Source organism: Pristiophorus japonicus, chromosome 22, assembly GCF_044704955.1.
Source record: "Pristiophorus japonicus isolate sPriJap1 chromosome 22, sPriJap1.hap1, whole genome shotgun sequence".
NCBI lineage: Eukaryota > Metazoa > Chordata > Chondrichthyes > Pristiophoridae > Pristiophorus > Pristiophorus japonicus.
The window spans coordinates 14,438,961-14,511,049 of record NC_091998.1 but is presented as its reverse complement, the minus strand read 5'-3'; the positions used below and the strand labels follow the sequence as shown (position 1 = coordinate 14,511,049).

Sequence of the window (72,089 nt, the reverse complement as noted above, 5' to 3'; positions counted from 1 at the left end):
GCTACTGTCATTTTGTTCTGGATACAATCACCTTTCGTGAGGAGTTACGAACATACACACACGGACAATGACGGGCAGGTAACGACCCTCTGGTCCATCCAGCATGACCCACAAGAATTTCTAAATGTTTGTGTCTGAAGAGAAAGAACACGGGGACATTTTATACAAATACATCACCTAAAATTGTAAAGCAACAGGAAACATAACGTTAATTTCCACCAGATCAATTATATAATCCACAGTTTATTCCATAAAACAATGTTGATTGTCAAGCACCGTTTTGTGTGAATTCAGAAGCCGGTGAATAAGGCGTTGCAATACCCCTTTCATCCTCAAAGCGACGCGGATAAGCCTTTATTGGAAGGGTCCAGTGACTCAGGTGAGAATTTGTTGGGAGTTTTCACCTCGCTGTGCCTCACTAAAATCAGCTCACTGATTTATTAAAATGTGTTCCACCCGTTTTAAACAGGAGGTTGTTGAGGTTCAGAGTCACTTTTATCTTTCGCCGCGGTCTGAAATCCCTCATAAACAGTCATCATATTGTCCACCTCCTGACAATTCTCCCGTTTATTTTCGTTTCCCGAGTTTGAAGAAATTTGCTGCAAGTTGCAATCGTAATGACATAAAACTCCCTGGAAAAGGCAGACTTGCATTTATATAGCGCCTTTCACGACCACCGCACCTCTTGAAGCGCTTTACAGCCAATGAAGTACTTTTTGGAGTGCAGTCACTGTTGTAATAACCAGATAATCGTTTTTTGTTGTGTTGATTGAGGGATAAATATTGGCCAGGAGCACCGGGGATAATTCTCCTGCTGTTCTTCGAAATAGTGCCGTGGGATCTTTTACGTCCACTCGATAAAGGGCAGACGGGGCCTCGGTTTAACATCTCACCCAAAAGCCGGCACCTCCGGCAGTGCAGCACTCCCTCAGTATGGCACTGGAGTGACAGCTTAGATTTATGTGCTCAACACCCTGGAGTGAGACTTGAACCCACAACCCTCTGACGCAGAGGCGAGGGTGCCACCCACTGAGCTACGGCTGACACTAAAAGAATGCCAATAAGGAGTGCAAGTCTTTAAAAGTAATAACCTGCAACTCTTCAAATGAAGACATGTGTGCGAGAAAGAGAGGCAAATATGTGAGGCTTTAAAGTTGAATTAAAAAGGTATATGCTTGCTATATTTATTTTAGTGTCAAAGTTTTCTGTTGTATTGAATTTCGTTTATAAATTGCATCTCTTGTTACTAATACCGAGATTCCCTAATCAATTTTAATATATACTAATATATTTCATTAAAATATACACTGCGTTGGATCGAATTGGGGGTTGGGTGCCTTGAGCTGTTTTCTTTGTAGAATGAGAGTTGGACCTGACGGGCTCACCTTGCTGACGGCCAAATCCGACGCTGGCAGAGAATTCCACAGGTTAACCACTCTCTGAGTGAAGAAGTTTCTCCTCATCTCAGTCCTAAATGGCCTACCCCTTATTCTAAGACTGTGTCCCCTGGCTCTGAACTTTCCCAACATCGGGAACAATCTACCCGCATTTAACCTGTCCTGTCCCGTCAGAATCTTGTATGTTTCTATGAGATCCCCTCTCATCCTTCTATACTCCAGTGAATAAAGGCCCAGTTGATCCAGTCTCTCCTCATAGGTCAGTCCAGCCATCCCTGGAATCAGTCTGGTGAACCTTCGCTGTGCTCCCTCAATAGCAAAAATGTCCTTCCTCAGATTAGGAGACCAAAACTGAACACAATATTCCAGGTGTGGCCTCACCAAGGCCCTGTACAACTGCAGTAAGACCTCCCTGCTCCTATACTCAAATCCCCAGCTATGAAGGCCAATATACCATTTGCTGTCTTCACCGCCTGCTGTACCTGTATGCCAACTTTCAATGACCGATGAACCATGACACCCAGGTCTTGTTGCACCTCCCTTTTTCCTAATCTGCCGCCATTCAGATAATATTCTGTCTTCATGGTTTTGCCCTCAAAGTGGATAACCTCACATTTATCCACATTATACTGCATCTGCCATTTATTTGCCCACTCACCTAACCTGTCCAAGTCACCCTGCAGCCTCTTAGTGTCCCCCTCACAGCTCATACCGCCACCCAGTTTAGCGTCATCTGCAAACTTGGAGATATTATACTCAATTCCTTCATCCAAATCATTGATGTATATTGTAAAGAGCTGGGGTCCCAGCACTGAGCCCTGCGGCACTCCACTAGTCACTGCCTGCCATTCTGAAAAGGACCCGTTTATCCCGACTCTCTGCTTCCTGTCTGCCAACCAGTTCTCTATCCACGTCAGTACATTACCCCCAATACCATGTGCTTTAATTATGCACACCAATCTCTTGTGCGGGACCTTGTCAAAAGCCTTTTGAAAGTCAAAATACACCACAACCACTGGTTCTCCCTTGTCCACTCTACTAGTTACATCCTCAAAAAATTCCATAAGATTTGTCAAGCATGATTTCCCCTTCATAAATCCATATTGACTTGGACCGATCCTGTCACTGCTTTCCAAATGCGCTGCTATTTCATCCTTAATAATTGATTCCAACATTTTCCCCACCACTGATGTCAGGCTAATCGGTCTACAATTACCCGCTTTCTGTCTCCCTCCCTTTTTAAAAAGTGGTGTTACATTAGTTACCCTCCAGTCCATAGGAACTGATCCAGAGTCGATAGACTGTTGGAAAATGATCACCAATGCATCCACTATTTCTAGGGCCACTTCCTTAAGTACTCTGGAATGCAGGCTATCAGGCCCCGGGGTTGATGCAGATTGATGTAGATTGATGCAGCCTAGATTGATGCAGTTTTTCTTGTCAAGTTTCCTATAAGAATCCTGAGTAAAATTAGTTTGGGCCGTCAAATCCAGACTTTGGGGACATAAATCCAGAACTCAAAGGTTTAATTTAGCACTAAAGTGCCAATTTCACTCAGAGAAGGGCGGGGGCTGATGTCAGAAACAGAAATCTCAAACTGGAGCACTTCTGTATTAGGACAGAGGATGGGACCATTACACTGCATCTGACCCATTCCCTATATGACCTTGAAGTATTTGACTGAGTATGACAATCAGAAAATTGTAACGAATTTTTTTTTTCAAAAGTACCTGGTGGTCCCGGAGGAACATAGACTTGCAGTCTGGGGCCTAGATGCGCAGCCCAGCGTATGTGCCCACTCATCCCATGAACGTAAGCCCAACCTGGGATCACGTGGGCCCAGGCCACAAATCACAATGTAATATTGATAATAATGGGAGCTCTTTTTGTACAAACTGCCATTACTATCAATGAGAATATCCCCAAAAACACAACACAATAAATTAAAAAAAACACCTCACATACTTAATATTAATTGAAATTGAATGTTTTAGAAAAACATTTTTTGGGGGAAATTTAAAAAAATGTTTTAATAGGGTTAAAAATACACTTACTTTAATAGACAGGGTTTTTAATATAAACATTAGTGATAACATTTAATTTTTCTATGTTTTAAAACACTTATGCTGGTAAAAGTAGGCTATACACCTGCTTTTACTAGGCGTAAGAGTTTGAAGGACACTCGCTGGGCAAGAGTTGGGCAAATAGCCCAAATCTCCGTCCCGCGAATGTCCTTCTCCCGGAAATGCTTGCGACAGATCGCAAAAGCCAGTGATTGGTACAAGTGCATCACGCACCGAGAACCGGCATTTGCGAGGCCTCTTCAGGTGAGTGCGCACATCGTACGCACCCAGAGAGGGCGCAATTTTCAGACCATTATGTCGCCCTTTGATGAGAACTAAAGTCACAGGCCAATATGAAATTTGAAACTTTAATATAAAGAAAGATTTGCACTTATATGGCATCTTATCACATCTCTTAAAAATGTCTCAAAGCACTTCACGCACATTGAATTATTTTGAAATGCAGTGACATGTATGCAAGCACAGCAGCTGTGTTGTGCACAAGATCCCATTAACAACATTGAGATAAATTGACATATATAAATAGTATTTACGGCACAGAAACAGGCCACTCGGCCTAACAGGTTTATACCAGTGTTTATGCTCCACACGAGCCTCCTCCACCCACCCTTCCTCATCTAAATCTATCAACATTCCTTTCTTCCTCAAGTGCTCATCTAGCTTCCCTTTAAATGCATCTTTGCTATTCGCATCAAGTTAATTGGTTTTGGGTGTTGTTGAATCACAAGGATGAAGGTTCATCCTTTCATAGAAACCTACAATCCCCTCATTAAAGAATTTGATTATCTACTATATCATTCAAGATAGTGATCACGCTTTGTGTAAAGAAGTGCTTCCTGACATTGGCCCTGAATGTGGCTTTTACCCAGTTTGGATCTATGTTTGTTTGTCCTACATTCTTGATTTAACTTGCAATAATGCTCAGAATTAACTAACTATTCCACTCCATACCATTTATAAATGTCTATTAAGTCTCCTCTCAGTTACTTCCTTTCAAGGCTAAAGAAATCAGATGCTATAAGCTCTCCCTCTTTCTCAGTCCTATGATACTCGGGACCGGCTGCATTGTCCCTCTCTGCACCATTTGGCTTTGATGGTTCCCTCGTTCGATCCATGAGTAGTACAGGTTAACCTCCCTTATCCGGAACCCTTGCAACCTGGCCTGTTCTGCATAAGGGGTTTTTCCGGTCGAGGGATGGTCATGTTAAATTGGATGGTACAGGTACTGAGCAAGGGGATATCGGGGCTGGCTGGCTTGGGGCTGGGAGATTATGAGGGGGGGGGGGGTGGCAGTGGATCATTGGGTCAGGTCAGTGATTGTGGGAGTCCGCAGTGAGGAAGATCTTCAGTTTGTTCATGTTGAAGTTCTGCGCATGCGCCACCCAGTGGCCAGGAATGGTTCTGGATGAGGGGCGATTCTGGATAAAGGAGTTCTGGATAAGGGAGGTTCAGCCTGTATTCAGTGTGTGACATTTAAAAAGCACTAAAATGTTTCAGCGTGATGACCTAAACTCTTCTGATTTGGCAATGAAAGTCAGCCCCAGAAAACCCTTGGAAAAGTTCAACATGAAAGACTGCCACACAAGCTCAAGGCAGTAGGTAACTTGGATAAAATGTGTAGGTGGATAAGAAATTGGCTTAAAAAGAGGAAGCAGTGAGTACTCATTCGGGGATTGATATTGGACTGAGCAGAATGAAGCCATGATTTCCCAACATGTGCAGTTGACATTCCTAAAATTAGTCCCTTGCTTTCAGAGTTCTAGATCTAACAGTGCTGCCCAGCTGTTTACACTGTACATTAATGATTTAGATGAGGGGATTAAATGTAGTATCTCCAAATTTGCGGATGACACTAAGTTGGGTGGCAGTGTGAGCTGCGAGGAGGATGCTGTGAGGCTGCAGAGCGACTTGGATAGGTTAGGTGAGTGGGCAAATGCATGGCAGATGAAGTATAATGTGGATAAATGTGAGGTTATCCACTTTGGTGGTACAAACAGAGAGACAGACTATTATCTGAATGGTGACAGATTAGGAAAAGGGGAGGTGCAAAGAGACCTGGGTGTCATGGTACATCAGTCATTGAAGGTTGGCATGCAGGTGCAGCAGGCGGTTAAGAAAGCAAATGGCATGTTGGCCTTCATAGCAAGGGGATTTGAGTACAGGGGCAGGGAGGTGTTGCTACAGTTGTACAGGGCATTGGTGAGGCCACACCTGGAGTATTGTGTACAGTTTTGGTCTCCTAACCTGATGAAGGACATTCTTGCTATTGAGGGAGTGCAGCGAAGGTTCACCAGACTGATTCCCGGGATGGCGGGACTGACCTATCAAGAAAGACTGGATCAACTGGGCTTGTATTCACTGGAGTTCAGAAGAATGAGAGGGGACCTCATAGAAACATTTAAAATTCTGACGGGGTTAGACAGGTTAGATGCAAGAAGAATGTTCCCAATGTTGGGGAAGTCCAGAACCAGAGGTCACAGTCTAAGGATAAGGGGTAAGCCATTTAGGACCGAGATGCGGAGGAACTTCTTCACCCAGAGAGTGGTGAACCTGTGGAATTCTCTACCACAGAAAGTTGTTGAGGCCAATTCACTAAATATATTCAAAAAGGAGTTAGATGAGGTCCTTACTACTCGGGGGATCAAGGGGTATGGCGAGAAAGCAGGAATGGGGTACTGAAGTTGCATGTTCAGCCATGAACTCATGGAATGGCGGTGCAGGCTAGAAGGGCCGAATGGCCTACTCCTGCACCTATTTTCTATGTTTCTATGTTTCTATGTTTCTATGAATGTTTCGGAATACAAAAATGAATCTATAATTATTCATAAAAGTTATTTCATAAATAAAATAAAATATTGCTGTGCATCCGACTTCCTTGAAAATAATCTCCCCAGCTTGTGTGAATTTGAGAATGTAACTCATTTTTGGATACTAATGGAATCAAGGGATGTGGGGATAGTGTGGGAAGGTTGAAAATTAGGCAGAAGATCAGCCATGATCTTATTGAATGGCAGAGTAGGCTCGAACGGCCGAATGGCCTACTCCTAATTCTTATGTTCTTATGTTCTAACCATTTATTGAGAAGATTTTAGAGAAAGAACAGAGGAGCCAATTTGAATCCTGAGTATCTTGTCCTCCACACATACACATGAAATAAAAGCTCGGAAAGTTTATAGATAGCTGGCAGGAGTTGATATAAATAGTTTACAAGCATTACTCACAGTGCGACTTCTGTAGATAAGAATCCACCTCTTTCTTCAGTTGGGAAGGACTGCAGCGTTAGTCCAGGTTTCTCTGTGAGAAGCATCAACTCTGCTTCATGCTCAGCAGAAAGAGACATGGGTCCAGTGCGATGTGTCAGTCAATCTTAGTGAAATGGAAAGTAGCACTATCGCCCAGCACTCCATATAGTGCGCTGGTTAGGATCTGATGAAAGTCACTCCCTATCCCTCCCTCCAAGTTTCTGAAAATGTCTAATTACTTGCGGTGTTCTTCCATTCTTTTAGTCATGAAGAAGGTTTGACTTGTCCCAGTTTCATGACGCCTCAACATACATCAATATACACCCATTTTATACATTGAAAAAGCACTTCAATTGTACTGACTTTATTATGCTGGCAAAGTTTAAGGTCCTGTTTGAGTGTGATTTCAGGATAGAGAACTCCCTGTACCATGCAATACATAGTTTAAGTTAGTTGGATCTGCAGCTGATCAATGAATACTTTTGTCAAACTGGCATTAGTTCTGCCAAAGTTGTCTTAAGATCTCGATTGCCATTATTTACATGGTAATAAATTAGCATAAAATTTCAGTCAGGACGAATACTGCCTGCAGGTACTGTTGGGATTCTAACATTTATTGTACAGAAAGGTACAGTAGCATAATTGTTATGTTACTCAACTAGTAATCCAGAAGCCTGGCTAATGATCTGGGGACATGGGTTCAAATCCCACCACTGGAATTTAAAATTCAACTAAAATCTGTTTTTTAAAAAAAAAGCTACTGTTAGTAATGTTGACCATGAAACTACCAGATTGTTGTAAAAACTAAAAATCACTAATGTCCTTTAGGGAAGGAAACCTACTGTCCTTACCTGGTCTGGCCTATATATGACTCCAGACCCACAGCAATATGGTTGATTCTTAATGGCCCAGTGAGCCGCTCAGTTATTCAAGGGCAATTAGTGATGGTCAATAAATGCAGGCCTTGTCAGTGAACACATTTTTTTTTAAATGCATGAGTTGTCTGAGTGCCAAGTGTCCAAAGTCCTGAGCCACCTATAAAATAATTCCTTTCATCGAGACAACACTAAACTTTATGTAACAGCATAAAAGAAAAACAATAAGAGCTGGTAGAAATACATCTACATACCTATTCTCAGAGATTCACGATGTAAGTAAAATACACAACGGTCATCCCGCAGAAGTACAAATGTAACATAAAAACCATGGTGACCATTTTGTCACCCTTCTGAAGCAAGACACGAGGGAGGGATGCAGAAATAACCTCATCGTCTGGGGCAAAACAGGATAAAGAAAGGACTGGTATATACTTTATGAAAGATGTGTTGCAAGGAACTTGCTTCCCACTGTGCACAGAAAGACATCCAGATGCACCAAGCAATTAATCAAAAATAGATGTTACAATATAGACTGCTGAGGGGAAGCAGCAGATTAGAGACTTGACCTCTGGGTTCAAATTCCAACCGAGACTGATGGGTTGATAGCACCCTATGACCGTAAGGGACCTAATGAGTTCAAGCCGTTTCAATCCAGCCTACAGCACAAATCTGTCCCTAATTTGCAGCTAATTGGAAATGTTACTCAGGCGGGTCCAAGGGCAATGGAAAATAAAGTCAGATGGTCAGGAGGCATTGCTGTCTGAGCTTGGGGTTGAAGCACAGTGTTGCAGCAGATTGGAAGGAGCTTTGCTCTGCATCTGGCTGTGCTGTATCTGACTGGGAACGCTTGATGTTGACACTAGATGCCTGAAATGGAAACCCTTCCATTTCTCAGAGAAGGCATCCTCCACCTTGTTGATCATACAAAATAATCAAGCATTCAGGCTGTGATGCAATATGAGATTTATAGTTGTACATTCCCACAACCAATGGTGAAAGAGATCATAATACTAATTGGTGCACCATTTCTAAAACTTCTTAAAAAATAAATCGCTTTCAAGAAGAGTCCAAGGAATATGTTCACTGTTATCTAAAATGGTCTCCAAATAAACTGGTTTTATTGAGGTGCTGGAGTATTATGGTCTGATTAGCCTGGTCTAAATGTTAGTTTTGCAGGAGAAATGGTGGGGAGCGTGTTTTATTAAAATATATTTCGAGGTTCGATTGATCCAAGTGGATGTGAGTCAGTCAACAGAAATGTTCATTGTGGTGTGCTTCAATATTTGTTGCTTCTTCAGAATCTAAACTGGACCTCGGTGACAGAAGTCTATTGGACTCGTCTTTACTGTGGCGGGTCAGGTACTCTCCTTCGCTGCCATTGGGTTTGGCGTCTGTCGTCAGGCTTTCAAATGTGACATAGGAGTCATTTTCCTCTTCGGGGGGCTTGATCAGAAACTTCCTGCAGCGCCTCCTCAGGGCCCCGCCGCAGACAATGAGGGTGAGAGGGACCACAATCACACAGGCCACTGTGATCACCACTGCGTTAATCAGCTTCTGTGTCCCACTTGCAATCGCCACCTCATCGGTGGAGAAAATCACGCACTGCTCTTTCCTGGGGACCAGCTCTTTGACGCAGATGCAAACGACGTACTTGGTCTGTGGCATTAAACCATCAATGGTGATTTTGGTCTTTCCAGGGCCCACATTTATTCTACGCATCTCCCTTTCGCCAAAAGTAGTGTACAGGATGCTAAAGATGGTGATGTTTGTAGCCTTTGGGGATCTCCAAGCCAGGGAAACACTATGATAGGTACCCCCTATAACTCGAACAGATCTGACCAGGCAGTCTGGTTCCGGTTGCATTGTAGATGGACTAGATGTTATATTACTGGGATCGTTGGCACTTCTTCGCTTTTCCAATAAGCCACTAACTTTGGGAGGATTCGTATTCTGCGAAACAATCTCTGCTGCATCTTCATTTGGATTAATCTGGTGCTTGCTCATGACAATGTAATCAGCCCAACCTATGGAATAGGAACTGTTTGGTAACTGCCTTGGTGATCCTGTGGTAGTCAGGGTGCTCACAAACCGGGCCGTCAGCTTCCTATTGTGTACTGCAGCCTTTCGATGTCTCATGTTTCTGACGCACGTTCTCTTGGATGCGCTTTTGATTGGCACCAATGGGATGACAGAGTTCACCACGACAAGTGAAATCGAAGCCCCTGATGACCCCACCAAATTATTGGCCCTGCACAAATATACACCAGAATCCTGATAGGATACAGCTGATAGACTGAGTGTAGACCTCATTAATCTCTTGTCAGAATTGTCCAGTATCACTGTAAAACACAAAGGATTGTAACACGCCACATTACACTTGTTCCCAGCACATCGTTTTATAATTAAAAATGAAAGCTATTTAAATGTGCCAACTATTCTTCCTCATCTATCAATATTGTACGTAACAATTGTCCAACAAACCTTGTAACCCTTTCTTACAGACAGGGCCGGATTAAAGGCCTGATGGGCCTGGGGCAAACTGATCCCAAAGGGCCGATAGTTCTGTTTGTTCATGTTCATTACATTACGTATATGATTCTCATTCTAAGTATGGAAACATTGGCCAGTATATTCAACAATGAAAGCATATATTCTGTATCAAGTAGGTATATATTCTGGTTCTGGTAACATTGCAATACCAGATTCATATACATAGTTCCTCTCTTATTGTCTATTCTATTCAGCCTATTTGGGAAGGCCTTATATTTTTTTCCTACATTTAGTTGGTGGGCTTATGTTCTTTGGTGGGCCTGGTGCTGCAGGCCCGTCCGCCCCATGGTTAATCCGCCCCTGCTTACAGATGCAAAACAATCTTAAAAAGGAGAGAACAAGATATTCATTTCATGATGGGTTCTTCTAACTTGAAACCTGAAATTTACAACACGTTACAATTGCTCTTGGATTGACCTCGTGAATTTACAAGAAGTTACAATGACCTTGATTTGCCTCTTTAGACCGCCTTCCCACAAGGAGTTCTTGAACAGTGGTCTTAAAGATACAGGTCAAGCAGGCAGCTAAAAATTACAGACAGTTGTATTTCATTTGTCAGTGTCAGCTGTGGCTTAGTGGGTAGCACCCTTGCCTCTGGGTCAGAAGGTTGTGGGTTCAAGTCCCACTCCAGCGACTTGAGCATATAAATATAGCCTGACACTCTGAGGGAGTGCATTACTGTCAGAGGTGCCGTCTTTCAGATCAGACATTAAACCAAGGCCCCACCTGCTCGCTCAGTTGGATATAAAACATCCCATCACACTATTTTAAAGACGAGCAGGGAAGTTATCAGAAACAGATTATCTGGTCATTAGCACATTGCTGTTTGTGGGAGCTTGCTGTGCGCAAATCGGCTGCCGTGTTTCGTACATTACAACAGTGACTGTACTCCAAAATTACTTCATTGGCTGTAAAGCGCTTTGAGACGTCCAGTGGTCATGAAAGGCGCTATATAAATGCAAGTCTTTCTATCTTTTTTCATATGAAAAAATGTTGTTATTGCGCAACAGAATTTCAAGGCCTTGATTATTTACCACTGCTGCCATGTTTCACAGGATATTACTGGTAAATTGTACTGGGCAATTTATTCGATAGGTTTTTGTTAGGCAAGGCCATGATGGGTTACAAAACCAAGGCTGATAGATGGAGTTAAGATACAGATCAGCCATGATCTAATTGAATGGCAGAACAAGCTTTAGTGGGCTGCCTGGCCTCCTCCTGTTCCTATGTTCCCACTCTAAATTACAATCCATAATCCTATTTAATTGGGTTAATCCAGGAACATATTGAAATGTCAAAATTTTAAGTAAAAGATAAACCTATTAGGAGCAGTAGAAGCAATCATTTGCCTCTCAGCAATAGTTTGGTGTAAACTTTTAAAGTGAAGCAATTTTTATGGCATGTAACATGTGGATTATGCAACGTATGATGGATAACTTGGTGTGGTTATAAGACAGTAATTTAATTGAGGGGTTCAAAAGTTGTTAAACTGGAAGAACAAACTTGAATGTTTTAAAATCACCTTTCTAAAATTAGATTATTCTCTTGTAATCACAGTCGCATCCCCATATAGTTGATAAGATCCTGTTTGTGATTCCTATTTTTTCAGCAGCAGTGCTGGCTATAATCAATGAGGGCAAAATGGCCCCTTTTTGAGAGGCCCGTTGGCAGAACATCCGCGGAGTGCTGCACAACTCGCCCCGTTAACGCTGCTCTCCACTTCAGGGTCTGGGGCGGGACTTACTGTGCTGGGCGCAGTAAGTCCCGCCCTGAATGGGTTACCGCCCCCAGTCGGGGCGTGGGGCAATTTCGCCCCCAATGTGTCGACATCCTCAGAGACAGTTCAATGAAAGGTGCAATCACTAAGTTTATTGAGAACGAATGCAAGTAAATAAAATATTGGAGCTCAATGGCTCTTTAGTATACTTTAACCAGTTGAAAAAGGACCTTATTTGTCTTCTCTGAGTCAGAGGTTGTGGGTTCGAGTCCCACTCCAATGACTTGAGCACAACAAAATCTAGGCTGACACTCCAGTGCAGTACTGAGGGAGTCTTTCGGATGAGACGGTAAACCGAGGCCCCGTCTGCCCTCTCAGGTGGACGTAAATGAACCCATGACACTATTTCGAAGAAGAACAGGGGGGTTATTCCCGGTGTCCTGGCCAATATTTATCCCTCAATCAGCACAACAAAAAAAATAGATTATCTGGTCATTATCACATTGCTGTTTGTGGGAGCTTGCTTGTGTGCAAATTGGCTGCCACATTTCCCACATTACAACAGTGACTACACTCCAAAAGTACTTCATTGGCTGTAAAGTGCTTTGAGACGTCCGGTGGTCGTGAAAGGCACTATATAAATGCAAGTCTTTCTTTCTTTCAATGACGAGGCACCTACCTGTTCCATTTAGCAGGGTATATTCGCGTCTATTCCAGCTGACTTTGGGGATGGGAACCCCTGTAGCCACACAATGAAGCGTGACAGTGCTCCCCACGACTGTGGTCACTTCAGCTTCTGCGGCGTGAATAGTCGGACTCTGGCAGCTTTGTAGCTCTATGTTGCTGAAGAGAGTTCCCGAGAGGTTTCCCGGCTCAGAGCACTTTAATCGAGGATCCATCAATGCTGGCATTGGATTGTGCATCTTCACAAAATGAACTAGTTCTGACAATCGGCAGTCACATTCCCAAGGGTTCTCATGTAGTCCTGTTGAAGGGAACATATTTGTATATTTTGTCAAGGTGAAAAGATGACAAAATTCCATCGATCTGAATTGTTGCAAAATAATCCTTCCATTTTAATATATATTTATTTTAAAAATACTATGTACACACTCTCGGGAATGGTAGCATAGTGGTTATATTACTGGACTAATAACTCAGAGGCCTGGACTAATGGTCCAGAGACGTGGCCACGATTTCTCCACACACGGCGGGGTAGATGGCGTGTTGAAAACCCGCTCCCAACTCGAACCCGCGCTCTCTCTGAAATCTTCCCATGCTGGGGCTTGTTAAGCCCGCCCCGCAGGCTTCCCGGCCAATTAAGAGGAAGCCGGTTTGATGACGCGTCATCAGCCGGTTTCCTTAAAGGGACCGTGCCCACAACAGTTTTGACAGTTCTTCTATCAGTGTCTTGTAGCATTAAGGTGCTGCAAACACTGAGAAACACTGCACGGAGGCGCACGGCTGCACCCAGGCTCTCCCATGACTCCCTCCAGATGATTTGGAGGGAGTCACAGCCCGCAGGGAGGTCCTCTTCCCTTCCCATGGGTGGAAGAGACCTCCCTAGGAGACCAACGCAGCCTGGTTGCACATTGCACAGGAGGACACAAGCAGGGATGTCGTCAGGAGGACCAGGCTGCAGTGGCGCAAACCTTTCAATGATCTCAGTCGGTTACTGTAGGCCACACTCAACCTCATCCTGCTGTGCCACTCATCATATCCCCATCACTCTGTCTTCCCTACTCTCCTCCTGCACATCCTTACTCACACCAACTTACCTTGCATCTCCACCCATCCCTCTCTATCTCTCTCTATCTACATTATTAGTTCCCCATTTCACTAGCCACCTCTCACACTCACCCTCATCCTGGTCCAATCATATCAAATAGCAACACACAAGAGTAGGCACTTGGGTCCTTTAGCCAATGTTCAAGTATAGTTAATGTTGATGTATTGTCAAACGTTGAAATCTTTATTTCCAGGACTTTGGACAGATTTGTGAGCACCTTTGGAAGTGGCTTAGTGAGTTATAGTGAATGGTGAGACATAAGGGTACCCTGCACAATGGTGATGAGTGTGAAAGGAATGGGATGCGTTATGGAGCTGGTGTGGGGTGGTGCCAACCTGGTGCATCATGTGGTAGTCAGGGTGTACAGCATCAAGTGAAGTAAATGAGGCCATGATGAGGCCATCCCTGGCCTCCCGGCAGCATTGTGGTCAGTCCTGTGTACTGTGCAACATCAGGTGATTGCGGAGAAGGTGGGTATTGTTGGTAGTGATGTTGGTGTGTTTAGTGATGTTGGTGTTGGGGCTGATCGTGGTGGGATTCTGAGGACTGAGGTGAGATTTCAAGAGTGCCATGCTGCTGGAGTAGATGGCAGGTGAGGTTGAGATGACAGAAGCGATCTGTCAATGGTGAGAGAGGTTGCTCCAAGGAGGTGACAGTGAATGGAGAGTTCACTTCCAAAGTGCATATAGCTCACAAATCCTTTCCAAATCCTGACGGCTTCAGCTTCTGACATTGGAAAGTGAACAACTATGAAATGGTAGCTTTTATACCATTTCTGCAGCTTGTCAACTAGCCAAAGCAAAAGAAAGTCATTGAGAACCCGACACACTTACCTGACATGAAACCCCACAGACATCAAAGTGGTCAAAAGGTTGGTAACATTGTAAGTTCCTGCATTTAAGCACTTAATGATCTTCATTACCTGTCCTGCCGCTTGCTGTCGGGTCTGCTATCCGAACGCAGGCCTGACAGTTGAGAAACTCACACGGAGGCAGGTTCAGAGCAGGATCCCGACCTGCTGTCAATCAAAGCCATTTTGACAGTGGGCCCACCTCCAAACCCGCACTCGCAGGGCTGGGAAGATTCCGACCATGAGTTTACCATGGCAGCTGTGGAATTTAAAATCAGTTTACGAATAAATCTGGAATAAAACGCTGGTATCAGTAATGGTGACCCAACTGGCTCACTAACATCCTTTAGGGAAGAAAATCTGCCGTCCTTACCCGGTCTGGCCTACATGTGACTCCAGACCCACAACAATGTGGTCCACTCTTAACTGTCCTCTGAAATGGCCACTAGCAAGCCACTCCGAAAAACTGCAGCAGTTCAAGAAGGCATCTCACCACCATCTTCTCGAGGGCAATTAGGGATCGGCAATAAATGCCAGCCTTGCCAGCAATGCACACATCCCATCTCTGGGAATGCCAAGCCCAGTTGTAGTGTTCCTATGCTTGCAAACATCACACAACCAAATCTACACCACAAATATGCAGTCTTCACCCACTACACCAGCCAAGACACGCCGATCCAGGCCGACTTGAACAACCTACCACCAAGCTGTCTCAAATCTAGAAGGCCATTTCGCCATCTCCCCTCAGCCTTGATGACTGATGCTGAAATGCTTGGAAGAACTGTGACATATGGAATGGATTCCTTATAGAGGACCCCATAGTACAACCTGAAGGATCAAACCTTCCTCACAAACAGTGGACAACCATCAACCGTCTCAGAACCGGTCATGGTCGATGCTGCCAACTTCTCCATAGGTGGAAGATTAAAGCCTCCCCATCATGAGACTGTGGAGCTCCTAATCAGACCCTGGAGCACATCATCGAGCACTGCCCTCGGAGGGAATTCACAGGCAGCCCACAAGATATCCACACTGTTACACCGGAAGCTTTGGCCTGGATATCCGACTTAGATATTGATATTTGATTTGCTTTGCTACTACCTTAAAAAAGAAGAAATCCACATATATTACTTTTGGGGAGTATTACGCCAATAATTCAGCTAAAAATCTACCGAGTTATTGATGGGATTGTTTACAAACAAACCTATCAAACAACACCGATGAGGCAGAACCGAGGTTCTTTATGCCTACCTAGGACAAGTTTTGAACTGTCAGTCGATGAAGTTGCGTTGTCCACCTGTGGAGCAATCAGCCACGTTGAGATCACTCTGAATGACAGTATGGTCAGCCTATTACTCGATAAATCCAGGTAGGTGATGTTCCTGAAGAAAATGGCTGCACGGGTGGGGAACGAGCGCAGGACATTGCCGTGTAAATCAAGAAGCCAGAGGTGTGGCAAGTAGGAGAGGGCCTCCCATGGAAAGCTGGCCAGGGTGTTGCCATCCAGACGGAGCTCCCTCAGTGTGATCAGGCCCTGCAGACTTTCGCCGTTGAAGCTGCTGATGGAGTTACGGGACAGCCGAAGGCTCTCCAGACTGGAAGCAGAAGCAAAGACCCGAGTCGAAACGTGTCTGATTAATGTTTTCTCAATCACCAGCTTTAAAGTTTCAGCCGGAACGTTGCTGGGAATCAGCGTCATTTCTGGGTTGTTGCACAGCACAGTCCTGGAAGCAAAGAAAATCTCCTGTTTGTTTCATTATTATCTACAAGCTACAAAATAATTTAACAAGCTTTTAAGATAAGAGAAGGCAGCAGGGCGACTTGTCTACTTCTTTGTTGTTCCGGTTTTCTCCCCTCTTCTCTTGAAAACTGCCTCATGCTACAACTGTACAGGATATTGGTGAGACCACACCTAGAGTACTGCATACAGTTTTGGTCTCCTTATTTAAGGAGGGATATACTTGCATTGGAGGCAGTTCAGAGAAGGTTCACTAGGTTGATTCCTGAGATGAAGGGGTTGTCTTATGAAGAAAGGTTGAGCAGGTTGGGTCTATACTCATTGGAGTTTAGAAGAGTGAGAGGTGATCTTATTGAAACGTATAGGTTTCTGAGGAGGGGGCTTGACAGGGTAGATGCAGAGAGGATGTTTCCCCTCTTGGGGGAAGCTAGAACTAGGGAGCATAGTTTCAGAATAAGGGGTCGACCATTTAAAATGGAGATGAGGAGGAATTTCTTCTCTCAGAGGGTTGTGAATCTGTGGAATTCTCTACCCCAGAGAGCTGTGGAGGCTGGGTCATTGCATATATTTAAAGTGAAAATAGACAGATTTTTGAACGATAAGGGAGTCAAGGGTTATGGGGAGCGGGCAGGGAAGTGGAGTTGAGGCCAAGATCAGATCTGCAATGATCTTATTGAATGGCGGAGCAGGCTCAAGGGGCAAATGGCCCACTCCTGCTCCTATTTCTTATGTTCTTATGTTAAGAGCATCTATAAGTGTTACCTGTACTTCTGTATCATGTCCAGATACCTGTAGTCATATTCAAATTTGGACCTAGACAGGTACTCTACTATGAAGAGCAGGGTCCATGAGATCAAAGACAGATCCTATCTACATCTGATTGCCATTGGATTTTTCCGTCACCAAACTGAACCCTGGCTGATTTAACCCTCCCTGACCAAGGAAGATGATGCCAATTGTAATGCCCTCAATCCAGCTTTAGCTCAAATCAGCTAACTCAGCATTGAGCAGGGACCAAACCTGGGACTGTCCTAGACTGTATGGTTCAGTAGCACACTGCAATAACGAGTTTCTTTTATATAGCACTCCACGCATTAAGAAAAACATTCACAGAATGCTTTAACCTTCAGAAACTGAATTAAGCAGGAAACAGAAGTAAATGTAGGAAGAGAGACTGAAGGACATGGTCAAAGAGGAGAGTTCTTAGGGGGATTGTAAAGGCAGTGAGGGAGGAGCAAGGCAAGTTGGAATGGGAGAGAAATTCAGGCCGCAGAGGGTAAATGATTGACCTCTGATTGTGGAACAGAGTGAGCGTGGAACAAGTGGGAATTTGAATCAAATGAGTTATGTGGGCAAAGATGAATGGCTGGAAAAATTGCTGAGATCTGGAGTGAGACCAGGGAGAGATTTGAAGACAGGAACAGGGTTGTTCAAGTCCATTAGCGCAGGGAGGAAGTGGTAGTTGGCACTGGTGGAGGTACGAGTGTGGGAGAGGACACGGCACTTGGAATTTTGAATTAGCTGAAGTCGTGACGGTGATGCCCGAAAAGCCAGTGAGAGCATTAAACAACCCTACCCTTGAAATGTTGAGGGTGTGGTTTAGGGCTTCAGTCACAGCAGGGTGCTAGGCACCAGAAGGCAATGATCTGGAGGTGTGAGAATGTGTCTCGGTAATGGCCTAGCAATCTGCTGAAAAGTTCAGCTCAGGGTCAACCAGGACCCCAAGGTTGATCATCACCTGATTTACCCTGAGAGGGCAGCCAGGGGTCTTGATGGAGTTGGGGCCAGACATACATAGGTACTTCCAGGAACTGAAAAAGATTACTTTAGTTTTGCTGACATGAGCTGAAAGAAACTTGGGTGCAAGGCTTATTGTTGGAAAACAAATGGAGTGGGTGGGGTATATCTCACTTATCTACTTTTAATCTCAAGAACGATCAACTTTATTGCACCAAAGAAAGTGCTATTATCAGAAACAAAATTGTGCTAAAATTAAAAATATGCTGCGGGAAAAATAATTTGACAGTGAAGTGATGTCTCGGGAATGTGTGGCACACTGGGCTAGAGCTTGGAGCAGTGTCTACTGGGTTCAGGATGTAAATCCAATTCAATCAAAGGCAGCAAAAATATTTTAACGGTGTCTGAGAGATCAGAAATAAATGATTTGTGCCCTTTCAACTCAGGTCATTGAGAACATCAACCCACGACACAAAAACATCACCCCTGTAATGTATGCACCCGTGAGTAGGCTTACAGGTTTGTAGAGCTGTTGCATTGCGAGTAGCTTAGCCAGTCACATGATGTTCACGAGGCTCAATAAAACCCCAGCCAGTCGGATCTAGGTCACCCACGATGAGGTATGCAGTTGTGAGTCTAGTGGATGAACTGGTAATGTGTGGTGTGATTGTTAAACCTTTGTTATTAAGAACTAGTTGGTTTATTAACGATGTGTTGCTATGAATTCTTAAGCAAAGAACCCATGAAGCAAATACATTACAGCCCTAAACTGGGAAAAATGTGCAATAACTGCAGCTGAGGTAGTAAATGGGAACGGGCGATGGAAAGGGAATGTTCGTAGTTGCACCTGACTGGTGCTATATGAATTATGGGAGGTTGAATGTTGTTCCCATGAGGGATGGAAAAGACCTTCTCGTATTGCTGTTCATCCCTCATCTTGAACACCCGCAGTGTGGGAACCAGCATACCATGTCAGGAACTTTCTTCAGCAGAAAATTCACAATTTTACGTTTCAAATTTAACAACAAAAACTTGTAACGCAGCAAAACCCAAGGCACTTCACAGCAGCGTTATCAAACAAAATTTGACACCGCGCCACATAGGAGATATTAGGGCAGAGGTAGGTTTTAAGAACCGTCTTAAAGGAGGAAAGAGAGGTAGCGAGGCGGAGAGGTTTAGGGAGGGAAGTCCAGAGCTTCGGGCCTTGGTGGAGCGATTAAAATCGGGGGTGCTCAAGAGGCCAGAATTGGAGGAATGCAGAGATCTCGGAGGGTTGTAGGGCTGGAGGAGGCTGGAGGCTTTAACAGGGGCCCTTGCTTTAACACCAACCAGAATGAGTCCCTGTAGGACATAGTTACTTGTGCCAAATTGCTGTAGAATTGATCTACAGCACAATCTGAAACACCATCTTTTGGCACCTTTTATTTTTGATCTGATCTTAAATCCATCACAAGCAATTGCTGTTTTTGACATTTTGGTGAATAAATTATACATAAATGATGTACAAAATATTACAACACGATTAAATTCAAAAGCATCCATATAAATATTCTCATGCAAACAAATTGCATTTTGAAAAATACATCCACATACAGTTAAGAACACAAAATAATAAACAATCCCAGCATGGGTTCACCACTGCACAAGCTCGGCACATCTTTGATGAGCTGGGGCGCGATTATTGCCCGTTACAGGAATTTTCCCTGACCCCAGTTGATTTTCAAGGGCCATAGTCATTTGCATTTTTCAGTTGGATTCCGCCGTCTCTGCCTGGGGCAGAGACTGGGCATCAGCAGGTCTTGGGGTCCTGCCATAGTCTAGCTTAGCCGATGACCTCTTCAATGACTGAAAAAAAATGTGTTCCTGGGATGTGGGCGTCGCTGGCAAGGCCAGCATTTATTACCCATCCCACATTACCCTTGAGAAGATGGTGGTGAGCCGCCTTCTTGAACTGTTGTAGTTCGTGTGGTGAAGGTGCTCCCACAATGCTGTTGGGAGGGAGTTCCATGATTTTAACCTAGCGACGATGAAGGAACGGCGATTTAACTTCCAAGTCAGGATGGTGTATGACTTGGAGGGGAACGTGGAGGTGGTGGTGTTCCCATGCGCCTGCTGCCCTTGTCCTTTTAGCTGGTAAAGTTTGCGGGTTTGGGAGGTGCTGCCGAAGAAGCCTTGGCGAGTTGCTGCAGCGCATCTTGTAGACGGATAGACCGAAGAAATTTTGATTCAAGTGACCGCTCTGCCGCTCAGAGCAACACGGAGTTGACAGGGGCACAGAGGCGTCCCTTGCAACAAGTGTTGCTGAGGCACAAATGAAAGGAAATGAGGCGTAAGATGCAATCCCATCATTTGCCAGTAATTATAACAAGCCTGATGTCACTTCAGGTGGCAAGCGCCAGAAGCAGCAGGGGCAAGTGGGGAGTGGGTGGAGGGATTCCCAGAGAAACTTTCACTACATTCCATTGGAATAACTCCAGCTTCCCAGGAAAATCTAGCTTAATTTACTTTTATTTCTCCTTCATTGTTCTCATTTACCATCAAATGTACTGTCTGTATTTGTCAGTAATATACCCTATGGGCAGTGCAACTGAAAGCCAAGTGTCTTAATGAAGTGGCCTCACTTTTAATTAGGGGAGATGGACAAGTCTCTACTAATCATTAAGAGCTAATGGATGAGGTCTACAGATACGATTGAATGGCTTCTGACCTTACATTGCTGTAATAATAGACATCACACCAGAGGTACTGCATAATAATTTATTGAATTGAATGTTGTCTCAATATTTACCATTTTGCTTTATTTTACTATAGATTACACAGATGAGTTGCAAAGTAAATTGTATTGAAAAAAATATATAATGGTAAATATTAAATATTCTGTATAGGATTTAAGAAAGGAAAACACAGCAAAATTGCCCAGTGATTTTTAAGCATTGTAAAATATTTGCAGAGATACGCAACGACAGTCTACAATTTAGCACAGTACAAAATGCACATACACAGACATTATCCCAGACACCAAATTATCCTGGTCACTCAAAACAGATTAAAAGATCACAACCAAAATGAATCTCTTTCCAAGTAAATATGCTGAACATTGGAGATAATAAATGGAAGTTCAGAAAGGAGAATTTATGCCGTACAAATATCCAGTATGAGTCTGTCAAAGAATGATATTCCCCTCCCAATCTAAGACCAATTTTGAACTGCCCAGATACCTTGTCTTGAGTTCATCACTGCGACTCTGGAAGGTACAGATGCACTGGGAAGGACACAGGCAGAATGCCACAGCTAGATATCCAAAACTCAAAAGGCAAAGCAACCAGACGTTGAGCGACATCTTCTCCGCAGGTTACGGCACCTGGTGATCTGAAGCACTGTCCTGCTTAACTCGGTATCAGCAGCATCTCCCTGTCTTCGTGGCTCACAACCCCACAGTACTCAGCTGCTGCAGCGCGAATCCCGAGATAAAAAGGATAGAAAAGGATTAAGGAGGGCTTTTTAGTATCGTGAGGATGACATGTGGTCTGGACACCACTGGGACAGTATTATACCGAGAGAAAACATGCAACTGTGTGAATTGTCCCAGGTATATTCTCTTCTTTTTGAATGCATAAATATTTAAATGCATAGGTGAGACTGAATGCAGAGATGACATTCTCTAATGCTATTGAGGGAGAGTGGGAATGGATTAGATGTCTCACGTGGAACAAAACACCAGTGTAGATGGGCTGATGGGCTGTTTCTGTGCTGTACCTGTTATGTATATAAACATTACTAATGTGTAAGATTTGCCACCAGGGGGCGCACCTGTGGGAGACCCAAGGGTCAACTGCATACCTTGGGCAAGCAGGTATAAAAGGCAGTCTACCATGCTGCCTCCCCACTCTGGAGTTACAATCAAGAGACCAAGGTCACAACAGTTTGAGCTTAAGATATACAGTCTTGTGGAGTTATTCTAAACGTAACAGTACCATTCTATGATTCTGAAACAAACACAACATGTTAAATATATTTAACTTTCAGGACTGTTTGTTATTTGTGTAAGTCAGATGGCACAGGCTGTTAAACCTCCACGAAACCAAAGATAAATCTTGTGCGCAGTATAGTTGGCATGCTGCCCTACGCAGGACTGTTATTACTAGTCACAAAAGCAGCATACAAGTCCCAGAGTGGCACAATGTTCAAGGCGTGCTTGAGTAATATATGTGAGGTGAAACCTGTTGGAGGAAAAGACCTCTGGTGGGCCTGTGGGCAGCAGGACAATTAAAAGGCAGATTACGTAAGTGCCTTTTAAAGGCCCCTCTTGTTGTGTTCTTTTAGCTCTAACCTGACATTTAGGCTTTCATGAGCTGTAGTGCCAGGTGTTGTGATTGATTTATTTATTTTGCTGCAAGCCTCAAAGGCAACAAGGGATGGGCAATATATGTCGGCCTTGCCAGCGACAACTGCATCCTAAGAATGATTAAAAGAAACAAAAAATGCCCTCTGCTGGCAATAGAAGGTTTGCCACCAGGAATCCTTCAATGTGACCTGTTCGGGGCGGGGGTGGGAAGCGGACCAGTAGAAGGGTGGTCAGGCTTTCCGACAGGTACTCTGTGCTCTCCTGCCCGCACCTACTCCCCAACAGCTACAAAGAAGTCAAAGTCCTCACTTTGGCCGACATGGTCAGTGGGGACTTCTCTCCCAGTGATGTCTCCATTAACAGACCACCCCGTGGCATCACAATTACATGTGTCTAACCTCCATGTGGGAAGTTTATTGCCTCACCATCACAGCGTGGTATTGCATGGAAGATGACATGCCAGCATGATCAGGAACCAATGTTGCCTGTTTGGCTACACTTACCAAGATGCCACAAAGCATTTCTGTGGGCCCTGACAAACTCTGACTGTGGTAACCTGCCTTCTCAGCATCTATATACTTACACCCCTAGATCTTTCCAATCCTCCACACACGTTAGCATTTTTCCATTGAGTGCTTACTTCATTTCCTTATTTTTCCTTCCAACATGCATCACTTCATACTGCTTTGCATTAAATGGCATCTTCCACTTGTCAGGTCATTCTACCCACCAGTCTGTGTCTTCCTGAAATCTTTTACAGTCCTCTTCACTGTTTGCCAAACTGCTTACTTTTGTGTCATCAGCAAATATTGATATTGTGCTCCTAATGTCCAAGTCCAAATCAATATTTTTCAGCTGTCTCAAACTATCCAGCCTTGTCTATTACGAGTCACAATTTACCGATTGCTTTGGTTAACTTCGTTTAGCTAAGGTAACTACATTTGCCAACTTACTGCATCTGCTAAATAAAGTAAAAAAATTATATTTTGTTCAATCAATATTGTCTTGCTGTCTCAATTAGCCTCAAGACTAGCCTTTCTCCATTTTAGACTGTTGTCTATAACCTTTTGTTTGGTGGCTATTGATTTTATTTCTGGATGTGAACTTTTGCAAAACGATTAGGGATTTTTTTGTGTTCAGTGATCTAGTAGGTATTTTCCATTACTTGATTATGAATGTAGCTGGTATAAAGCATGTTAAAGGACTGCACCATTAATAAATATGGTGCAGACTCCATTCACAAATTGCATCTCAAGTTAAGATTTCCTTAATCTGACCGGTTGCTCAGCCGTATCTGAAAATCCAAACCAAATCATGGTTCGCATCCTTCCCCATCTGTTAGTTTGCAATTTATAGAAAGCATACTTATTTTAATGAAATCTGAACTCATTGAGATATAGTGTAGAGATGGATTATCTCATTCACATGGCATGATTATATGAGCATTCTCAGAGTTTGACTGACAGTAATAATCATTTGGTTGGGTGCAAATAATTGCTTTGTCAGTTTACACCAATGGCACTTCAATAATCAAAACATTGTTTGGCCAATGGTGCAGCACAGACAAGTTTTTAAAATTAATTTAGCTGCCAATTTTCTCTGGCAATTTTTCTCCATTCACCCTCTCCCTTGAAGCCACCGACTCGTCACAATTCCTTGGGGCTGGTGTCCCCACTGGTGACAGGCCCAAATGGCTGTTGTTCATATGTGGGTCATGACAGTAGGTATTGACCATAGGGAGCATCTCAACAGAGCCCGATCCAGTCCTTGCATGAAGTCCGCAACCCCATCGTTGCAGAAGTGGGTCACGGGTCAAGTAGAAGCAGTAACCCTGGTTATTTATCCATACTCTAAATCAAGGGTGTTGCGGCCAATTCAAGTTTTAAAAATTTCGTTCATGGGATGCGAGCGTCGCTGGCAAGGCTGGCATTTATTGCCCATCCCTAATTGTCCTCCAGGTGGTGGTGTGCTGCCTTCTTGAAGCACCGAAGTCTGTCTTCTTTGTTGTGGATTGGTACAACTGAGTGGCTTTCTAGGCCTTCTCAGAGGACAGTTAAGAGTCAACTACATTGCTGTGGGTCTGGAGTCACATATAGGCCAGACCAGGTAAGGGTGGCAGATTTTCTTCCCTCACGGACATTAGTGAACCAGATGGGTTTTTACGACATTACTGGTCATCATTACTGTTACTAACTTTTTATTCCAGATTTATTTAATTAACCAAATTTAAATTTGAACTCATGTCTCTGGATTATTAGTCCAGTTACATAACCACTATACTACCGTGCACATTGCCCATTGCTGTCACGGCAGCTGAGAACAGTTAATTCATCACAAACCATGCACAGGCAGTTTCAAATGACAATGGACAAGTCAACAAAAATTAGGTCACGTTCTTTAAATGTATAAATACTTATCTTTCCTTTCCTAAATATACTAAAACTTTCTGCATAGTATAGAAATGGTTCTCAGCATGTAATATTTTCTGGCAGAGTGAATAACAATTTGATCCAAGCTTCTTCCTTGCTGTCTGTGATCCGACTGCTATGCCAAGAAAAGGTTTAATGCACTTGCCTTGAAAGTGTGACTGCCTTTTAAATGTCCTCCCACCTACAGGTCCACCCGGTTAGATTAAGGAAATCAGAAATGGAGATGCAATTTGTGACTGGAGTCTGTACCAGATTTGCCTTCAAGTGACTCACCATCAGATTTCTGCTTCCTCTTTGTGCCTAGACTGCTCCACACTTCCTCCGATAATGAAGCTAAGTTTGATTGCTCAATGTGAGTTATAATTCTTCCTATTACACATGGCAACATAGGTTGGCAAACTAACATGTGTCATGTGCGTTTAACAGCATCATCATTACACTCAAGGAACCAAATACCAAGATTTTCGGCCTGTTGCCGTCTCTGTTCACGCCCCGGAGGAGCGGTAATGGTGGCAGAAATCACTTCTGGGCTGTTGACTAGCTTCCAGCGCCCCGCCCGGACATTCGGTGCCTGGTTTGTGGGGGTGTGGAGCAGTACTGCCCCAGAGAGGCGAGCCGGTGTGCAACCAGCCCCTCGTGGGACACCTGGGAAAGCTGGAGGTCCGAGCTGTACCGGCCGCAGTGAGGGGAGGAATGTCTGCCTGAGGTAAGTGTGATTGTTTTTAAAAAAAAAACATTATTTTTGCGATTCATGTTGATGTGGCGTCAGTAAGGTATTGGGAATGTTTTTGGTGTTTTTTTTGCCGATTTTGTTTTGTCCAGGGAAGCCTCTCTTCGTCTCCAAGGCCGGCTGTTTAGCTCAGGATTTTCAGTTGCTCAGCCGGCCTAGCACCCTAAAAGAGCTGTGGAACGCCTCTGCTCCACACTCAGCGCTCAGCTGATGAATTTTGCGGCTGCAGACGCAAACCATTTCCAGGTGCAAAATTTACCGCCCCGTCTGGGTTAACGCCTCAAAAGAGGCGAGACCGAATTTCCACCCCATAGTACTTCCATTGGTGATATGAATTTTTAAAACTGTGCTCTTTAAATTGTAGCATCTATAATTTTAACTCTGAACTTTTCTTGCCGTACATACATTTTTGAGGGAAGTGCCTGATACTGAGGTGTCAACCGTGGCTCACTGTTGCAGAAAGTTGTGGATTCAAGTCACACTCCAGAGACTTGAGCACATAATATAGAAAGGCACTCTGAGGGAGTGCAGTACTGAGGGAGTGCTGTTTGGAGGTGCCCTCTTTCAGATGAGACATTAAACCAAGGCCTCGTCTTCTCTCTTAGGTGGATGTGAAAGATTCCATGGCACTACTTGGAAGAAGATCGAGTGAGATTTCCATGGTGTCCTGGCCAATATTTATCCCTCAAACAACTTCACAAAAAAGAAAAATTACTTGGTCATTTATCTCATTGGTGTTTGTGGGACCTTGCTGGGTGCATATTGGCTACCACATTTCCTACATTACAATAGTAACTGCACTTCAAACATATTTTAATTGGTCGTGAAGCACTTAAAGATATTCTGAGATTGTGAAAGACATTATATAAATGCAAGATGTTTCCTTACTTATTGCTTCTTAGCAAATAAAACAGGTGATGCATTTATTTTATTTTATCCATCCTCACAGACTATCTGGCAATAAGAGAGCAGGAAGCAGCCATTATTGGAAACAGGCTTAAATAGGTACGATATAAATTTGTACTCAATTACTGTCAGTCAATGCTACCATTAACACCATTAATGTATTGGGCAGTTAGTGCCTGGTGAGCATCTTAAGTAATAAAATATATTTTCTGGCAAAGGGAAATGGAAAAAGGGGTTTTAAAAACATTATTGAATTGGATCAGTGCTTATCTGTCTTAAGTTGTGGAATTACTTTATGCAGCAAATGGGTCTGATTAAGCTAAGGCTCACTGGTACACTCCATTAAATATTACATTAGCATCCAATATTTGTTAATATTATTTATTGGACCTAAAATGTGATTTATACTTTAGTGACAATTAATTCAAGGTACTGATTAAATCAGCCTGCCGTGTTCTCTGTCCTGGGCTAATTTTTTTATTAAAGCTTGTCAGATGTCATTCCACAGGCTGGGGCTAGGCAGTGGGAGCGAGGTGGTTAACATTTCAAAGAGCAGAAGTCGTCTACTAAACCCTCTGATTGCGATTTGATAACCAGCCCTCAACTGGGTAGAGTGGGGTAGTGGTTATAAGAACATAAACACATTAAAAAAATAGAAGCAGGGTTAGGCCCCTTGAGCCTGCTCCGCCATTCAATAAGATCATGGCTGATCTTCTACGTCAACTCCACTTTCCTGCACTATCCCCATATCCCTTGGTTATGTTGCTGGGCTAGTAATTCATGGAAGCCTTGATTATTAATCTGGAGAAAGCGAGTTCATAATCCTACCATGGCAGTTTGAGAATTTGCATTCAGTTTTAAAGTATCTGGGGGGGGGGGAGAAAGCTGGTATCAGTAAAAGTGACCACGAAGCTGTCGGCTTGTTGTGAAAAGCCAACTGGTGCACCAATGTCCTTCAGGGAAGGTCACCTGCTGTCCTGGTCTGGCCTATATATATATCTCTCCAGTTCCACACCAACGGATAGACTCTGAAGTGACCTAGCAAGCCATTCAGTTATATGATAGATATTCAAAAGGGAGTTAGATGTGGCCCTTATGGCTAAAAGGATCAAGGGATATGGCGAGAAAGCAGGAATGGGGTACTGAAGTTGCATGATCAGCCATGATCATATTGAATGATGGTGCAGGCTCGAAGGGCCAAATGGCCTACTCCTGCACCTATTTTCTATGTTTCTATGTATCAAACAGCCACAAAGAATAACAAGAGTAAAACCCTGACTGCAATGGTTCAAGATGAAGAGCCATTACTACTTTCTCAGTGTAACAAGGGATGGGTAATAAATGCCAGCCTTGCCAGTGACGCCCACGCCCCAATAATGAATTGTTAAAAAAGTTCTGGCTGACTTTCAGGACGTTCCAGAAACACTAGGACACTCATTGATCTACTCCTACCTTCCTACAACAGTGACTACACTCCAAAAGTACTTAATTGGCTGTAAAGTGCTTTGAGATTTCCGGTAGTCGTGAAAGGCGCTATATAAATTCAAGTCTTTCTTTCTTTCCATGATGTCTGAAGATGCAAAACCTGAAGATCATATGACTACAACATCTGACCGCGCAACACAAGTGCCAGGCAGTGACCATCGCCAACAAGCGAGAGTCTAACCACCTCCCTCTGATATTCAACGGCATTACCCACGCCGAATCCCCCATCAACATCCTGGGGATCACCATTGACCAGAAACTTAATTAGTCCAGCCACATAAATACTGTGCAACAAGAGCAGGTCAGAGGCTGGGTATTCTGCAGTGAGGGTCTCACCTCCTGACTCCCCAAAGACTTTCCACCATCTACAAGGCACAAGTTAGGAGTGTGGTGGAATACTCTCCACTTGCCTGGTTGAGCGCTGCTCCAACAACACTCAAGAAGCTCGATACCATCCAGGACAAAGCAGCCCACTTAATTGGCACCCCATCCACCACCTTCAACATTCACTCCCTCCACCACCGGCACCGTGGCTGTGGTGTACACCATCTACAAAAAGCATTGCAGCAACTCGCCAAGGCTTCTTCGGCAGCACCTCCCAAACCAGCGACCTCTACCACCTAGAAGGACAAGGTCAGCAGGCATATGGGAGTGCCATCACCTGCAAGTTCCCCTCCAAGTTACACATCATCCTGACTTGGAACTATATCGCTGTTCTTTCATCGTCGCTGGGTCAAAATCCCGTAACTCCCTCCCTAACAGCGCTGTGGGAGCACCTTCACCACACGGACTGTAGCAGTTCAAGAAGGCGGCTCACCACCACCTTCTCATGAGGCTGCTCACCACCACCTTCTCGAGGGTAATAAATGCTGGTCTTGCCAGCGACGCCCATATCCTGCAATGAATTTTTTAAAACATGTATGGCCAACAACTCCAGCCTCGTACAATTAAGTTGCAGAAGGGACCCTTTCCATCCTATTTTACTTAAAGAAGGCATGATTCTTTATTGAATCCTTTTCTACAATGTTGCCTAAATCTTTTTCTTGGTTTTGGAAAATGATCAAGTGTTGTCACTGCAGTTTAGCTGAGATTGCATGGCTGCTGGTGAGGGTGGGAGGTGTTTGGGGTCACAATGCTAAAGCTATGATGCTAAAGATGTGATGAGTCTTTTCCTATCCATGTTTGTATAAAAGAAAGAAAGAAAGATTTTCATTTATATAGCACCTTTAACGACCACTGGACGTCTCAAAGCGCTGGAGTGTAGTGACTATTGTAATGTGGGAAACGTATAAGTAGAAGTATTGCAGAACTAAAAGTTTATTTAGCATTTGAATTTTATGTTCATCAAAGCAAAGGATGTCAGTGCTGGGGAACAGTGCATAGTTTCTGATTTGATCACCCAGTGTCAGCATCATGCATTGCTAGGAGACAGGTATCTATTTTCAACTGGCAACAAATTGAATAGAAGGTCACCAACATTGTAAATGAAGCCTTTAAAAATAACATATAAAATGCCAGCAGCGGTTGCACTGTTGTTGATGCAACATGAAAACTGTACAAAGCAAGCTCTTTGCGTTGGTCTGGACTATTTCAATACAAGTTGGCGCCAATGTTGGTATCTGAAAAACTAGCTCACCCCTGACTCCAAATGTAGAGCTGAACATTGGCAACAACCACTAAATTAAAAAAAAAATAAGACTTTCATTTATATAGCGCAATTCACGACCACCGGACGGCTCAAAGTGCTTTACAGCCAATTTGCTTTTGGAGTGTAGTAGTTACTGTTGGAATGTGGGAAATGCGGCAGCCAATTTGCGCACAGCAAGCTCCCACAAACAACAATGACCAGATTTAGTGATGTTGATTGAGGGATAAATATTGGCCAGGACACCGGGGATAACTCCCCTGCTCTTCTTCGAAATAGTGCCACGGGAACTTTTACATCCACATGAGAGAGCAGACGGGGCCTCGGTTTAACATCTCATCCAGAAGACGGCACCTCTGACAGTGCAGCAGTCCCTGAGCACTGCACTGGGAGTGTCAGCTTTGATGTTACGTGCTCAAGTCCCTGGAGTGGGACTTGAACCCACAACCTTCTGACTCAGACGAATGTGCGACCCACTAGAGAAAGATTTGTAGGATGTTTATCACTTCAACCCATCCTGTACCATTCAGTTTTCTTTGGTCCTGTTAATTTTTTTGTTTTCCCAGTCCAATTCATTTAAATATAATTCCTACTCATTCCAATTCATAAGCAAATATTATTTCCATTATCATTCACTTACAAATCAGTCCAGGCAGACTTTTTAAGTCAAATGAAATAGGTACAAAAACATTGTATAAATCTGTAGCTTTTGCACTTTTGTTGTGATTCACACATGCTTACTGTAACAGCAAACCTGATTAAAAAAAAAACACCAACCTAGTTTCAGTTCTTCAAAGCACCATTTAAATTCCATCTGAGTGCAGAACCGATCACTAACATTCTGAATAGTGTTTACTATTGGTAAAGATGGGCATGCTGCACATTACACTAAATACCGTATATACTCGCGTATCCTGCGATCTCGCGTATCATGCGACCCCTAAATTTACGTCCCCAAAACATGATTTTACCATATATCTCATGTATCATGCGAGTCACTTTTTTGAGATCGAATACAGACCTTAACATGAAACATCGAGTGGATTCTACTGTGAAAGCTGTTCGCGAATCGAACACCGATACAGCAATCGTTCCAGCTGGCTTGACTAGCGTCGTTCAGCCACAGCCTCTACTGTGTTTGGGAGTTGTGGGTGGCGGAGGTCGGGTCGCCGGGGGGGGTGAAGAGGAGGTCGGGTTGCCGGGTGGGGGGGGGAGTTGGGGGAGCGGAGGTCGGGTCGCCGGGGTAGGGAGAGCGGGGGTCAGGTCGGATCCGGTCCAGTCTCTTTCCTCCCCCCCCCCCGACCTCCGTGACTCTCTCTCCCCCCCCGACCTCCGCGACTCTCTCTCCCCCCCCGACCTCCGCGACTCTCTCTCATCCCCCCCGATACAGTACAAGCGACAATAGAGGCTGCAATCCAGCCCAGGAGATACCTGCCGAGATTCAGCGTGGATACGGTCTGCTTAACAGACTAACAGCCTAATCTTGGCCAGCACTTCACACCCGCAAATTTTGTATCTCGCGTATCATGCAACCCCCCAAATTTAGGTTACAATTTAGGTCTTCAAAAGTCGCATGATACGCGAGTATATACGGTATGTGGAAAACGAACAGCCAATTGATTGAACTGGAGGTACACCTAATTAAAGAAACATTGGAGGTCGTTTTGACTTTGTGCGATAGTGTAAAACTAGTGAAAGCAAATCGGCAGCCTGTTTTACACCTCTCTCAAATTTTATTTCCACTGACTTCAATGGAAGAGCTGCCGACTCGCTGTTACCCATTTTACACTGCCGCACAGTCAAACTTTCTCCCACTGATTGTAATACTTGGCAGTGTACTAAAATGCGACTTACCTTATGCTTCTGCAAAAAACAGATGATTGATTTAATGAGTATTGCCCATCCATAATTCCTTGTGTATTTGTATCTGTATGTTGGATTCAATATTGTACTTCATTTTTCAGAACAGCATATGAATCACTTAACACTACAGCAATTATTATAAGGGTTCCAATGGAATACTTGCCACTTGCCTGATTGAGTGCAGCTCCAACAACACTCAAGAAGCTCAACACCATCCAGAACAAAGCATCCCATCTGATCGTCACCCCATCCCCCACCTTAAATATTCACTCCCTCCACCGTGGCTGCAGTGTGTACCATCTACACGATGCACTGCAGCAACTCGCCAAGGCTTCTAGCATCTAGAAGGACAAGGGAAGTTGGCGCATGGGAATACATGTTCCCCCGAAGGTGCATGGTCGGGCATCAATTGCAATCATGTTAGAGGTGCTATATAAATGCAAGTTGTTGTTATTATTGTTGTCGTAGTTGATTATTTATACTAGATGACAAGAACTGGGTTTCCCAGCATGTGTGAAGTATAATCTGTATTACAGATTGTGGATTATTTTGTGCATGTAACATTGCAAATACATTATGTCACATAGAGAAGCATTGTGCCGCTCTGTTGTCTATTGATGCTGCTCTTGTGCTTTTGGCACCAGTATGAAACCAGTACAATTTTTGGTACAAGGCAAGTGGAGAGTATAGAGTTGCATTGTAGTGCCAGCTGTGGCTCAGTGGGTAACACTCGTGCATCTGAGTCAGAAGATTGTGGGTTCAAGTCCTACTCCAAGGACTTGAGCACAAAAAAATCTAGGATGACACTCCAGTGCAGTGCTGATGGAGTGCTGCCCTGTCGGAGGTGCTGTCTTTCGCATGAAACGTTAAACCGAGACCCTGTCTACTCAAGTGGATGTAAAAGATCCCATGACACTATTTTGAGGTGTCCTGGCCAATATTTATTCCTCAATCAACATAATAAAAAAAAACAGATTATCTGGTCATTAATATATTGCTGTTTGTGGGAGCTTGCTGTGCACAGATTGGCTGCCGCATTTCCCACATTACAACAGTGACTACACTCCAAAAGTACTTCATTGGCTGTAAAGCGCTTCGAGACATCCGGTGGTCGTGAAACACGCTGTATAAATCCAAGTCTTTCTTTCTTTCTATACATCAAGGTCACCATTCAGATTGCCTTCCCATGTTTACTGAAGTGCATAGCCAGTGGGCATGCATGTATCCTGATACCCATGCGTTCTGGCACACTCAATGAGACCCCGTTGTGATTTGACTAATACTTCTTGCCCAGAGTTCTACTGTTTGCAGCTACATTTGAGAATGATGAGGTATTTGCCCTTTTTGCTTATGCAGAGGAGGCCTTTTAATGCCCACTTGTTAGCTGCGTCCAACAGCCAGATGCTTTATGCACAATTATCTGGGAAGACAGACGCACCAACATTAGCGTCCTCGACCAGGCCAACATCCCCAGCATCGAAGCACTGACCACACTCGACCAGCTCCGCTGGGCGGGCCACATTGTTCACATGCCTTACACAAGACTCCCAAAGCAAATGCTCTACTCGGAACTCCTACACGGCAAGCGCGTCCCAGGTGGGCAGAGGAAACGTTTCAAGGACACCCTCAAAGCTTCCTTGATAAAATGCAACATCCCCACCGACACCTGGGAGTCCCTGGCCAAAGACCGCCCTAAGTGGAGGAAGAGCATCCGGGAGGGCGCTGAGTACCTTGAGTCTCGTCGCCGAGAGCATGCAGAAACCAGGCGCAGGAAGTGGAAGGAGCGTGCAGCAAACCAGTCTCACCCACCCTTTCCTTCAACCACTGTCTGTCCCACCTGTGACAGAGACTGTAATTCCCGTATTGGATTGTTCAGTCACCTAAGAACTCATTTTTAGAGTGGAAGCAAGTCTTCCTCGATTTTGAGGGACTGCCTACGGTGATGCACAATTACAACAGAATGCTCCTTCGCTGCGAGTAATACCGCAATCGATGTGCAACAGCACAATGGGATGTAGTGTCACACTTCACAAAACACTATTGCCAAATCTGATAGGAAACACGAGCATTATTGAAAATGTTCTGTGATCTTATGTGTTGGGGAAGTCATCAGGGAAGTGACTGTACAAAGTACAACCCAACACACATGGAGCCAACTGAAAATCGCATCTTCAAAAACGAGCTCATTCTTCACCAACTGTCAGCATTAATAATAAAGCAGGTATCACGTTAAGCAATATTGAAGTGTATCCTTTCGGCAAACGTGCATGTTGCTATTTGAAGTAAATGTCATTATGTGGGACGTTTATTAACGAGTTTGAGAGAAGTGCTGCTGAAGATTTGCCTGTGTATAAAAGCAGCACCGTATCTGAATGGAAATGCGCACTACCGGACGCAGCCCACAGCATAGCAACTTTGAATTATGCTTCTTCACAAAGAGCTCGTTGTAATGCAATGAATGCAGTTCAAAGTCTGCGAATACGACTTAATAGTTTTGTGTACACTGCAGTCATGAGACATTCTTTTCAGGATTGCAGAGTGGCTAAACCTTCCCCTTCCCCCCTCCCTCTCCCAGAGTTTATATAAACAATGGGCACATTGCCGTGCATGATTAATACCTTTCAGAAGCAACTGTGTTTTTGGATCAGCTCTGTTAAAGGGAGCAAGATGGTCATTTCCAATCCATTCCTTGAGGGATTCACTGAGCTGGAGGTGTTCGCATTGGGAACCGCTCTGTTACTGGAAGGTAAAGCTGTTCATTTCAGAGCCTCGTGTAAAAGTGATGTGTCCGTCAGATCAACTGTTTGATGACTTCAGTTCCTGCCATTGATACAATATTCAGCCACAGTGACGGTGTGGTGCAACTGGACAATCGATGTGTGCCAGCATATTGGTAGGGGTGTGAGTGTGGAAGTAAAGAGTGTTTGAAGGTTATGTGAGACCCTGCTACATATGTTTGCGCAGCAAGAGAAACGGTGCTGACCTCCCACAACTTTTGTGTCGGCAGAAAGCTGGATACATCCAAGAAAATCCCAGAGCTCCACTGGGACTTTCTGCAGGGGATGCCTGGGGTTAATTTGCATGTATATTCTATATATGCGCTGAAAGCTGTTAGTAGAACATCTGCATGTTGCAAATGCAATAAGGTTTGGATTAGTTTGACAAGAAGTGTTATTGTGTGAGAGAACAATGCGACAATGAATTAAACGTGTTCTGTTTCCACATTACCCAATAGATATACACATATATATTGTTTATCAGATTTCCATCAAGCTCATGGTCAACAGGGCTGTAGTAATACCCACCCTCCTGTACAGCTCATAGACATGGACCATATACAGTAGACACCTCAAGTCGCTGGAGAAATACCACCAACTATGTCTCCGCAAAATCCTACAAATCTCCTGGGAGGACAGGCGCACCAACGTTAGCCTCCTCGACCAGGGCAACATCCCCAGCATCGAAGCACTGATCACACTTGATCAGCTCCGCTGGGCAGGCCACATCGTTCGCATGCCAGACACGAGATTCCCAAAGCAAGTGCTCTACTCAGAACACCTTCACGGCAAGCGAGCCAAAGGTGGACAGAGGAAACGTTACAAGAACACCCTCAAAGCCTCCCTGATAAAGTGCAACATCCCCACCGACACCTGGGAGTCTCTGGCCAAAGACCGCCCTAAGTGGAGAAAGTGCATCCAGGAAGGCACTGAGCACCTCAAGTCTCATCGCCGACAGCATGCAGAAATCAAGTGCAGACAGCGGAAAGAGCAAGTGGCAAATCAGTCCCACCCACCCCTTCCCTCAATGACTATCTGTCCCACCTGTGACAGGGACTGCGGTTCTCGTATTGGACTGTACAGCCACCTAAGGATTCATTTTTAGAGTGGTAGCACGTCTTCCTCAATTCCAAGGGACTGCCTATGATGCTGATGATCAGATTTCAGACTTAGGTGCATTTCTGCTCCTCAACAAAGCAAACACAAGTGCCATCACAACTTTGTAATCAAGTCCCAACGTAACAACTGTCTTTTGTGCTTTGCTATTTGAACCCACCCTCAGATTTTGTGTTTCTCTGATCGTATCCACAGGTCTCCTTGGATTGTTACTGAATGGGATAACGATTTTGTCCTTTTATAGGATAAAAGAACTCCAAACACCAAGTAATCTCCTAATAGCCAGCTTGGCTGTATCGGACTCTGGCATCTGCTTGAATGCTTGTATTGCCGCTTTCTCAAGCTTTCTAAGGTATACATGGTTATCAGTCTTTCAGTTTGGTTTCATAGAATTACATAGAATGTACGGCACAGCAACAGGCCATTCGGCCCAACTGGTCTGTGCCGGTGTCTATGCTCCACACGCGCTCCCTCCCACCCTACTTCATCACCCCCTATCAGACGAATCTTCTATTGCTTTCTCCCTCATGTGTTTATCTAGCTTCCCCTTAAATGCATCTAAGCTATTCACCTCAACTACCCCTTGTGGTAGCGTGTTCCACATTCTAACCATAGTCTGGGTAAAGAAGTTTCTCCTGAATTCCATATTGCATTTATTAGTGACTGTCTTATATTTATGACTCTAATTTTTGTCTCCCCCAGACACTCGGGGTGATTATAACCCTACTCATTGAGCAGAAACCTTACGAATGGGCAATTAAAATCACCCTGGCCCTTACCTGTCCGGAGGCTGCCATGATCCCAACATCTGCAAGTTTAACCTGCTATCCTGAGCAGACAGCAAGGACACATGCCCGGAGCCAACAGGGTCTTTCTTTACATACGCATATTGCGGCCCGATGAAAAAAGAAAGAAAGACTTCCATTTATATGGCGCCTTTTACGACCACCGGACATCTCAAAGTGCTTTACATAAGAACACAAGAAATAGGAGCAGAAGTAGGCCATACGGCCCCTCGAGCCTGCTCCACCATTCAATAAGATCATGGCTGATCTGATCATGGATTCAGGTCCACTTCCCTGCCCGCTCCCCATAACCCCTTATCGCCTTATCATTTAAGAAACCGTCTATTTCTGTCTTAAATTTATTCAATGTCCCAGCTTCCATATCTCTCTCAGGCAGCGAATTCCACAGATTCACAACCCTCTGAGAGAAGAAATGTCTCCTCATCTCTGTTTTAAATGGCCGGCCCCTTATTCTAAGATCATGCCCTCTAGTTCTAGTCTCCCCCATCAGTGGAAACATCCTCTCTGTATCCACTTTGTTGAGCCCCCTCATAATCTTAGACATTTCGATAAGATCACCTCTCATTTTTCTGAATTCCAATGAGTAGAGGCCTATTCAACCTTTCCTCATAAGTCAACCCCCTCATCCCCAGAATCAACCGAGTGAACCTTCTCTGAACTGCCTCCAAAGCAAGTATATCATTTCGTAAATACAGTCAATGGAGTACTTTTGGAGTGCAGTCACTGTTGTAATCTAGGAAATGCGGCAGGCAATTTGCACACAAGCAAACTTCCACAAACACCAATGTGATAATGACCAGATAATTTGTTTTTGTTATGATGATTGAGGGATAAACATTGTCCAGGACGCCAGGGATAACTCCCCTGCTCTTTGAAATAGTGCCATGGAATCTTTTACGTCCACTTGAGAGAGCAGAGGTCTCAGTTTAACATTTTATCTGACAATGTAGCGCTCCCTCAGCACTGCACTGGAGTGACAATCTAGATTTTTTTTGTGCTCAAGTTCCTGAAGTGGGACTTGAACCCACAATCTTCTGACTCCGAGGCGAGAGTGCTACCCACTGAGACACAGCTGACACAAATGACATCATTGGGACCCGACTGTAATTTTAAACTCGGGCCTGAGCGGGGTATCCACCTGAGTAAAAACTGGGGGCCTTACATTTTTCACTTGCTTGCTTCCCTCACAGGTACTGGCCTTACGGGTCTGAAGGCTGCCAGACTCATGGTTTCCAAGGATTTATGATGGCCCTGGCCAGCATTAATGCATGTGCAGCCATTGCCTGGGATAGATACCACTTGAACTGCAGCAGTAAGTAATTCCAAGCAAATTCCTAAACACAAAGTGCACAGATTAAATTGCTTACTGACAAGAATCTTGTATGCTGCATTATTGGATTATATTTTCAGTTTGTGGAATAAATTTGAGGGGGAAAATTGCAAAACTTAAAAAAAAGGTGGCAAAATATTTCTTCTTTAGTTATTTTATCAAGAGATTTAGGGCTGGAAATTCACCAACCATGCGCCCGTTTTTTCGGCGATATTTTGAAATACCGCTGAAAAGTGGACCGCCGGCATGCAAGACTGGAAATACCGCTATCGCCGTAGTTTGGCCATTTGGTGCACCCGTAAAAAACACCCGAGAAAAACCTGCTTTGCAGCCCCAAAAACGGCAGTACATATGAAGTCCTGCAAAAAAGGTAAGTTAAAGTTTTAATTTAAAAAATTTTTTTGCAGCGATTACTTAGATAAGGGTCTTGTAAATGTTTGGTGATTTTTTTGTTTTTTGCTATTTTTTTTGTGTTTTCCTCCCTCCCAAGGCCTGTCTTTTTGCGGTAATTGGCCTCGGACTAAAGTTGGCGAGGACTGAGGTTTCCGTCGCAAATCCTCCTGCAACGCCGATTTTTACTGCTGGGTGCATTTTTTAACGAAACTTAGGCCTTTAAAAAATGGCGGTGTGATTAGGGTATTTTTGGCGATAATTGCCGAAAAAATACCACTACGGCCAAATTAAACTAGGAAAGGCATTGAAAATCATAAAATGTCACAAAAACACTCTTAACACATTTGCAGGTGAAGACTTGTGTAACAGTCCGAGGGGCCTCATTGAAATTTTGAGAAAACAAACAACTTTATCTATCCAAATGTCAGAGATGTGAACAAACTGTACAATATAAAATGGAAAGAAGAACTCCAAATCCGTTCGGAGCCTATTGATGTTGTGGCCAGCTAGTCTTTTAAAACGGATGTCACTGAGAGGCTCATTTGAATGCAGCCTTTGTGAGGAAATTAGGAATTCGTGAAAGACTTGACTATGGCACATTGTGGAGATGGTCTTTGTTTTAATAATCTCTGGGTTTACTTTTGCCAAAAATATGGAAGTACTACTTGTTTCAGTTTCTTCCTTAACAAAGCACTATAATCAATGTAATTTCCAACAGTCCGAATGCTCTTTAGTTATGTAAGAAGCTGTGGAAATAATCACATTCTTGAACTAAGCGGATTACTAAAGCTGGTTTCTTTTTTAAATTGCTACAATTCTCCTCTCCTAACCCGAGGATTCTGACCCCTCGCTGAACCCTAAATCCGCAGGCACCCAAATGGCTACTATTCCCGTGTGAACTGTGGCAGAGTATTAACAAGCTACTTAATCAGAAGGCAGGCATCATGGCCAACCCTGAAACCGTCCACATGTGTACTTTTTCCAGAAACAGTCACCGGAGAACAATCTGGGGTGTAAGATAGTTTCACCTTACCGAACCCCACTTCTCCTTTCATATGGTAGACTCCGTTCCCTTGCCACCGACTCCATCCCGCGCCTTAGCATCTAGTATGCAGGTACAGCAGGTAATCAGGAAGGCAAATGGAATGTTGGTCTTTGTTGCAAAGGGGATGGAGTATAAAAGCAGAAAAGTCCTGCTGCAACTTTACAGGGTATTGGTGAGGCCACACCTAGAGTACTGCATAAAGTTCTGGTCTCCGTATATACTTGCATTGGAGGCTGTTCAGAGAAGGTTCATCAGGTTGATTCCGGAGATGAGGGGGTTGACTTCTGAAGATAGGTTGAGTAGGTTGGGCCTATACACACTGGAGTTCAGAAGAATGAGAGGTGATCTTATTGAAACATATAAGATAATGAGGGGGCTCGACAAGGTGGATGTAGAGAGGATATTTCCACTCATAGGGGAAACTAAAACTAGGGGACATAGTCTCAGAATAAGGGGCTGCCCATTTAAAACTGAGATGAGGAGGAATTTCTTCTCTCAGAGGGTTGTAAATCTATGGAATTCTCTGCCCCAGAGAGCTGTGGAGGTTGGGTCATTGAATATATTTAAGGTGGAGATAGACAGATTTTTGAGCGATAAGAAGTAACAGGTTATGGCGAGCGGGAAGGGAAGTGGAGCTGAGTCCATGATCAGATCAGCCATGATCTTATTGAATGGCCGAGCAGGCTTATGTTCTGTTTGAGGCTGGACCAACCAGACTGTTCGCAACCTTGGTGTCATATTTGACCTTGAAATGAACTACCGACCACATATTCGCGGCTTAATTAAGACTGCCTATTTCCACCTCCGTAACGTCACCCGTCTCCGCCCGTGCCTCAGCTCATCTACTGCTGAAACCCTCATCCATGCCTTTATTATCTCTAGACTTGAACACTCCAATGCACTCCTGGCTGGCCTCCCACATTCTACCCTATGTAAACTTGTAGTCACCCAAAACTTGGCAGCCCGTGTCCTAACACCAAGTCCCATTCACCCATCACCCCCCTGTGCTCGCTGACCTACATTGGCTCCCAGTTAAGCAATGCCTTGATTTCAAAATTCTCACCCTTGTTTACAAATCCCTCCATGGCCTCGCCCCTCTCTATCTCCTTCAGCCTCACAGCCCCCCAAGATATCTGCGCTCCACAAATTCAGCCCTCTTGGACATCCCTGATTATAATCGCCTTCAGCTGCCTAGGCCCCAAGCTCTGGAATTCCCTCCCTAAACCTCTCCACCTCTCTAACTCTCTTTCCTCCTTTAAGACGCTCCTTAAAACCTACCTCTTTGACCAAGCTTTTGGTCATCTGCTGTAATTTCTTCTTATGTGACTCTGTTTCAAATTTTTAATCTTATAACACTCTCGTGAAGCGCCTTGGAACGTTTTACTACGTTAAAGGCACTATATAAATACAAGTTGTTGTTGTTGTAGAAAAGCAAATCAAATGTCAATATCTAAGTCAGATATCCAAGCTAAAGCTTCCAGTGTAACAGCGTGGGTATCTTGTGGGCTGCCTGCGAATCCCTCTGAGGGCAGTGCTCAATGATGTGCTCCAGGGTCTGATTAGGAGCTCCATAGTCACATGATGGGGATGCTTTAATCTTCCAGATATCAAGGATCAAGTTCGGGGCCTTTCTGGTTTGTGGGACATAGCTGACAGGTGTTAAAGTCATTGAGCCATTGGACTCTGATACTCTCCCTTGATGTATCTGAATTATGACAATCGTTGGCCTGAGGTCTGAACATAAAGCATAACATGTGCAAGCTAGGATGTTAAAGTTTATACATTTTTGTAAATGAACTAATAAAATCTTAACTGGTAATCTTAATGGTATTTATATATTTAACATATGAGTTGGTTGAACTTAAATTTCTACTCACTGAAGACAAAAGCGCATTGATCTATTAATTGACATCCATGTGTTAAACCTATACTATAGGGTCAAGATTACACTGGAGCAGTACGACAATTGTTATAGTACTTATCTGGGCATTTGCTGGATTCTGGTCTGCTATGCCATTGTTGGGCTGGGGCAAATATGACTACGAACCCTTGAGAACGTGCTGCACTTTGGACTACTCTAAAGGTGACAGGTGTGTACATGAATTTTTTTTAAATGTAATTCATGCTCAGGATGTGGGTCTCGCTGGCAAGGCCAGTGCTTATTGGCCATCTCTGGTTACCCTCAGAAGGTGGTGGTGGGCCTACTTTGTAGCAGTTTGATACAACTGAGTGGCCACTTCAGACGGCAGGTAACGTGGCCATGTGGCGTGGGACTGGAGTCACATATAGGTTAGACCAGATAAAAACGGCAGGTTTCCATCCTTAAAAGTCATTAGTGAACCAGTTGGCTTTTTGTGACACTCCGACAGCTTCAGGGTCACTGGGACCATCTTTTGATTTCCTGACTTTTTTGAACTGAATTCAAAGTCTCGGGTGACCGTCATGGGATTTTGAACTCAAATTCTCTGGATTATGAATCCAGACCTCTGGATTACTAGTCAAGTAACATAACCATTACACTACCGTTCCCCTGGAAGTGTGGTACCCTGTGACTGAAACCATAGAAAGAAAAAGAAAGATGTACATTTATATAGCACCTTTCAGGACCACCAGCCATCCCAAAGCACTTTACAGCCAATAAAGTAGATTTTTTTAAAGTATAGTCACTGTCGTAATGTAGGAAATGCGGCAACCAATTTGCACACAGCAAGGTCCCACGAACAGCGCTGTGATAATGACCAGATCATCAGTTTTTGTTATGTTGATTGAATAAATATTGGCCAGGATACCAAGGATAACTCCCCTGCTCTTCTTCAAAATAGTGTCATGTGATCTTTTACATCCACCTGAGAGAGCAGATAGGACCTCGATTAATGTCTCATCCAAAAGATGGCACCTCCGACAGTGTAGCATTCCCGTGGACTGTGACTGTGGATTTTTGTGCTCAAATCCCTGGAGTGGGATTTAAACCCACAATCTTCTGACCCCGACACAAGACCCATTGAGCCACAGCTGACACTGATGTTGAGTTCTCATAAGAACATAACGATCAGTGGTGCATCAAAGCAATTCAGCCCATCAAAGGTTATCTGATCAGCACACAAATTTTCCCATCGTGGCATCCAATTGTACTAGAGTAAAGAAGGTTATCCTAATATCTGTTCCAAATTGATTTTTTACTTTTGCTGCAAAACTGTTCAGATAATTCTACTTTGTGAAACATGAATTGGAGTCTAACATATAATATTGTCTATAATTCTATTTATTTTTACCAGAAATTTTGTCTCATACATCATTCCTATGGCATTTTTTCAATTTGTCATTCCACTTTTCATCTTGGCAACCTCTTACCAATCTTGTGCGAATAAATTCAAGAAAACTGGACAAGTCAAGGTAAAAAAAAAATCTTATTAGGAACACAACAGAACATTGCCAGAACTACATATTTTCAGTTTAATAGTGATTTTCTTGTCTGCTCCATGACTATACTGTACATGCTTTCATATAAGACTCTGAGGGGGCTTGACAGGTTGGATGCAGAGAGGATGTTTCCTCTTGTGGGGGAATCTAGAACTAAGGGGCATAGTCTCAGAATAAGGGGTGGCCCATTTAAAACGGAAATGGGGAAGAATTTCTTCTCTCAGACGATATTGAATCTTTAGAATTCTCTACCCCAGAGAGCTGTGGAGGTTGGGTCATTGAATAAATTTAAGGTGGAGATAGATTTTTGAAGTATAAGGGAGTCAAGGGTTATGGGGAGAGGGCAGGGAAGTGGAGTTGAGGTGCAGATCAAATCAGCCATGATCTTATTGAATGGCGGAGCAGGCTCGAGAGGCCAGATGGCCGACTCCTGCTCCTATTTCTTATGTTCTCATGTTCTTTCATTATAAAGCTCACAATTCTATCAGACCGAAATGAAGTGATGTTTTTGGCGCGTGTTTTCAAGCTCCACTGAATGATGTGAGCATTTCCAATGAGTTTTTCAGTGAGTATTGTAAGGTCAGTCAATCATGAGGAAAGGATGTATTTCTAGTTTCAGACCCAGCATTTCCCACTCCAAGATTAGATACACCATGGTTAGATACAGAGTAAAGATCCCTCGAGCCAACAGCATGCCTCAGAAGAAGCCATCTTACTGCATCAGGCTGACCTTTTTTCATCAAACATCCTGTTGCCTCTCTAAGTGAGACTGACAATATAGTATTGTGCTGATTAATTATTAGAGGCAATTTTGTGCAATAGGCCCTTTTATGCAGAAGAGATTTTGAACCCATTAATCTGGGCTGAATGTGGCTCCAAATTCTGGAGCTGAAAGAAAAGTCCTGAACCACTACAGATCCCAGAGGTGAACGCCAACTTCAAACTGAGCAGCACTCAGCTTTCCTGTTTGCAGTTAATTCATGTAATACTGTTCAAGACAGATTTTTGTGTTGCATTGAATACCAACCTCTATGTTGTTCCCTCCTCCCACACCTTAGTCTGAAGTCAGGAAATAGATGGGCTTACCGCACTTCTAAATGTAGTTAAATGGAAGCTAGTATGTGCATCGTGAAACATATAACTGAGTGCCAATTAAAGGATGCTAAAGGATAAGTGAAAGAGCAAAGGCATTGAACACATAAACATAGAAACCAGCAGGGGACTGCAGCAAGCAATAAATTAGCGGCGTTTCCTGGGATATACTACTGCTGCGTATGTCTAGAGTACATGCCACATTTCTGCTCACAGAGGCGAATGCAGACACACAAAAATGAAGCCTGCACAATATTACAATACCACATGGGGATTCTTGCAAGTTGGTGACTTCCACCTCTGACACAAATGTCAACTGCACACACAGGGGTTTTCAATAGATGCAGTCATAAGAATTAGGAGCAGGTGTCGGCCATATGGCCCCTCAAGCCTCCGTCATTCACTAAGATCATGGCTGACCTTCGCCCTCAACTCCACTTTCCCGCCCGATCCCCATAATCCCTTGATTTCCCGAGAGTGCAAAAATCTATCTAGCTCTGCCTTGAATATACTCAATGACTGAGCATCCACAGCCCTTTAGGGTAGAAAATTCCAAAGATTCACCAGCCTCTGAGTGAAGTAATTCCTCCTCATCTCAGTCTTAAATGGCCAACCTCTTATCCTGAGACTGTGTCCCCTAGTTCTAGACTCTCCAGCCCGGGGGAAACAACCTCTCAGCATCTACCCTGTCAATCCCTCTTAGATTTTGAAACACCTTCACAAGTTATTTTCCTAAGTCAGAATGCATTCCAGACAGATGGAATGGAGGTTTTCTCCTCCACGGTCTCTAGGGAACTGACACATAATTATTTGAAAGATTCATACTGGCTTCAATCCCCTGGCACCTCCTTCTCACTTTCAACTTCCTTGCACAGTCTGTGTTGTGAATCAGTGATCAAATACAGTGCTGGCGTCAAGTGATTGCTGATGAAAGAAAATTGGATGTTTTTTTTTTTCAGATTGATGAGCCGCGGAATTTGTTCTGATGCCCTTTGTTTTCCAGTTACATAAATGACTTGGACATAGACATAAAATGAATAATATGCTTGTGGTGCCAAATTAGAAGGCATGGCAAACTGAGAAAGAATAGACAAGATCGAAAGAATATATAGACAGGTTCACAGAGTGGATGGGTAGCTGGTAATTCACCACAGAGAAATATAAAGTGATATGTTTGGCAAAAAGGATTGGGAAATGAAGCACCTCATAAATAAGATTCTGAACAGAGTGGAGGAACAGAAGGCTCTATGAGTATAGATTTATGAATCTTAAAACATAGAAACACAGATAGAGATGGCCATAAACAAGATAAATTCTGGGATTCTATATCAGGCCAGAGAATACAAAAGCAAGGAAGTGATGCTGAATTTAGTTGGAATATTGCATGAACTTCTGGGAGCTCCATTATAAGAAGGACATTAGATCCATGGGACGTGTAGAAGCACTGGGCTTTGGCATCCTGACAAGTATATGCCAAGGAACCAAACTTAACACTCTCACTTAGCTCCTCACTAGGAGCCATCTAGGGTTTAACCATCCAGTTTTAGATCCAGGAATGTATGATTCCAAACTGCCTTACATTTAATTAGTTTGAATTGCGTTTGAAGTTATCTTTCACCTCGGTTAGAATGCCAGAAGCTACTAAGTGAATGAATTAATACTTTCCCAACAAATCATTAAAGAAGGCAGAAAACAACTATTGCCCAGCTATTTGAATAGCAAGTCATTAATGGAGAGAGTTACTTAACAAAATGAGTAACAGAGATTATAAAAGTAATTTAGTGTATCCATGTAAAATAACCTTAACAGATGCTAACTACAGCAGTGATCAGAATCTGAGATTATTACAATGGGTGAAGTTATTTTAGAGTTAAATGTATAGTTAGCTGACAAACTGACAGCTATAGATAGTCAGTTTACTGAATAGCTCAGAATCTATTGGAGTGACTTCATCGAAAAAGAAAATTGGGCAGAGTGTAAAATAGGTATTGATTCACTATTACCCACTTTGCACTACTGCCCAAGAAAATTTCACTCCCTATATCTATAAGTAGCAATGTTCCAGAGATTATATGATCATCTCCTTATGAGTGGCTGGCGTGGCTGAGTCAATCTCCTTCCTTCCCTGGAACACAGGTGTTAGTTTCAGGAGCAGTGTGTTGATGAGCGCCATCAGAAGTGGGGTTATCTGTTCCACTTGTATCTTCGCTCAGATTGAACCCACCATCCGCACGAGCTCTCTCTGAGCTAGCTGGTTCGCCTCTCACCTCTCTTAATCTTCCAAAAGTGCCACATAATGGGCTTTCCAGAAAAGTTGAAGGCCATGGAATAAACGGGACAGTGGCAGCATGGAAACGAAATTGGCTAAGTGACAGGAAACAGAGAGTAGTTGTGAACGTTTGTTTCTCGGATTGGAGGAAGATATACAGTGGTGTTCCCCCAGGGGTCGGTATTAGGGCCACTGCTTTTCTTGAGATATATTAATTGCTTGGACTTGGGTGTACAGGGCACAAATTCAAAATTGGCAGCTGACACAAAACTTGGAAGTATAGTGAACAGTGAGGAGGATAGTGATAGACTTCAAGAGGCCATAGACAGGGTGGGCGGACACGTGGCAGATGAAATTTAACGCAGAAAAGTGTGAAGTGATATATTTTGGTAGGAAGAACGAGGAGTGGCAATATAAATTAAAGGGTAAAATTCTAAAGTGGTGCATGAAGAGAGAGACCTGGTGGTATTTGTGCACAATCATTGAAGGTGGCAGGGCAGATTGAGAAAGCGGTGAAAATGCATACAGAGTTCTGGGGCTTCATAAATAGAGGCTTAGGCTAAAAATTGGCCTCCTTTGTGCCCCCTATTAGTGCATCCGGGGGGGGCGATAACGGGGCGCTACTGGCTCTGCGACCAGGCACGGCGAGAATACCGACACCCGCGAAATTCCTGTGAAGATTTGCGGTGGCGGTAACCCCTAGCATCGTGATCTCCTGCGTCCCAGAGATTGTGACATGATCCGGCTGTGCAGCTGTCCGGTAGCGCCCAGGATCCAAACTTCGGTTCCACCCCCTGCAGCATCGCTGGCCGTCAACACCGGCAGCTGCAGGAGGGGTTGTTCGGGAGACTGGCTGCTTGGGGAGCAGTATTTAAAGGTAGAAGATAAGAACATAAGAACTAGGAGCAGGAGTGGGCCATGTGGCCCCTCGAGCCTGCTCCACCATTTAATAAGATCATGGCTGATCTGATCATGGGCTCAGCTCCACTTCCCCGCCCGCTCCCCATAACCCTTTACTCCCTTATCGCTCAAAAATCTGTCTATCTCTGCCTTAAATATATTCAATGACCCAGCTCCGCAGCTCTCTGGGGCAGAAAATTCCATAGATTTACAACCCTCTGAGAGAAGAAATTGCTCCTCATCTCAGTTTTAAATGGGCGGCCCCTTATTCTGAGACTATGGGCCTGAACTTGGTGAGAGTTCTGCCCACAGACACAGAGGTTCTGACCCAATTTTTTTAAATTTTTTTTTTATAAAGGACAGATTGCTCACGTGCCACCCATCTGCCACCCAGGTCCCGCGAATCCAACGCCCATAATATCGCCCAGCATTACTTTCCGCACGGAATTATCGCTGAGATTCAATATTAACGCCCGCCCACTGTTTTTTGTTGTAAAGAGCATATTTACCCAAACTAGCGGCGATGGAGATTGCCCATCGTCAATTTCACCATCTTGCACACATCGCCCACAATACCGCTCGCTCAAAAAACCGCCCATAAAAAGTGGAACTAACCGGGACAAATCACAGCGTTATGGATGCCATGTTGCAGATCACATGTCGCCTCCTTTAAAAGGCTACTGTGCTTCAACCTCGGTGGAGTTCGGATGTACTCTGCAGATCATTGGAGTTGATGTGAATCTTTCGAAAAAGATCTTGACCACACTGTGACCGATTGGAATTGAAGAGGTGTGTTCGTCAGGACATTCCTTGTTTGTGAGCAATCGGTGGAAAACAGAGAACTACTGCAATGGGGCCTGTCCTTTCTCACCCTCTCTTGGTGACCAAATACATGCAGCAGACTCGACATCGCCGAAGGAACGCTGCACTGCATTATATGCCCAATGTACGAAGTGACAGATGTTACATCCCCCGCAAGTACAAGGAGAAGCATTCTTACCTTGACTTGCCCGACACCACCTGCCTTCGGAGACTGTGCTTCCACAAAGAGGTTATCACTGAGATATGCCAGCTGATAAGGGCAGATCTGCAGCCTGCCAGCACCATCAGAAATGCACTGTCTGTCGAAGTCACCGCGGCACTGTCGTTCTGCGCCTCGGGTTCTTTTCAGGCCACAGCAGGCAACATTTGCGAACTTTCTCAGCATGCCACACATTGCTGCATTAGATAGGTCACTGAAGCCCTGTATGTACACAGGAGGGACTTGATCAGCTTCCCTATGACCAGAGAGGCACAGAGTGAGAGGGCTCTAGGATTCTCCAGAATTGCAAACTTCCCCAAGGTGCAGGGAGCAATAGACTGTACGCACATCGCGATGCGAGCACCTTTTCAGGATGCTGAGGTTTTCAGGAACCACAAGGGATTGCACTCCTTGAATGTCCAGCTGGTTGTCGACCACCAGCAAATTATACTGGCAGTGAATGCTCAATTTCCGGGCAGCATACATGATGCTCGCAGCATACATGATGCTCACATCCTGCGTGAGAACACTGTATCTGACTTGTTTAACAATGAGCCACAGGTCAATGCTGGATGCTTGGTGACAAAGGATATGGCCTCGCCACCTGACTGATGACCCCCGCTTGCGGCACCCACACCAAGGCTGAGAGGCGATACAATGAGAACCACAGAGCAGCTCGTAATATCGTGGAGAAAACCATTGGAGTGCTGAAGCAGCGCTTTAGATTTTTTTTTTTAAATCCAATTTCGTTCCAGATCAACTCTAACGCCAAAGATCACTTTGCGCCAATGTGTTTGATCTTAGGCCAAAAGGCCGAGAGGCGAAGTTGCACCGTTCCTGGAAATATTGCAATACCAGGTCGGTGCATGGAGTGGACGGGGCATGCCCCTGATCCAGCTCCCTGTCCAAAAATCAATTCAATATCATGTCCCCATAGGGGATATCAAACTGATAAGAACAGATACTACACTTGATCTTAGCCAAAAGGCCGAGAAGCGATGACAGCGCTTTAGATGCCTGGACCACTCAAGAGGCGAGTTTCAATACCACCCTGAGCAGGTAGCTCAATACGTGGTGGTGTGCTCCATACTACACAACTTGGTTATCAGGAGGGGACAAGAATTGCCTGATGAGTCTGGCAGTCCACCTCACCAGAGAGAGGAAGGAGGACGACGAGGAGGCGGACGCTGACATCGGGCCAGACAATCAGGCTGATGCTGAAGCCATGCCTCCACCCCCCTGTAGACCACATGAAAGGGCCCATGGTGGCATGATAGCTGCAAGAGCCTTACATCAGGAGCTCATCAATGATTGCTTTGCCTGAAAGAACTTTGGTGTTATTCACAAGGCTGACACACTATTGGGTGTGCAGGTCATACATCAATGGTGGACATCACCTTGGTGACAGTTAAAGTTTAAGTTGATTGAAGTTAAGTGTGATTATACCCTTTAATCTTAAGGAATCACCAGTGTGTAATGGTGTGGCTATCTGAGCCAATGTGCTGCAAGGTTTTGTTAAATACAGGAAACTCTCGTTTATCCGGATCGCTCGAGGATTTGGCAATTCCGGTTAAACGAATTTTCCGTTCGGGCGAGTTTACATTTTAAAGTTAAAATTTTAATGAATAAATACAATCAGCTACAAGGCAGTTAAGTATACAAAAGGTGGATATTACCAGCATGCATGTTTTTCCCCCGGACTGTAATCGCGGAGGGACAAATGCTGCACTGAGAGTGGCTGCAGGTAGCCTCGAGGAGGAGATTCTCTAGCTCCGGGGTTCCGGAGCGTGCTCTCCGGGCTGCGTTCTGTGCCTGGAATCCGGTGCCGGCACTGCCCCCGTTCCCAACGTCAGCGGCGGCCGCGAGAGACAGCGGCTGCAGCAGTGCGCACACACGCACACCAGCAAAGCAAGGGCAGAGGAGGGTGAACTTGTGTATTCAGTTTTTAGATTTTTTACGGTAGATTTTCTGAGTCCTTGCTCATGGTGACTGTCACATTGTGCAATTGTTAGCGCTTTTGCAACACAAGGATCTGGATATGATCTATGTCGAAGTGTTACGAGTGTGAAGTGGCGATGCAATATTTTAAATTCCGTTACAGCGGGTTTTCCGTTACATCCGTATCCGGATAAACGAGAGTTACCTGTAAAAAAATATTTAAACCGAATATTAGTCTGAAATCATCAATATTTCTTTACAAACCAACCCTTCCCCCCACCCCTGCTTCTCCTCCCCACCTCTACCCCTTCCCCTTCCCCTCCTGACTCCAAGCTGCCTGGCCGAGGAGCTCCTCAGGTGATACTTCATTACGGGGGGGTGGTTGGGGGAGTGGGGGAGGGGGGGGGGGCTGACGGCCAAAGCGCTTGGACGTATACGGCAGAGGCTGGTCCCGAGGTGGGAATGTGCTCCGAGCCATAAGCAAGATGTTACTGCTGGCTCTCATGTGTGGTTGACAATGGGGGTGCATCACCTTGGGGTGCAGTGCGGCACTCCGGGACCACTGGGAGCCCTCGGCCACCAGTGTTCCTGGCTACCAGCTCCAGGGCCTCCTCCATCCCTTTCATGTTATATGTTATTTGTTGGACAAAAACTCGGTGCCAACTATGTTCTTGGTGCAGTGGGCTTTTTGCTGCTGGTGAATCTCCGTCGTGCCTCCCACAGCAGCCAAACAAGCACACACCACAGCCACACACGCTTTCAGTCCCTCTAAGCTCCCTCCTCTCTCTGTCTCCTCTTCTGCGCATGTCATGATGACCTTTGACCTCCTGAATCGCGGGAATCGAGCGTTGCCATGCCGTTGCTAAGGACAGCCACACTTTACGGCAGAAGGTCAGAAAAATTTAACGCTACCGCCCATTTGATATCACTCGCGGTTACACCCATTTTCAAAAATGTAAACTGGGTGTTTTGAGAATGGGCGAGAAGCCAGCGATCTGAAAACCCCTTTTTACTGCCCACGCCAGAAATAACGCCCATTTTTGGGCGATAAGCTCAAAAGTGGAGGTTCTAGCCCTATATGTAGCCACCACCATCCTGCATTCCAGATCCTAACCACATGTTGCGTAAATAAGGTTTTCCTCATGTTGCCTGGTTCCTTTGCCAATCACCTTAAATCTGTGCCTTCTGGTGATCGACCCTTCAGCCATTGGAAACTGTTGCTCTTTATTTACTCTATCTAAGCCCTTCATGATTTTAAACAGTGATCGATCTCATGTCTGAGTGGGTAAACGAACGACCCAGAGTATTAGTGAACTATACAGACCAGGGCACTCTGTAGTTGGATATCTGGTCTGTGTTTCGTTAGCTGATCAAAGTTGTGCAGGATAGGGGCATTAAAATTTGTTCTTTGGCCCTAAGCTAAAGAAGGAAACAAAAAAAAAATAGCAGCTAAATAATCTCACTTCTGATTATTATCCATTAGCCCAGTTGAGGGATCTCAGACAATCCCAATCATCATTCAACATGCTATAATGGCCAGTTCCAGCAGGGGATACTGGATGATGATCAGAAGTAGGAACCTGGTCAGCTTTGCCCTTCCTAGCCCAAGGATCCCGAGGCCAATTATTAGATCCTCAAGGGGCACTTCTGAGGTCAACTAACCAAATGCCAATTCGACCCAGAACCTCCTGGTCTGAAGGACTCAGCTACTCCAAGCCGAACCATTTGGGGAACCCTAGGACGGGTTTTAAGAGGCTCAGCGAAATGATCTAGGGAGGATCGTTGAGCTGACGCTGACTCCATGGGTCAAATGGCCTCCTGTGCTGTACTATTCCAGGAATCAATGCTCACGCAACCATAATCCAGGAAGGAATCAATCTTATAAAAGAGCAGGGTAAAGGATAGAACTGTCAGGAAAGGCAGTGAAAAATGCTGGTGGGTCAGCTAAGAAGAGTGGGTTGTGGGCAGGTGGGGGGTTAGGGGGGTAATCGCTGCTAAATAAAGAAGTATAGTGAGGTTGGGGATATATCATAGACACAGAGTGGGCAGTACTTCCAGTGGGACTTGCTGGTTTAGCAAGTAAAAAGATGACTGTAATGTTGTGATGATACATTCATTGCATGATTTGAACCATTCTAACTCAATTATTTTGTTTCCGGTCAGTTTAATGCAGGACTGCCTTTTAAAACCCTACTAATTTTCTGGGGGCCTTATGGTCTGTTGTACATGTCTGCTGTCATTGAAAATGTTACCATCATATCTCCAAAACTGAGAATGGTAAGTGACAATAGCAAGTGTTATTTTGAGTTGTTATTTTTGTTGTTGAGAAGGATGTGTGTATAAGTGGCTGTGGAGTGGGGGCAGAGAGGGGGGGGGGGGGTGCTATGGGAGGGTGGCATTACACAAATTGTACTCACTTAGCTCAGAATGTACCAGGGCAATTTCTTTAATTTTGAAATATTGTACTGATTGCAGCCAAGCAGCCAATTATATGTTGGTATTTTGTTTCAAGACATAATGGGCTCAATTTTCCGCAGTTGTTGTGGAGCAGGCTGCTTTTTTTGGCCTGTTAAAAAACCAGTTTCCCCGATCAATTTGCACCAGCATAACTCAGTTACGATTTTTTTAGGTACGTTTTCTTTTCAGCCAAAGGGAGCCGTAACCTGCCACCTGCGCCAATTCTGGCCAGTTCGGCAAGTTTGGCCAGCTGAGAGTTGTACTCTAGTTCTTCTTCGGCCGGCGTATGTGGCCTCTGCAGAAAAACCTTCTGGAGAGTTAAGGAAATCGGCGCAGGTAAGGAAATTGTCACAGGTAAGGAAATTGGCACAGGTAAGGAAATTGGCACAGGTAAGGAAATTGGCACAGGTAAGTGCAGCAGATGCCCAGACAGCAGCAGCAGGAGAGGAATAAGAAAGGGGGAAGAGAGCGCCGGGGGAGGAAGTCTTTAGGTATAGTTAGATGCGGGGACCGGGAGGGAAGAGGCCATTAGGCCTGGGATAGGGGTGGGGATCGGCATGGGGGGGGGGGGCGGGGAAGGGCAGAGGGGGGGGACTTTAATAATTGGAGGTAAGTTGCTGCAATATATTTTAATGTGTTTTTAAGTTGCTGCAATGTATTTTAATGTGTTTTTAATGTGTTAATGTGTTGCGAGCTGGCTGTATGTTTCACTTTGCAGCCTTAACCCGCATTGTATCCCTGGTTACCGTGGCAACCCCATTTTTTTGACGCAGATCAAGGCTCCACCCCCAAAACTAAAGGACAGGCTAGGCTGCACCAAAATGAAGAAATATGAAGAGGAACTTTTTTTTTTGGCATATTTGGGCCTCCAAAAAACAGGCGTAGCTCTTCAAGTACGGCAAAAAAAAACTTTGGAGAAAATTGAGCCCATAGTAATTTTCTTTATTCATTCACAGGGTGTGGGGGTTGCTGGCAAGGCCAGCATTTATTGCCCTTAACTGAGAGGCTCATTAGGCCATATCAGGGGGCAGTTAAGAGCCAACCACATTGCTGTGGGTCTGGAGTCACATATAGGCCAGCGGAAGGAACAGCGTGGCAGCCTGGCCCAGCAGAACTACTGTACACAGAGGAATGGACAGATCAGATTGAACTACTGCACAGAGGAGAATGGACAGATCAGATTGAACTACTGTACACAGAGGAATGGACAGAGCAGATTGAACTACTGTACACAGAGGAATGGACAGAGCAGATTGAACTACTGTGCACAGAGGGGAATGGACAGATCAGATTGAACTACTGTACACAGAGGGGAATGAGCTTCGACCTGGAATTTTAGGTCCATCATTGAAACACATGTGAACTTTATGACGTGGGAGCAAGTCATCCTCGATTCGATGATGATGATGATAGGCCAGTCCAGGTTAGGGCGGCAGATTTGCTTCCCTCAAGGAAATTAGTAAACCAGATGGGTTTTTATGACAATCCAGTAGTTTCACTGCCACCATTACTGGTGCTAGCTTTTTATTCCAGATTTATTTATTAACTGAATTTAAATTCCCCAGCTGCCGTGGTGGGATTTGAACTCATGTCTCTGGATCATTTGGCCAGACCCCTGGATTATTAACCTTGTAACATAACCACTATGCTACCGTTCCCTTTAAATATTGACAAGGAATCTGGAACACACTTCACTTTTGGGTTTGGCAGAGATGCAGATATGCGACTATTGATTTACGTGGCGTCTCGAGATACTTGCTGTTTCTATTAGTTAGCTTAATTAATTTGCAAAACTAATGTCCCCCTAATACGGTTTCCAATCACTTTTGTTTCCGCAGCTTCCTGCTATTCTTGCAAAGGCCTCCCCCACAGCCAATGCCTTTGTCTATGCCCTAGGGAATCCGAATTTCAGGGGAGGAATCTGGTCCTTCCTAACGGGAGCAAAAATGGAACCCATCGAAACGGATGGGAAAGTTAAATAACTAAAGTACAACCATTTACAGAACAATCATTGGAACATGAACTGAAGTGCAGAGTGAAGCTATCGACCCAACCTGTATATTGAGTTGTTTCCACACTAGAAACATCCTATCCTGTACAAAGCAAGAGGTTGGAATAAATGTAATGGTAGTTTATAACACCTGAATATGTATGAACAACTTTTGGCTCCAAATTGTCTTAAACCCAAAACATTTGGAATGCTGTCCAATTGTTGCAAATAAATGTTGTTCTATATTCTACTTCGTGTTCCAGTCCTTTTGATGCATTGTAGTTCACCTGTCCTGTAAAGGGTGAAGAATTATTTCTGTTCAAGTGGAGTAATGCACGATTGGAAATACACAACTTGGTATAAAGGGAAAGTAAAGACAGCAGCATAAATAGATTACATTCTGCATCTGAGGAAGTGTGTTTATGTGGAATTCAATTACCTATCAACACCATTTTCAAAAATGCAATCTGTTGAAAGTGCAGGAAATCACAACAGTAGACAGTACATCAGTGAAATAGAGAAAAACATTCGAAATCATCATTAAACAACTCCCCAAGTATAAGATCCCAGAGGGACCCTGGTTCCAAATGATTTGAAGTTGACGTATTGGGGACAGTGATTTAACCTTATCATCACAAACAAGACTTAATACACTCCTGTATTTGAGCAGCAGTTTACAGAGTATAATTGAGATTTATATTACCACTTATACTCCGGGTAGAAGCCACAAACATGAATAAGTTGCACACTGGGTCTCTTGTCCCTCATCTCTCTTCATCTCCCAGGTGTCTCCTTGATTCTTCACGAAATCTTCTACTCTGTCTGAAATCTTCTTCGCTTTATGGCTGTTAAGACCCTATTTTTATACCCTTACTCACATTCAAAACCCATAAGGGCAGAAATTCAGGGTCCGGATAAGGCCCGTTACCGCCATATTGCGGTGGTCATGCGGAGGAAACGAGTGGCCACTAGGTTGCAGTCTATCGGCTGCCATGACCCAAATTCAGCTTGGGGATTTTACGGCCTGTCCCCACTTCCACCCCGTTGCTGCCGACTGCCTCAGGCGCGTCATCAAAGCACGCACTGCCGCTATTCCACACCTACATCGCAATCCTCCCCAAATCTACCTCCAAAAATCTTTGCTCCGCTGCGTGGTGCCCCTGACAGCTCTTTCTGTCGGTGCACCTTGTTCTGTGTGTGTGCAGCACGGCAGAGTGTCAGCCCTGCAAGGGGAGGGCCACCATGTTTTTTTTTTTTGCCCGCCGACTTCCCGATCGGCTGGCCAATTATTGCCCTGGGTTCGGCTGAGTCGCCAACATGTAGCCTGGCACCCACTCTTGGGTGCCAGAACCCTCCCTGGTGGCCCAGTGGCCGAACCTTCAAAATCGCCGAATCTGTCCCCTTTAAATGAGCGTGCACTGACGTTTCCACTGCTCCGCCGCAGAGTGACAGCAGCGGAGACTTGGTCCCGCCCCTGCTTCCGCCCCTCACCAGCACTTACCGTCGCACTTTCACCCCATTATGACAGACTTCCGTTCTTGTCGAAAAAAAAACGACAAAAACCTGAATATCGATCAGGAGTCGACCTCTTCCCATACAGTGGTTAAAAATAGATAATAAATTGTAGGTGCGCCAGGGTTCTGGCGTGCCTGAATTTCAGCCCCATGGAGTCTTACTGAACCAATCACTAGCTCACACTCAAAACTCCAAAGTCCAATCATAAAGATGTCACATCAGCAGCACCTTGGCTTATGCAGGTTCTAGTTTTATGACACCTTTACATCATCAGTTTTTGACCATCAAAATTCATATCCTGGATAGTTATTCGGCTATAGCAATCCTCTTTCTCATCCCAGACTGTCTGGTTACAACTTACTCACAGACTTTTAGTTATAAGCAAAAGAGGTACATGTCATATATAAGTCAGGTTATCATTGCATACAGCTGATGATTGCAGACTTTTATATTTAATTCTTTTATATTTAAATCCATTGCTGATAATCATAAGACACTGATGATCATATGATAGTAAAGCAAGTATTCCAAAAACCAACTAGTCAATGATAATCTTGCATAAGTAACGCTTGCCAATTCCAGCCTGAATAAATGTTATCTATTATTTCTTGTAATTTTATATAATACTAATCGATTTCCCACAGCATTGCACACAGGGAATCAAGTGCATTCTTCAGGTGAGGTGGGGTTAGAGTGTGGGGTATAATTGGACCAGGCTGCACAGATGTAATTCAGTCCCCATTTTAAAGCCATACATTTTCTTTATATTGTTATACCATATTTTGATTTTAAATTATTCCTTATCGTTAAGCAGCAAATTGTTCGGCAATTTGGGAAGCATGGTTGGTTGGTTCATAGAAGTTTGTCTGTGGTACAGCCTTAGGAACTGGGGGATGAAAACCTGAGGCATTACAGCACTGCCACTGGCAGGAGGGCATAATTACAGCCTGACATAGTTACATAGGCTGATTCCATTTTGAATGTGGACAAAGGAATTTATCGACACAAAAGGGCGACAACAACATGACAAGAAGAAGTCAGGGTTTGTTGATAGGTAGTGTGCACAGACATAATCTTTTTATTAGATTTATCAATTAACATAAACATCACCTGTGCTAATTTGAGCACAGATTCCCATTTTCTTGAAATATGGAATTGATATTTTCTTCAATGCAGCAGCAATACAGCAAGCTTGACAGAATGCTACCTTCTTGCATTTTCAATCAATGATAGCATCTGCTAGAAAGTATCCTAAATCTTACCAGGATCAACAGCCCAAGCTTTATACTGGTAATCCTCCTCATCATCATAGGCAGTCCCTCGAAATCAAGGAAGACTTGCTTCCACTCTTAGCATGAGTTCTTAGGTGACTGTACAATCCAATACGAGAACTACAGTCTCTGTCAGAGATGGGACAGGTCATTGAGGTAAGCAGGGAGCCTGGTTTGCCGCACGCTCCTTCCGCTGCCTGCGCTTGATTCCTGCATGCTCTCGGCGATGAGACTCGAGGTGCTCAGCGCCCTCCCAGATGCACTTCCGCCACTTAGGGCGGTCTATGGCCAGGGACTCCCAGGTACTGGTAATGACATCACCTTAGTTACCACTGCAATAGACATTCCATTTAACAGTGTGGCCTGATTTGTGTGCAAAAAAAATGACACTAATCTTGTACCGTGTTAAGCGAAGGTTTGCCTGTTTGGTTCCTTCTGTCGCCGAAGCCCTGATCACGGTGGAGTTGACGTTTGTGACTCAGTTGGACGCCACCACATAATGCCTCACATAACGCATGCTCAGGAAATAAAATGGAACCTGCTGGCTTGTACAAATTGGAAAGAGAGTGCAAACCAGTCTGAAGATTGAGCGATTGTTGGAGAAAGTGCTAAAAATATCCTTTAACATTATAAATGTGTTATGAGGATAAGGCTGCACCAAAGTGAACATTATTTTGCAATACTCTTAGTTTTTTTTCAATTAGATGCGTATGTTTTTTTAATATTCATTAACCTTCGCAGCACAGCACAAACTGGATGATCATCTCTTTTTGGCGGAGTGTTTTACTTTAACTCTTCCATTTTAGGCATTTCAGCTCAAGAGGGTTTAAATGTTAGATTTAATTTTTGATGTTCATAAGCTCACAGAAATCCAATGCTAAGTGGTCTAGGCATTCAGGTGGAATTTAGAAAAGATTATTCAAACACTTATATAAACCCCAGAGTAATTGAAAGTGGAGCTATAAATTGTTGCCCTCTGACCTTTTTTTAAGTTGATAAACTAAAGTGCTACATACTGATTCTCCAATCTCTGTCGGTCCTTGGGTTCAACAGTTATCAGTGTGCATAATTTAGACATTGTTACCCAGCGAATACCAAAGGCATTTTGTTTCCATATTCAAGGATTAATGTTAATATTCTAGTTGCTGAGATTTAAAAAGGGATACTTAATTACCCAATGTAGCAGTAAACCTTTGTAATCCTTTATCCGTAGCACAATGTCAGCCTAAATTAGTCAGGGCAAGGGAGTTGGGCATAGTCTAGGGATTTGTTTCTCAAAACCAAATGCAAAACATAAATTTGTTGGCAGAGTTTCATTAGTTCGCCTTGGTTGAAAAATGATACCATTAATGTCTTGTTACTTTACTGTCAGGGATAAGGGAGAATTGTGTCTGACTCAGAAAACTCAAAACATGCATGACATTAATAACAACTAAATATTAATTCATAACTCAGTATTAAAATTCCATAAATCTGTGGAAATCGCAACTGTGAAATCATGGACACCATTGAGTACTTTTGCACCCTATCGCTACATTTCATAAAAACTATTCATCAGGTGTAAGGGGTTTAGAGATATTGCATAAGAACATAAGAAAATCTGAATTGAACATAAGAAGTATGTTCATATGAAAGTGGTTCCACTGTCCCTGATCACGAAGGACAGGGTCACGGGTTCTAAACATCATGAAGAATGTTTGTGCATTTCGCACAATTACATTGTCATTCACTCATTAACTTCTCAAGGATCAATACAGCAATTCCCAAACACAGCGTCCTCTTTTTCTGCTTGTTCATTTTGAAAATATCTTACTTTTCCTTTCTGACTTTTTTTATTATTCATTTTTCGGAAGTGGGTGTCGCTGGCAAGGTCGGCATTTATTGCCCATCCCTAATTGCCTTTGAGAAGGTGGTGGTGAGCCGCCTTCTTGAACCACTGCAGTCCATGTGATGACTTTGTCATAGTGGTTTGTTACATGGCTAGGCCATTTCACATTGCTGTGGGTCTGGGGTCACATATAGGCCAGACCGAGTAAGGACAGCAGATTTCCTTACCAGAAGGACATTAGTTAACCAGATGGGTTTTTATGACATTCTTGTAGTTCCATGGTCATTATTACCGATACAAAGCTTTTGTAAAAAAATTCCAGATTTATTTAATTAACTGAATTTAAATTCCCCAACTGCCATGGTGGGATTTTGAACTTGTGGCTCCAGATCATTAACCAAGTCTCTGGATTGCTGGTCCAGTAACCACTATGCTACCATTCTTAATCCAGTCTCTGTCTTTTCTTCTCTTCATTTCTCTAATTTGACTCTAATTCACCCTATTTCCTTCTCCGTCATTCACTCTGTTTCTTTCTCTGTCCTGTTCTTTCATTGGATAAGGAGATAAGCCATTGGGCACGACATTCATGAGGTCCCAAATGTGACACAGACATCACTGCACCATTATTGGATCGACAATCCACCAAATGGCGGCACCAATATAGTGCGATATCAATGGTGAGCTGTAAGGTCCAATCAACATTAGTTGCCATTAATCTGCCATTGCAGCAATTTCTGGCTCAACATCACCACCATAGGAATCCCAACCAGCGGAGATAAGGCTTTGAAGCTTCCTGTGTCAATGGGACCTCCAAACCAGGAAGCCATTCTGTCCAATTCCACTGATGGAGCATGGATGCATTCAGGGGCAGTATCCACTGTCTTTACAAGCTTTTTCTAGCAAGTGAATGGCCCAGAATTTGTGGTCAGAGGCTTCCTATGGGTGGATGCCCCCGACCACAAAAAATTTCTGCAAAAGTACCTGGCAGTCCTGGAGGTTCGGAGACTTGCGGTCCTGGGCCTCTATACGAAGGCCTTCGTAGAGGCACATGTATCCCAGAAGCATATGGGTTTTGTACGCATCACTGAGATCACGTAGGCCAGCCCAACCTCTCAGAGTAGGGGGATCCTCATGGGAATACCCCCAAAACACAGAAACATTGAAATTTACGAAAAGAAAATCACATATTTCAAATTAACAAAAATGTAATTTAATTCATTATTTAAAACAAAAATTTAATTTTTTGAAAAATAAATGTACAGGGTCTAAAAATAAACTTACCTTATTTAACAGGATTTTAAATGTTTAAATTATTTCTTAAATGTATTTTTCTGTACTTTAGTCTTATGCTGATAAAATTTGAAGGATATTCGCTGGTCAGCAGTCAGGCAAATAGCCCAACGGTCCGCCCGCGGAGGCCCTTTACTTTTGGAGGCGATGGATCTGTCAAGAGAATTCTTGATAGATCGCAAGTTCTGGGTTTAGGCGCATGTGCTTCACATACCTAAACCCGGAACTTGCGGGGACCCCATGGGTGGGTGCGCTCCTCGTGTGCGCTCGTGGGAAGCGTGAATTCAGGCCCAATGTGTTTTGGAGAGCTGTGAGTGATTCTCCGCTGAATGCCAAAAATAAGCACCATTCAGAGCCTTCAAAGCTACTTTTGCACGTGAATATCAAAAGTGCATCGCTCAGGTGTTGACTTAAATCATGAAAATCTGTGCAACTACAAATTGGCTGGCTTAGAAAACCTAACCAAAGGCACTCTGGTATGGGTAAGTATTTCTGGTGCTAGGCCCTACTGAGCATAAACAATCATTCATTTACAACTTGGCAGTCTTATTGCACAAGTTCTGTTATTGCCAGATATTAGACATCGATGATGTGCTCTCAGATTAGGTATATGACGCAGGTTAGTTGCAGACTAAAATTCCCTCTGTCCTCAGCCCCAACCTCAGAAGCCTTGCTGCACAATATGAATATTCCATTTCTCACTCAACCACTTTTGAGGTCTTTGAGCTAGATTATCATCTGTAATGTTAATTACTGTTGAATTAATAGCAATTTGTGATGTGGTGGCATGCCCATAGGAACTGGATGGAGACCACCCTGAAGGCATTTCATGGTCATTATCATCATAGGTGGTCGCTCGAATGAGGATGACTTGCTTCCACAGGAGTTCACAGATGTTTCAATGAAGGACCCGATGTTCCAGTCCTGAACTCCAATTGAGGGGATGGAAGATGTCTGTGCGTGGATTTTTTTAACGTGTGGTGGCTGTTGCACACCAGCCACCACATGGGCTTGACAGAGCTAGGTCTTGGTCCAGTGGCAAGGGTTAACTAAGACGAGTGGAGACCAGCTCTGCTGCACGGACCCAGTGCGCGCACATATCGCAGTGTGGGCTGGCCCGTGCTGCCCCTGGGCCCTCGCCTCTCCTGGGCCCTGTACCCTCATTCGCCGCACATTCGCCCACGTTGTTCCAGGGCCCGGCGCTCCAGATCTATTTATAGCCCCGACCTGTAGTGGTGTTCTCACACAGGTCAGGGCAGCCCAGGTCGTGTTGCAATGATTTGGGAGATGTCTGACTGTCCGTGTGGCCTCAAGACACATTACTTTTGATGGTATGGCCATGACAGCTATCAGAATGAAAGCACTTTCATTCCATTAAGTTGAGCTGGATTCAACTTCAATTAGCAGAGTTGAAAGTCTATTGTGTTATAGTGATTGCTGCCGCACACAATGTTAAATACCTTGAGCAGTTATGAATTTTAAAAATCAAACAAATATTGGAAAGAAATATAATCAATAGAATAACTTATAAATCAACACAATTGAATTGCGCAGCGCTTGTTTTCCAGGCGAAAGATGGGTATTGAAGGGTCCTTTATGGTCTGTGTATGCTCAGTCCATGCCAGGAGAGCATTGGAAATTGATTATGTCACCCTAGAGATGTCCAGGTTGCCCGCCTGAAACTGGCTTTAGGCCCATTGCCTATGCAAATGGAGGGCCCAACACCCATTTCAGGCCCCTGTGGGAAATTGGATCACGACAGATCGTAACATGTATCATGCACGCTGTGGTCAGTTTTCTCAGTTCTAATTCAGCGAAACCAGTGGTCCTTCAAGCGACCATTGGAGACCGCCACCAAAAAAGCAAAGTACACAAATGTTTACCTGCGTGAATATGGAGCCATGAGAAGCAGCAATGCTACTCCTGACACCACCTTGAACCAGACGCTGCTCACCTCCCTCCCATTCGCCACCCTCCCCGGACTTACTGCAGGTCCAACGCCAATGTCTTCACTGGCCGACTTTCCTCCTCTTCGTGACCTCTTGGTATGTAGCTAGAGCCTCTAGTACACCTGTCGCATTCTGATGAGTCAAGAGGACCAATATCACACAGTCCTCTTGTGCACCTGTTTCAGTATTTTGGAGCAAACCAATTTCTAGGTCAAATTGTCCTTTTTAGATTGTTGAGTTGTTTTTAATATTGCATTGAACTGAAATGAACAAAATACCTTATTAGATAAAGCGAGGTCTTAAAAATTGTAATAAGTAAATAATTTATTGTGCACTTATTTAATCCACATTGTGTATTTATGATCCATGAGTTCCAAAGGAGAGCAATTAATTACATAGAATGTAAAGCACAGAAATAGACCATTTGTTCCAACTTTTCAATGCTGGTATTTATGCTCCACAAAAACCTCCTCCCATCCCTCTTTCTCTCACCCTATCAGCTTAATCTTCTATGTGTCTATCTAGCTTCCTTGTAAATGCTATTCACCTCAACTACTCCTGGTGGGAAAACACTTGAAATCAATCTGTTTTTTGAGGATGGATAGGAAATGTGCACTCGGAATAATGAAAGACATTGTATAAAGAGCTTGTTTCACCTTCAAGTTAGATTGGTTTGTAACACAGTCACTTTGTAAAAATAGTACCAACCCTGCCCTCTACAGTGTGAAAAGCAAAAATGCCTTTTCTATTTTATACCCTTTTTAAAACGTTTCTTGTTTCTAAACGTCATTAGAAACAGCACTTCAAATCTCATGAATTACTTTCACAGTGTCAACAAATCTATAATAGTAAGGTTTAATTAGTCTTACAAATCTTCCCTTCCTTTTTATCTTTAGTTTGTAATTTTTCATACAGGCTAGCAGATCTTCTGTGGCATTGCTCATGGGGAGTCAATGGATAAGCCCAATTGTGACATTTGAAGTGTGACAGGAAGTATGTATCATTATTGCAGGAAGTGGCCACTCTGTGCAAGACTTGCACTGCATTACTATTAGATCTGTCATACCACTGCTGAAATATATGCAGTTTTTGCAACAGACAATTTAGCAGGTCACAAAATATGTGAAAGTCTGTTTTATTGCAAAGTAATATGTGAATTACAGCAGTATTTTCAGAATCAAATTAAGGCAGCTCTGACTAATTTTCCATAATAACCATAAATTGGTATTATATCGTCCTTAGTCTGTGCATTAAGTGTTTATGTCCTACCATCTTTAAAGCCAGGATACAATGGAAGATGCAGAAAGATGTTCATAGTTCTAGGTAGGTGTAGTGTATTTGTTTCATAGGTTCTTTGCTTAAGAATTCACAGCTCAGAACTAACTGGTTTATGAGCAAAGGTTTAACAATCAAACTGAACCCCACCAGTTCATCCATCAGGCTCACAACAGCACACCTCATCGTGATGAACTTGAACTCAATTAACTGGGGCTTTATTGAGTCTTGTGAACTTCACATGACTGGTTAAGCCACTCACAATGCAACAGCTCCACAAACCTGTGAGCATGCTCACAGGTGCATACATTACAGTAGGTAGTTCTATAGTACTAGTGGGGGCTGGGAGTGCAGGGTTATTAATAGGGTTTGGCAGTAGTGGGCGAGTCGGTTTTAGGTATTCTAGAGGTGGGTGGTTCTGGGTTTTGGTAGAACAGGAGCAGTTTAGAGGGGGCATGTTAAAAATGATAGGGGAGTGGTAATGGGTTTGGCAGTATTGGCGAATGGAGCTGGAGCATAGCAGTACTATCAGTTCCTGGCCAGAAACTGGATATTCTGTCCACCATCAGTCGGGATATTGATGGTCATTTCTTTGGCATCGGCGAGTGGGCTTCCTGAAAGGCTAAACACACGTTCCCCTATTTTTTGCAAGTGAGCTATTGCATTCAGGGCAGGATGTGCAAAGGCTAGTAGGGGGAGGGCAGAAATAGGGGAAGACATGGGTGCTTGGAGTAAGAGGCAATAGAAGGGAGCGGCGAGTGCCAACGAATGTGGGAAGGCATGAACATGTAGGATAGGAGTAGCAAAAAGATGCTTGGAGAATTGAGGAGTTTTGGGTGCTTGTGGCAGGGGATGGTAGGAAGGAGTAGTTGGAGGGAATTGGCTTTCTGGGTGGGAGAAGGAAAAGATAGGCAGAAAGCACTTCTTCGTCTTTCGTATGGTATTAGCAAAGCAAATCAAATGTCAATATCTAAGTCAGATAGCCAGGCCAAAGCTTCCAGTGCAACAATGTGTATATCTTGAAGGATGCCTATAAATTGCCTCTGAGTGCAGTGCCCAATGATGTGCTCCAGGGTCTGATTAGGAGCTCCACAGTCGCATGATGGGAATGCTTTAATCTTCCATCTATGGAGAAGGTGGCAATGTTGACCATGACCGGTTCTGAGGCGGTTGATGGTTGTCCACTGTTTGCGAGGAAGGTTTGATCCTTCAGGTTGTACTGTGGGCTCCTCGATAAGGAATTCATTCCATATGTCACAGTTCATCCAAGCATTTCGCCATCGGTCATCAAGGCTGAGGGGAGATCGCTGAAAGCACTGGAAGCTGTGGTTGCTTGGGGTGGGAGACAGTGAATAAGTATGGGAAGAGAGAGAATTTGGAAGAAAAGGGACTGCTAAAAGCAGGAAAAAAGAGAGGGGAAAGCACAGGTAGTCGGGTTAGATGAAGTTAGAGCAGAATAAGCCTCGAAGATTCCAATAACCCTTTCTTTCTCAGATTTGAGAAAGGCTGAGCTTTTCAAAGCATTTATAGTTTAAGGAACATGGGCTTTCTCAACACTGTAGAGAAGCTGTCTAGGGAATCCCAACTCCACATTTCACAATCCAGTCCCTGAGCAAAGGCCAGTCATTGCCTTTTGAGATGAGAGTCAAACTCTCAGGCGAAGACCATCAACAGATGTAGCTACATGAAACAGTAGCATCCAGCAAAAAGTTATTCATCAACTTAGTTTCATGTCAAATAAATTTGAGGAAATATAATTGTTACGCGGCAGCCAATTTGTGCACAGCAAGCTTCCACAAACAACAATGTGATACTGACCAGATAATCTGTTTTTAGTGATGTTGATTGAGGGATCAATATTCATAATGGAACTAATCAAAATTCCTTTGCTAGAAATTCCTTTGAGATTAATAATTAGTGCTGAGATGCCGTGGCATTTATATTTTAACACACTGTTTTTCATTCCTTAAGAAATGGTTTTATATTCCCAATTTCACCTCATAGGAAAAACACCAGTTCCTCAGAATATAACAATAGAAAGAATAGAACAGAAGGCTTCCTCATGACAGGGGTGAACAATAAAGGGGGAATCACCACAATATACTCTCTCACACATCTCACATAGGCCATGGCAAGAATGGGTCAGCTAGGAACCTGGGACCAGCTCACTTCACTGCCTGGTGTCTAAATGCCATGTGCGATTCTAAAAGAGAGAAAATTAATGCAAATATGAAAAAGATTTAACCAGCCCCCTAAAAACCTAAAAAAAAGGACGGCCATTGTACACATCATAGAATCATATAATTATACATCACATTGGGAGGGCACTCACCCCATCATACCTGTGCTGGCTTGTCGGAGCTATTCAATTAATTCCATTCCCCTGCTCTTTCCCCATAGCCCTGTAAATGTTTTCCCTTCAAGTATTTATCCAATTCTCTTTTAAAAGTTACTACTGAATCTGCTTCCACTGCCCTGCCAGGCAGTGCATTACAGATTACAAGAACACGGTGTGTAAAAAAATGTTTCCTCATGTTCCTTCTGTGCCAAGCGAATAAGCGACAGAACTTTCACACAAATGTGTTACATTGCCTTCTTTCATTACTATGTACTTTAACTTGAAAGATTGCATTTTATAATGCAGGTTATATATTTAAAGATAGAAACTCGTTACCACAGGGAATAGTTGAGGCAAATAACATAGTGTGTTTAAGGGCAAGCTAGATAAGCATATGAGGGAGAAAGGTGTAGAGGGTTATGCTGACAGAGTTAGATGAGGAAGGGTGGAAGAGGCTCGAGAAGAGCATAAATGCCGGTATGGACTGGTTGTATATCCTCGGTAATCCTATGTAAACCACAGAGTGAGATACAAGCTATAAATTAAACAAAGAATATAAATATATCTGAAACTATTTTATAATTTACACATGACTACTAGTTTACCCAACTAAACCGGCATATCAGACCAGCTCCCTGGATGTTATTTTATATAAAATATGATTTTGTAATTTATAAGGTTAGAAATTACAAATAGGATTTCCCCCTGATACATGAGTTTCAATATCTAACTACTATAACTGATGACACTCAGGAGACTATTCATCTCCATGGTGCCATCTTTATAGCTGTATATCTAGGGAAATAGTCACAAGGTATCATAAGGAAATTATATTCACAGCATACACTATTTTGTCTCATAGGTTACTAGAAGGCTCTTTGGTTTTGTAACTTAAAAATGATACCACACTGTGTCCACACCTTCCATCTGCAGCATCCTGACTCAAATTAGTATTCTTGTTTATTGTACAAATTCAAGTTCATCTGAGTAAAATCCACGATTATTAAATATTGGAATAATGCTCGCATTCCTTGACAGAATGCAAGAAAAGATTGTTTTATTATGACTCTTTCACACCGTCTCCAAACTCTGCCTCTCTTGTCGAGCTTTTCTTGCAGTTTTCTCATGCACCAACAATATTATAGTCAGTGGTTCTCTTAATGTTCCTTTTTTGTTCTTCTGACTTTGCTCCAGCATGTACACTCCAATCCTTCTTCATGCATTTTCACAGCGTTGAAATGAAAACTCTCTTCCACCAGTAACTCATTCCTACCTGGACTTAGAAACTGTGCAATTCCTCATCTCCATAAGAACATAAAAATTAGAAGCAGGATTTGGCCATACAGCCCCTCGAGCCTACTCTGCCATTTAATAAGATCATAGTTGATCTTCTACCTCAACCCCGCTTTCCTGCCTAATCCCCATATCCCTTGACTACCCTGGAGTGCAAAAATCAAGGGATATGGGGAGCAGGTGGGAAATTGGAGGGGTCATAGATCAGCCATGATCTTATTGAATGGCGGAGCAGGCTGGAGGAGCCGAATGGCCGACTCCTGCTCCTACTCCGCTCAGTCTACCCATCAGCTACAACAGTGACCACACGCCAAAAGTACTTCATTGGCTGTAAAGCGCTTTGAGACAGCTGGTGGTCGTGAAAGTCGCTATATAAATGTGAGTCTTTCTTTTTAAAATCCAGGCATCACCCTATCACTGTTTCCTTTTAATCTTCTCAAATTTGGTGGCGTCCCGTGTTACGGATCTTTGTCTACAATTCAAAATGTTCAAAAAGCAAATTCTGCACCTGAACAGGACAATTAGAGTTGTTTTATTTTGTGATTGTCCGAGATTGAGGATGCAAGTCTGAATACCCAGAGAGTTCCTTCCACTTAAATTAACAACATTTATTTCAAAGAAAAATAAACGCCAGTGGAAATATGCGAGCTCGTCGGTGTGTTGGTGCCACTGAATAAGACGTCAGTTATCTCCTTTTACCACAAGGTGGGGCTCAAACCTCACGGAGCTGTCCAGCGGCTGGAGGAGCGGCAACAGGTGCGCTCCGTGGTGCTGAATCCGCCCAGGTACCAAGTTCATTTCCTGTGGAATTGTGTAGCTGCAATCCTTTCCTTCCACAGCTCGCCAGGGATTAATTTGTCTTGGAAACCAACAATATAGGTGCATGCCCATGAATATATTGTTGCTTAAAAACTACTTTTGCAAAGAAATAGTTGGCTTTATCAATCGTATGCTATATTTTATTTAAATCGAGACCTATTTGCCTACGCAGTATTTGAACTATGAGATTCACTTAAATCCCGCAATTTCCTGGGAGATTATTGAAACTATTAAAACATTTTAACGGCATGTCCCACAGCAAACTTGATTATCACAGAGGCAGCATCTGACATTGCATATACAATGCAGCGTGTATTTAATGTACATCATACATTAAGGAGAATCTAGATGAGTACATGAGGGAGGAAGGAATAGATGCAGATGTTGATGGGGTGAGATGAAGACGGGTGGAAGAATGCTGGTGTGGAGCATATATAGCAGCATGGACCACTTGGGCCGAATGGCCTGTTTCCGCGCTATAAATGGTTTAAAGTAAAAAATATGACCAATTTATCAAAGCAACAACCAACAAGAGTGGCGGAACAGGAAACTATGAGAGGGTTCCAAAAGGACTGGACATATTTCTATCAGCAAGTAGTATTCAGGGTTATTAGATTCCAGATTAATTTTGTGGGAAATCGTCCAAAGGCATAAACCTGCTTCAACATGTAGCGAGACAGACATTGAGGATCCCAACACATAATAATTTGCTAAACTCGATGCAATCTGAAAATGCAAATTTTTTTACTTACTCTTTTTTTTAACAATCTAACGACTAAACTAACATATTTGCGTATAGGCCGAAATGTATTGCAGATTTTAATTCGATGTGTCTCATCCCAAAATATAGGTCTCTCTCTTTGCATTGTCTCGATTTCAGTGCAAATAACAAAACATGCGTTTCTAATTTATCAACAAGTGGGTAATGCATCTGACATATTTTGCTGAAATACATCGATTGGTGGACGGGAGGGGGCGGGTTCCAAGCTGTGAACTAAGACAAAGCCAAATATAAATTCATGGCCCGAGTGCGTTGTTTAATCATCGTTAGCCGAGGGGTTTTAATTGGATCTACTCAAGACTGCCAGTGTTGCTTTGTTTTGAGATCTCGTTAATTCCAGTTGCTATAACACAGGGTCGCGATTCCTTGCGTCTCGCTGAGTTCAGTGCCAACAGAATAAAGGAAACGGTGTTTTTATCTTGAAGCATCGGGGAGAAGGGGAGAGGCCGCGACATGGGAATGGGTAGACCGGACTGGGTATACGGATGTTCTTGTCCATTTCTGTTTCCGAGAGATTCCCACTGAGACAAGATTGATAAGCGTAATATATTGGCAAAGCAAAGACTTAAATGACAAATTGCATCAGTTTGATCGACCCGGGTTAATTCTTTTAATTGTGCCTCCTTACTTTCATTCGGCTGAGGTAGACTTTTTTAAAAAATGGACGAGAATTGATTCATGCCAGCAATGGTGCGCGTTCACCAGCCTGCTGCTACCCAATAATGAACTGTATTGTGTGTAAGTGGGGAAGGTGCGTTCACTCTAAACCCCGTGCTAAATCTGCAGAGAGAAGGAAAAAGTTAATTTTATACTTGGAGCATTTGCACTTGAGAGTTGTCTGCATTGGACAATGGGATCCCAACTAGACCACTTTAGTCACCAACATCAATAACCGGTTGGGATTTAACTACACTGGCGCCTCTGAGATATAGAAAGTAGCAAATTATTAATGTGCTGTGAGCCTCAATTTCTTTCTAGTCACATTTTTAAGCAGGATTATGCACGGTTTAGCAACGTCCCACAAAATCAATCTAGAATTTCATAACCCTGATAGAAAATGTTCAATCCTTTTGGACATCTCAGTTTCCTGTTCCACCACACTGGCTAGTCGTCTCTTCGGCAAGTTGGTCATAATTTTTTTTACAGAAGATCATTGCACCAACTGCCCCTTTTGTGTTGTCCTTAACTTGAAATTATTCTTAAATGCCATACCTTGATCGAAATTCTACATACCTTTCGTCATGTTGTGCATTCTCAGTTGCATGTTGTGTTACCAAAGCGAAATGGACAAAGTATTTGAGTGTTGCAAACGAACACAATGTGTAAGTGAAAATATATCACTGATATGACCAAATAAATGTGCGCGCATTCTTGTACTTTATACATATACCAAATTTATACCGTAAATGTTTACGTTTCATTTTTTTTAATCGAGGCTTTATGTAATTTTGATCTTTAAGACACGGGTGGTCCCACCCACATACAAAGTACTTCCAACACCCTCGCCCTGGTAGACTCACCTGTATGCAAGTGACATTTGAGTTAATCGGTGTGATAATCGGAAAGTGGGTGGCTGTTTTTTGAAGCTTTTAAAGGGTCAGAAGATTGTGGAAATTAATGTACCAATACAAAGGCTTGATTTGTGATTTCTTCTTCTGTGCTCTGCATCAACGGTTTTGCTCTCTTGTATTTCATTTTGGACAAAGGAGGGCTAACTGTGTGGTTCCAATGCATTCTTTCCACAGATTCACCAAGATTCAAGATTATTACAACTACATGCATTTATCTAGCGCCTTTAATGTAGAAAAACGTCTCAAGACCCTTCACAAGGAAACATAAATGGACTCCAAGCCACAAAAAAAAACTAGACGTTAGGAGCGGTGAATAAAACCTTGGTCAAAGAGGTGGGCTTTAAGGAGGGGCCTAAAGGCGTAGAAGTGGAGGGGTTGAGGCATGGAATTCCAGAGTGTGGGGCCAAGGTGGATGAAGGCAATGGTGGGGCCAAGTGGCAAGGGGATGCAACATAGGCCAGAGTAACAGGGTTTAGGGGTTGGAGGGATGGAGGAGATTGCAGAGATGGGCAAGGGGTTTAAACAGGAAGTTAAAATGTTTAAATTAGAAGAACTGGGAGCCAATGCAGATCAGCAAGAGTAGGTGTGTCGGGTGAGCAGGACTTGGCATGGGATAGAATATGGGCAGCAGAATTTTGGATGAATTGAAGTTTAAGGAAGGTGGAGGATTGGAGGTCGGCCAGAAGCGCTTTGGAATAGTGAGGTGACAAAGGAAAATGGATGGCAGTAGGGTGGAGACGGGTGATAATGTATGATTGTACATTTCTATGCTTTGAACTGCATCTGCCCCATCTCTGTCCACCCTGCCAGCCTACCTGTGTCCTCCTGTAGCTTTTTTATAATATGATGAAGAAAAGTTGATTGCCACGGTTTGAAAATGCACTGATAAAGTGGTTTAATCAAATGATATTTGGGAGAAACTCCATTTGAGACTGATTCAAACTGGTCATTGTTTATAATGGTAGTTTGTTTTATTACTCTATAGTCAACTGAAATTGAAATTACCAACACAATTGCTGATCTTGCAAGAGCACAGCACTACCACAGCACGATCCGCCATGATCTCTCACCGTTTCTCTGCCATGATCTCTCGCCGCTCTTCGCCACAAACATTCACTGCACCTCCACCACGATCTCTCACCACTCATCCACCCTGACCTTCCCGCTCCTCCACTCTACCTGGGCCCCACCGATATTCCTGCCCACGCTGCAAATGGCGGCCTGGGTTTTCATGAGATCACCCAGTCGCCCACTTCAAAGCTGCCGCACACTTGTAGCCTCCTCCTTTACTGCTACATCGGCTGTATCTAGTGATGCAAAGTACTTATTTAGTACCTCGGTCATGCATTCTGCTTCCACAAGAAGATCTCTTTTTTGGTTCCTAGTCGGTCGCACCTTTCATTTGACTACCTTTTGTGTGTGCCCGAAGAGACTTTTGGGTTCCCTTTTATGTTGGCCGCTAATCTGTTCTCATACACTCTCTCTGCTCCACTTATTCCCTTTTTGAGATCTCGTCTGTACTTTCTTTATTCAGCTTGTTGCTTTGTAGCAAAAATCTGCTCATTCCATTACGGCAGTCACTGTTGCATCCAGGACATGTAAATCAGGCTTTTAAATTTTAGCACTGATCTATTGCTCACAAAAATGCACTTCCCATGGCAGCGTTAATGAACTTTTTGGCAATTATTCCTGCTGAATGGCACCTTATAAAAAAATTACTATAGGTTACATAGAAACATAGAAAATAGGTGCAGGAGTAGGCTACTCGGCCCTTCGAGCCTGCACCACTATTCAATATGATCATGGCTGATCATGCAACTTCAGTACCCCATTCCTGCTTTCTCTCCATTCCCCTGAATCCCTTTAGCTGTAAGGGCCACATCTAACTCCCTTTTGACGATATCTAACAAACTGGACTCAACAACTTTCTGTGGTAGAGAATTGCACAGATTCACAAATTTTCTGAGTGAAGAAGTTTCTCCTCATCTCGGTCCTAAATGCCTTACCCCTTATCTTAGACTGTGATCCCTGGTTCTGGACTTCCCCTACATTGGGAACATTCTTCCTGCATCTAACCTGCCCAATCCCGTCAGAATTTTATATGTTTCTATGAGATCCCCTCTCATTCTTCTGAACTCCAGTGAATACAAGCCCAGTTGATCCAGTCTTTCTTGATATGTCAGTCCCGCCATCCCGGGAATCAGTCTGGTGAACCTTCGC

At 43.7% G+C, this 72,089-nt stretch overlaps 2 protein-coding genes and 1 pseudogene across 2 annotated transcripts; 1 reads left to right on the top strand and 2 right to left on the bottom strand.

The window, feature by feature from the left end:
- Positions 1-8,849: 8,849 nt before the first annotated feature.
- On the bottom strand, positions 8,850-21,322 carry lrit1a (leucine-rich repeat, immunoglobulin-like and transmembrane domains 1a). Its single transcript, XM_070865363.1, has 4 exons — positions 21,201-21,322; positions 15,759-16,231; positions 12,548-12,853; positions 8,850-9,940 (listed from the first exon to the last, which is right to left on the bottom strand). The coding sequence occupies exons 1-4, from the start codon at positions 21,320-21,322 to the stop codon at positions 8,850-8,852; spliced, it is 1,992 nt and encodes a 663-aa protein (XP_070721464.1).
- Positions 21,323-34,017: 12,695 nt separating this feature from the next.
- Positions 34,018-54,127, top strand: rgra (retinal G protein coupled receptor a). Its single transcript, XM_070865362.1, has 7 exons — positions 34,018-34,131; positions 35,474-35,630; positions 37,275-37,396; positions 40,789-40,942; positions 42,128-42,245; positions 51,656-51,769; positions 53,788-54,127. The coding sequence occupies exons 1-7, from the start codon at positions 34,053-34,055 to the stop codon at positions 53,929-53,931; spliced, it is 888 nt and encodes a 295-aa protein (XP_070721463.1). The 5' UTR covers positions 34,018-34,052; the 3' UTR covers positions 53,932-54,127.
- On the bottom strand, positions 48,376-48,554 carry LOC139235228 (U2 spliceosomal RNA; annotated as a pseudogene).
- Positions 54,128-72,089: the final 17,962 nt, after the last annotated feature.

What these genes read in the sequence shown, in the direction of transcription:
- rgra (XM_070865362.1), top strand. Translation starts at nt 34,053, where the DNA reads ATGGTCATTTCCAATCCATTCCTTGAGGGATTCACTGAGCTGGAGGTG. An exon ending in AACCGCTCTGTTACTGGAAG is followed by an intron (nt 34,132 to 35,473) that starts GTAAAGCTGTTC and finishes TCGTATCCACAG; the next exon opens with GTCTCCTTGGATTGTTACTG. An exon ending in GCTTTCTCAAGCTTTCTAAG is followed by an intron (nt 35,631 to 37,274) that starts GTATACATGGTT and finishes CTTCCCTCACAG; the next exon opens with GTACTGGCCTTACGGGTCTG.
- lrit1a (XM_070865363.1), bottom strand. Translation starts at nt 21,322, where the DNA reads ATGTCGCTCAACGTCTGGTTGCTTTGCCTTTTGAGTTTTGGATATCTA. An exon ending in AGTGATGAACTCAAGACAAG is followed by an intron (nt 16,232 to 21,200) that starts GTATCTGGGCAG and finishes CTTTGCTTCCAG; the next exon opens with GACTGTGCTGTGCAACAACC. An exon ending in CAGTTCAAAACTTGTCCTAG is followed by an intron (nt 12,854 to 15,758) that starts GTAGGCATAAAG and finishes TCCCTTCAACAG; the next exon opens with GACTACATGAGAACCCTTGG.